Here is a 72,089-nt window from a genome sequence, read left to right on the forward strand (position 1 = left end):
TCTCTCTTTTTCGTATTCCCTAAGGGAAAGACAGAAGGATCACTCGTAGCCGAAGACTGGCATAAAAGAGGGAAACCAGACTGTAGCCCATATGCAGCTTCATTTGGATCATTCTCATTTTATTTTTAGGTCAATAGTGGCAAATCGATTGTGCTTTTTGGGTTAAAAGTTGCAGTATTCACACATCTATGCGCTAACATCCTCACCTGCCATATCTTTCCCAAAAATTTCATAAGGAAATGATAGATTTTGTTGTCAGTGGAAGAAGAAAAGAAAACATCCCAACCTTTTCCTGGATCACCTCAGGTCTTTCAGAATACCCTTGTACACAGCTGTGTTAACACAGACTTGCTTATTTTTTTTTTTACATTTCTATGTGGCCTTGATCCCTCATGTCCAAGAAAACACAAGTATAATAGAATGTCACCCTCCCTATACAACTGTCCTCTCCCAGCTTCCACACAAATGCTCCTGAGAAAAACTTTCTACCCATGACCCTAAAAATGTAGGACGGACTAAAGACAGCTGTCAGGAAGAAGTGCATGGATATAGTAATGCCCAATAGTGTGTGCATGGGGATGTGAGCAGGAGAAGTGGTGAGAAAATGTCCCTCAGCTGAGGTGCAAGGTTCTGCAAAAGGAAGAAGCTAGAAGCTTCCTGCATATATCCTTTAACCCTTTTAGATTGTTTTGAAATTCCCGGCAGAGTTTTGAAAAGGAAAATGCTTATGTCTCTTCTTGGCTCTCTGAGGAAAAATTAATCTATGTGCTAGAGGGAATGTACATAGCAGGCGTGAAAGCAAGCCGGCACACTGATAACTGCAGCCTGCTCTGGGTGCTCAGAAAGGAAGGCGGAGCAGCCCCGCGGGCTCCCTGCGCGTGCCTGTGAGAAACCTCGTATGACACAGGACAGCAGAGAGATCCTGAAGACTCACACGGAGCCTCAGTACGGGTCCAGGGAAGGGGGCTCTGCAAAAAGTGAAGCAAAATGGTTTACAGAAGGAGAGGAAGCTTTGGGAGAGAAAGTTGCCATGACAGGCATTTGAAAGATAAAGTATTCCTTCTGTGAGACACATGTTGTTTTAGTAAAGAATCAGGCAAAATGGTCAATAAACTTACTATGATGAGGTGCCAACACGTCATCGGTAGTAGCATCTGACCATATGATTCCTTACACCACAAAGGGAGCTGGATGTGGGGCTTCTCTTTGTTGTATAAACCCTTCTATAAGTTGTACATACAGCACTCTCTCTGCATTGGATTTCTCCTTACCACCCTGGACAGACTGGAGGCACCTTTTGCCCTCCTGTTGTCCACACAATTCACGCCATTGTCAGATCCACCCATCGTGCCATTCCTGGATATACTCCTGTTTCCAATTTTTGCTACCTCTTCTCCAAGGTCTCCAAGGTCTCCACCCCATGGAATACAGTTCTCTATTCTGTAAGGTGATAGGGAGAGCAGTGTAATTATAGGCCCATATCTGGAGTAACTATAATCATTTTTACCACTATTTACCTGCTCAAAGTGCTAAACATGCATCGAGCACACAGCTTTCAAGGTCTCAGAAGAATATACGGGGGAACCTACTTGGAAATTATTGACTGAAGGCAAAAATCTAAAAACAGAGATCCTACCTCCTCCTAGGTAAGAATAAGACTTTTCAAGTAGTCTGCCACATGTGCGCATAAAAGTGATATCTGTAACTCATAAATACTTTTTGTTTTATATATTGCAAGTGTTTGTGTGTTTGTTTTTGAGAGAGAGACAGAGCATGCGTGGGGGAGGGGCAGAGGAAGAGGGGGAGAGACAGAATCTTAAGCAGCTCTATGCCCAGTGTAGAGCCTGACTGATGGGGCTCAATGTGGGGCTCAATCTCACAGATCATGACCTGAGTGGAAATCAAGAGTCAGACACTCAACTGAGCCACCTGGGCACCCCTATATATTGCAAGTTTTTAAGATGTGACACATGTCCCTTAAATGGGAAATGAGAATGGATATATTCTTGCTATTTCAAATTCATGTATTTTGGAAAGGCAGAGAAAATCAACTCTATATGATAAAAAAAAGAAGTTATGATTTTTAAAACAATGAATGTCAGTTCATATTTTTGTAAATTATTGCTTTCTGCAGAAACAGAAAAAAATGTTATTATCTTTGAATAAAAATCCTCATTAAGAATTATGTTTTCAATGAGGAATAGATTATAAGCGAATAATCACATAAAGTTAAAGAACAATTGCCATGAGGAAAAAAATCAGTTACTTACTGACAGCTTTAAGAGAGAAGCTAGAAATTTTAGTTTTTCTTGATTTTAAGTTTATATTGTACTTTATTATTGATTCCAATTTTCATGTAAGCGACTGTTAAATTAAGTTTCTTTAATTTTGTTCCAAATGATTAATTTTTTAAGTTAAAATTGGTACTTTGGATTTTCCCAATTAAATTGCATTGTATAGAAATGTCACATTAACTCACATTAACCTGATATTATGAATGCTGAGAATTTTTTTTTGCCTTGTTTACCTGATGACTATTAGATTTACGTTTCTTCTCTGAAAGTTAGAGAACTAATCAACTCTTCAAGAAAGAATAAATACAATGGAGGAAGCTTGCTAACCCCTGGGGTGAGTAGTAATAAGTTGATTGGTGAAGGATAATAAAGGTCTACCATATAACTCCAAGGATTCTTTTGCATAAAATTGTTTTACTTTGATGTACAAGGAATTCCCATTATAGTCATTACCCAGATTCTCCAATTGTTTACATTTTGCCCCGTTTAATTTATTCTGTAGGTCTATTTGTACATGTATCTATACATTTTTTTCTGAATCCATTTGACAAAAACTTGACAGTGTGTTCCTTTGCCCCTAAAAGTTTTAGGGTATGCTGCCCAAGAGTAAGAACATTCTCTCACATAACCCCTGCATAGTTATCACAGTCAGGAAACTTAACATTGATACCAGAATGTTATGGAGTGAATGTTTGTGTCGCCCACCCCAAATTTATATGTTGAAGCCCTAACTCTCCAATGTGATGATATTGGAGATGGGGCCCTTGGGAGTTAATTAAGGTTAGATAAGGTCATGCAAATAGGGTACTTGCCCAATGGGATTAGTGCCCTTTAAGAGACACCAGAAAGCCTTTTCTCTACCTTCCCTCTCACCTTGTGCACAAATAAGAGATTATATGAGGACATGGTGGAAGGCAGCTGTCTACACACAAAAGGGGAGTTCTTGCAAGAAACTGACCATGATGGCACCCTAATCTTGGACTTCCAGGCTCTAGAACTGTAGGAAAATAAATTTATGTTGTTTAAGCTACCAGTCAGTCTATGGTATTTTGTTATGACTGCCCATACAGACTAAGACACTAATCCCCAGTCTATATTCACATTTCGTTAATTGTTCCAGTAATGTTTTGTATGGCTGTTTCGTTTCCTCAGTTCAGGATCCAACCTAGGATCGATCATACATTATATTTAGTTGTCATGTTGCTTTAATCTTTATCTGGAATCTTTCCTCTGACTTTCTCTGACTTTCATGACCTTGACGTGTTGGAGAGTACCTGTCAATAATTTCAAAGAATGTCTGATGTTTTCTCATAGTTAAATTCAAGTTTTTTGCTCTGGCATGGATGTGATGGCTTGTCATTCTCTGCATCATATCTGCAGGCATTTGAGATTGGTGGTCCCAGTATTGGTGTTTACTTTGGTATCCACCAGGCTTCTCCAGTGAAAAGGTGCTATTTGTCTCTCTGTAATTAATACAGAATTTATTTAGAGATACTTATCGATGTGAATATCCTGGTTCTTCAAAATTTTACTCACCAGGTTTAGCATCCATTGATGCTTTTCTAACTGTACCATTCCTCTACATTTGTTGGTTATGATTCTACTGTAAAGAAGAGTGGCTTTGTCCTCTCTCTTTATTTGCCTGGTTTTTAAAATCTAAATAAGAATAGACTCACGAATTCTTATTCTATATAATATGGTTGCAATGATTATTATTGTTATTGTTGTTATTATATTTTGATGCTCAAATTGTTTCCATATCTGCCCAGCAGAAGCCCATTCAGACTGCTCCCATGTCATTTTGACATGCCTCTGCCATTCTTTGGGCACTTTCTTACTTCCTGCTATAATAAGATGTTCCAGGTCCATCTTGTGCTTTCCTGTTCCAGTCCTAGAATCAGTCATTTCTCCAGAAATCCCTAATCCTGGCTCCTAGTGTGCTCTTAGCTTCAGTGCAGCTTTGCTTCAAGGCATCTCAGCAGACAGAGGTATGTACATGCGTGCATATACACCACCCCTTCCACACACACAATTAGTTTCTTCTCCATTATTCAAAAGTGGAGCGTGAATGAATTCTCTTTCTTAATTTTATTTCCTATCTTCTTTTCTTTTTGCCTTGTCTCTTCTACCTACCTTTCTCTCTTTATCTTTCTCCCTTTCTTTTTCTTCCTTCTTTATATTTCCCATGTCTTCTTGCTTCTAATCAAATGAGTCTCTGAATTGTCCAGACACAGAAATCAAGTACGCCTCTAATTTATTCAAGAAAAAAATAAGGATAGATAGGAGAGGTGCTATAGAATGGAAGTGGTCAAGAATGAGAGCAGACATACCAACTTTCAGCAACAGGCTGTGGCCCAAAAGAATGAAAATGTTGCTGCTGGCAAATGCCCTTTGCAGCATCTCTTGGTCTGGACACAATCACTACAGAGAAGTCAGAGAAAACATCCCTTAATGTTAAAAGCATCCTGAACCTAAGGATCCCAACAGTTAAACATAACCTTATTAACAAAAACAACAATAACAACAACAGCTTTGCAGTTTGAAGAAATCACACATTAATTTAAGATCCTAAAGTAAAAGTTTCATAGATGAACAGTACTGCCAAAGAAGTATTTAGAGATCCATAATTTGACACAAAGTATTCTTCTACTTTTTCTCTCTAGTTAAAAATCAATTTAACAGAGTGATTTGTTTTCTTTTTCACACAATAAGTAGGTCCTGACTAACTGGATGTGAATATAAAATATACACATCTGGTACAAATGCAGGACTCACAAATCAGCCTTTTAGGTACAAACTCGGGGTTCACAAAACTCACATCTTTCAGGAATATTACAAAGGGTCCATCTAGGCTTCTTTGCCTGCCTTATTCTTGGCCTTATGGCTTTTACTAAGTTATAGAATCACAGAATTCTAGTCTGATGGATATTTCAAAATTATCCAGTCCTACCTTATCATCCTATACTCACTTCTAAAAGGATTACTTATGATGACAATTTAAAAAAACAGAGACTATTTAGAATTTTACAACACTCTGAATGAAATCCTCTCGGTGCCTATCATAAGGTGATAAGCCGAGTAGCTTTAAAATATTCAAATCAAACATTCATTTAATTGGCTTATTGAATACTGACCATGTGCCAGGAACCATGTAGAAGCTGTGGATACAGCAGCACACGTGGTGCATGGAGAACAGATGGTAGGGGATCATGGACAGAAGCAGAGAGACTCGCTAGGAGGCCATTACAAGAATAGTCTAAGCAAAAGGTATTTGTGACATGGACTAGGATAACAGGTAAAGTCGTGAGTTCGTTGGATTTAGATATATTTTGTTAGAACTCACAGAATATGCTAGTGGATAGAATGTGGAATGTGAGAAAAAGAAAGAAGCCAAAAATTACTTCAGGATTGTATCTGCTTTGTAGCCATTTGTATTGGAAGAATAAAGTTCTTTTGATTTGGGGAGAACAGTTTTGGGGTGGGAAAGAGGTCAAGTGTGTTTTGTGGGCATGATAATTTTGAGATGAATATTCTATTTCAAAGCAGAGATGCACAAATACTTCAAGTGAAAAACATGTGGAGTTCAACACAGGGATAGGAACTAGAGCAGTCATCAGCCTATAAATAGGATTTGATAGCATCAGACTAGGACCCAAAGGTGTATTTTTAGCTGGCACTTACTGAAGCATTCCTTTCAGCAGTTGTTCTGAGAGCTTCACATGCCTTGATTCATTTAGCTCACACAGCAATCCAGTCCAACCTGGTAAATACTACTACTGCTAACACTACTACTATCATCATCATCATCATCATCACCACCATCATTTTTTACAAAGGAGTAAACCAAGAGCAAAGAGAGACTATATAATGTATCCCAAGTTTCGTACTGAGTAAATGTCAAAGCAGAATTTGAACCTCAGCCGTCTAAATTCACAGTCTTGCTCTTAACCAACTAACGGTTCAGTACTAACATATCTTGGCATTGACTATGAGGCAAAGGTGTTTAGAATATGTGTGAACTTCCAAGATAATAGGTCACAGCAGTAATTAGCTGCTTCATTATGATTAAATTACACACTGGAGAGCTGGAAGAATTTAGCAGTTTCCATAGATATCCAATTTATAGCCATAGATTAGCTTAGTCACGGGTATTATCACGCTCATAATGGCTAATCATTTAGATATTGTTCACACCTTGCCCTAATGCCTAGCACTTTTGTAAAATCTCACTGTCATTTAAGTCTTTCATAATCACCCTTCATAAAGTAGCAGCAAAGAGTGCTACTAAAAGGTTCATTTCATTAACCCTTTGTCTGCTAGACAATTATATTCTATGTTCATTTCTTCCTACACGAGAAAGAACTTAGGGACTTCATAAGAGTTTCAATCAACTCAACAGATATTTATTGAGCACCAAATTGAGAGTGGTGATGCATTTAGCCCTGTGAAATTGCCTTTGCCCCAAGATTTTGTAAGTTATATACCAAATTGTGCTAATTAATTTCCCTTCTTTGATGAGGAAGTCCTTCTACTTTTCCTATGCAGAGATGACCACCTAACTTCTAGAACCCTGCTGGTATTATTTTTGTTGTCAGAGCTAGAAGTTTGCATTGTGAGAACAGACTCTCTAGAAATGCTTTTCCAACTCAAAGAATCATTTGAATAGAGTAGTGTCTATAGTAGAAGTGAATGTCCTGTGCTTTAGATCAGTTTTCAGTTAACATGACTCGTGGACCAAATCACCTGTTTTTGTATAGCTGATGAGCTAAGAATGGTTTTTCCATTTTTGAATGGTTGGGAAAAAATCAAGAGAAGAATAATTTTCATAACATGAAAAAATTATATGAAACTCACATTTCAGTGTCCATAAATAAAGTTTTATTGGGACATGCTCATCCACTTACATACTATTTATGGTTATTTTTGTACATTAAAACAGTATTAGTGAAAAAAAAAAACCAGTATTAGTGACAAAAACACATGTCCTGCAAATGCTGGTCCTTTCCAAATCCTGCTCTATATACTTGAAAAAATAATCAGTCATGGGCACCTGGGTGGCTCAGTCAGTTAAGTGTCCGACTTTAGCTCAGGTCATGATCCACGGTTCATGAGTTTGAGCCCTGCATCAGGCTCTCTGCTCTCAGCATGGAGCCTGTTTCAGATCCTCTTCCCCCCATCTCTGTCCCTCCCTTGCTTGCGCTCTCTCTTTCTCAAAAATAAATAAAGTTAAAAAAAGAAAAATGAATCAGTGATAACATATTTTGAAATATAAAAGTTATTTATTTTTGTACTTCTGTCCTTGAAAATCATGGCTACATGTAGCAAAGCTTAGTCAAAAGTAAGAGGATGATGTTTATCAATGAGCTAGAAAATAAACAGAATAGCATTGAAGCAAATCAACAAGTTAACATAATTTTTAAAAATTGATATCTGTCGCTACAGAGAGCCAAATTTGAGTTCTATTTGGCTGCTTTTTAAAATTTTTTTTAACGTTTTATTTATTTTTGAGACAGAGAGAGACAGAGCATGAACGGGGGAGGGGCAGAGAGAGAGGGAGACACAGAATCGGAAACAGGCTCCAGGCTCTGAGCCATCAGCCCAGAGCCCGACGCGGGGCTCGAACTCACGGACCGCGAGATCGTGACCTGAGCTGAACTCGGACGCTTAACCGACTGAGCCACCCAGGCACCCCTATTTGGCTGCTTTTTAATGACTTTCCACTCTCCCTTTAAGAGAGCCCCAGATCAGGGCACCTGGGTAGCTTAGCTCAAGCTCAGTAGGTTAAGCGTCTGACTTCAGCTCAGGTCATGATCTCACGGTTCTGAGTTTGAGTCCCACATTGGGCTCTGTGCTGACAGCTCAGAGCCCAGAAACCTGCTTCAGATTCTGTGTCTCCCTCTCTCCCTTCCCCTCCCCTGCTTGTGCTCTGTCTCTAAAAATAAATAAACATTAAAACAATTTAAATGTTTTCAATGGTAAATTCCAGGGGTCTATACACATGTTATCACTGTTGAACATTTTTTGTAGAAGAATGTGGAGAAGAAGGTTTTATGGTCTAAGGAAGAGCCCTTGGACTTAACACAAGCAAGATGATAATTTTCCAACTACATAAAGCTTTGCATAGTCACAACATTTAAAAATTCAACTATCTCTTGTCGTCATCACAACTTAAGTTAACAAACTAAGTGTATTTATCCTTGGTTTGAAATGAGGAAACTGAGGTCCAGAGCATCATTGCTGTATAATGGTAAAAACAAAAACAAAAAACATTGGCCTTAGGGTCAAAATCTCTGAACTCTTTCCCACTCAAATCTCCAAGTAACAGTGTCTCTTATGTAGAAATGCAAGTGAGAATACTTGACCAGCTAACCTCATTGAGCTGCTATAAGATTAAATAAGATTATATATATATACATATATATATGTGTGTGTATATATATATATATATACACACACACACACACACACACACACACACACACACACACATACACACTCTGAAAATTCCATAAAAGACTTTAGTATAAAACAGAAGAAAAGAGAAAAAAAAAGCAAGTGATTTGCTTAGATCAAGTAACTCTTGAATAACCAGTGGAGTTCACCTGCCTTCTAGCCTTGTGTTCTTCCCATTAGCCAAAGCTAGTGGAGGTGAAAATGAAAATCATTTGCCATGGGAGTCCATGCCTTTGGCCATCAAATGTTCTCAGCTTAGTTAGGATGAATTTCACACCAGAGGGCCTGTGATCCACAACTGCATTGCTCTCATCTATTTCCTCTAGCAAGTAGAGAGACAAAAGCTTTACACTGACTACATCAAACGCCATCAATTCCAGATTTTGTTTTATAGCATAGCTGTGAAAACCACGGGTGTCAACACAACAGTACTCCAGATGCCACTCAATCTATGTATTTTTAATAAATTGCAAATTTACTCTAACTGAATAATATAATTGATAAAATCACCATATCTTTGGACTTCAGTGAATTGTTTGTGTGATAGTGTTGTTCTTCATTACATGCCTGAATGAACTCATTAAGCTCAGAGTGAACAATAAGCCTAAAAAAGCACAAAGACAGTGTGCCTGAACCAGCAAGAAGCCTACATTTCAACCAGCACAGAATCTGGCAGGTCCGCTCTTTGAGGAGGATGTTCCAAGCATTGTATCTAAATTTCATATTTAAAAGGTGATTTACCTTTTTGGTTTCCAGTGAGGAATGAGAGCTGCATATCCCTGATTATGAACATAAACCTGAGATAAGAAGATTTTTCAATTGAGAATTTACCTGTTTTTCAAGTTATCAACACTTTTTGCCTGCATTGTTTAAAAGCCTAAATTCATTTTCAAACCTCATTTTCCCTCAGATTGTGTATACTCTCACCTTCAAATAGCAATCACCATGTTCCTGGGAACTTCTGAGCCTCTTTCATTCTTTCTTTGTTGCCTAATAGCAAAGGCTATGCCCAGTTAGCCTGACAAGCACTCTGCACAAGGTTTTTGCAGCTACATTCCTATTGGAAAGATAGCCTCTGGGCCAGATTTGGCCAAGATAAAGAGTTCAAGCAAGGGTTCATTTTTCTGGGCTCCCAAGGTTAAAACAATATGCACTCATTAATTCATTTACCAAATATCTATTGAGTACTAGATATTCTGGGTTTAGGGGATAAAAAGTGACTAGAACAGACAAAGTTCCTGTTCCCATGATCCTCACTTCGGTGGGGGTAGGAGAGGAAAGACAAATAATAAACAGAGTATTTACCATAATAGGTTTCTTTATAATACCTTATGTATGACATAATATAGTATTATAAAGTGCTAGAAAGAAGACATAAAGTGGTAAATGGAGTTGGAAATACTATCTTCTATAGAATGCTCTGTTCACCATTAATAATGCTTCTCCAGTATTCCTAATGCTCATCTTCTAGGAACACTGGAGGGTTATATTTACTCACCTTTTAAAATCATTGACTTGCTTTAGCCAGTGAAATAGGAATAGAAATGACATGTCACTGTCAAGCTGGAGAATTTAGGAGCCACCACGCAATTCTCTAAGGTGTTTCCTTCTGCTGTGGCAAAGCTTTAAGTCTCATGTTGAAAAAGTAGCAACTTCTAGTTTCTAGTCTGGCAAGTAAAAATCTTAGAAGCCATTACTTTCGTCCACGCAATAAGAAAAAAAAACTGAACCAAAAATCAACAACTCTTCTTAGATTCTACAGAGAATTGAGGTCACAGGACAAAGAACTGTCCCCAAAATGGAAGAGACAGGTGGATATAGAGAATTGCCACTTACCGGAGCAGAAACCTCCAAGTAGGAACCTCCATCAGAACCGATATCAAGGTAGGAAACCTAAATGGTAATTGATAGAATTGCTGGAGCATCAATACAGACAAGTGAGAGAGTTTAAAAAAAACAACAACAAAAACAAAAACCCAGGATGCTCAGTTTTTAGAGAACTACTGCACTTCAGTGAGTTTTACCAATAGGAACTCTACCAGGTTCTCACAGTGATGATCAGGGAAAACTTCCCCGATATTTTCTAAAAGGGAGAAGGAAAATGAGCCATTTTGAAATATACCCAGAGCAACCTGTTTTTATTCACAAGGCATGCCCTCAAGAGGAACTATTTTACCAGAGCCTAATTAACTTGAGTTTTACCAGGACTTAACTGACCTGGAAGAAGGAGAATACCCAACTCCATCCCCCTTTAGCTTTCCCACTTCAACTAACTAGCAGGTTGAAGGACTGAGAAGCACTTGTAAATATCGCATCCCAGGGGCACAGCACAGGCTCATTAATGACCGAAACCAAAGTACAGAATTATGGAATGCTTTCCTTCCTCCCACATCCTATCATAGCATCAGGATGGCTCCTGTATAATATAAGTGGATACTATTGAAAGAATTGCATGCCTCAGACTACATTTAGGAAGTCTTTAGGGAAAACTGAAGACAAAAGGGGAGACAAAAACAAGGACACCAAGGAGGAAATTTTAGCCTCTGATACCTACAGCTACAGCAAACAATAATCACCACCTAACTTGTAACCAAATAAATATAAAACCTCACACTAAATAAAGGTCTATTACAGGCATACTAAAAGAAAAAGAAACACAGTTTGAAGAGACAGAGTAAGCATCAGAACAGATACAGACATAGCAGAGATGTGGGAATATTAGACTAGAATTTAAAGCAACTATGATTAATACGCTAAGAGTTATACTGGGAAAAATGTACATCACGCAAGAAAACATGGGTAATGTAAGCAGAGATAAAAACCCTAAGAAAGAATCAACAGGAAATGCTAGAAATCTAAACTAACAGAAATGAAAAATGCCTTTGATATGCTCATCAATGACTGGATATTTCCAAGGAAAGGATCAGTAAACATGAATAAATGTCAACAGAAACTTCCAAAATGCAATGAGAAATGCAATGAGAAATGCAATGAGAAAAAGTAATAAGAAGATAGAACAGACTACCCAAAAACTGTGGGACAATTACAAAAGGTGTAACATATTAATGATAGGAATACTGGAAGGAGAAGAAAGAAACAGAAGAAATACTTCAAGCAATAATGACTGAGAATTTTCCAAAATTAATAATAGACACTAAACCAAAGGTCATGAAATCTCAGAGAATACTAAGCAGAATAAATATGTGATAAAAAATAAATACCTAAGCATATCATATTCAAATTGCAGAAAATCAAAGACAAAGAAAGACAAAGAAAGAAAAAATATTGAAAGAAGCCAAAGAATAAAACACCTTACCTATAGGGGAGCAAGAATAAAAATTACATCAGACTTCTTCAGAAACCAGGCACACAAGAAGACAGTGAAGTGAAATATTTAAAATGTTAAAAAACAAAAAACCCAACCATCAACCTAGATCCAACCTGTATCTAGCAAAATTTCCCTTCAAAAGTGAAGGAGAAGTAAGACTTCCTTAGACAAACAAAAATTGAGGAGATTTGTCACCAGTAAACCTGCTTTCCAACACATGTAAAACAGAAATTCTTCAGAAAGGAGGAAAATGGGATGTCAGAAACTCAGATCTACATAAAGAAAGAAATAGTATTGGAGAAGGAATAAATGAAGGTAAAACAATATCTTTTATTTTTCTTATTCTTAATTTATCTAACAGATAACAGTTTTTTCAAAATAATAATAGCAACAATGTGTTTGGTAATATAGCTTATGGATAAGTGAAGTGAATGACAGCAATTTCATAAGATAGGGAAGGAACCAAAAATATTCTATTATAAGGTACTTGAACTTGAAATGATATACAGTTATTTGAAAGTGGATTTGTGTCAGTTGTAAATGTATATTGCAAACTTGAGTACTAAAAACATGTTAAAAATAATTCAATTGATATGTTAAAAGAGGAATACATAGTAAAACCAGAGAAGGCAGAAAAAGAAGGAAGACTAAAACCAAAACAAAACAGAATAAAAGAATAAAATGAGGAACAAGGACAGTGCATAGAAAATAGAAAATAGTAACAAATATGGGATGTATTGATCCAACTATATCAATAATCACTTCAGCTATCAATGATCTAAATATACCAATTAAAAAACAGAGACCAACATATCAGATAAAAAATCCCACAAGACCCAGCTATATATTATCTACAAGAAAGCCACTTTAAATACAAAGACACAAACATATTAAAAGTAAAGGGATGGGGGGAGTAAAGGAATAGAGAAATACATATTATTCTAATACTCATCAAAAGAAAGCTGAAATAATGTCATTACAAAATGTTGGAATCTCCATCTGTCTGGGTCCCTCATGCCCATGATGAGCAAAACTCTTCCTGATCCAAATTAGACATAGAGGGAAATGAAAAGCAAACTTTTTTTTCATTTTAAGTCATTGAATATGAGGATTGTTTTTTGGCACAGCAAAACCTACCCTATCCTGACTAATCTAGGTAACCAGGAAGGAGCTCTCTGATAGGCACCTGAATGATGAGTGACAGATCCGTGGATATGCTGGGGCAGGAACCTCCAGGAAGGGGGGATAAGAACAGAGGCCCTAAGGCAGGAGCATGCTGGAGTGTTCCAGGAACAGTTAAGAGCCCAGTGTGGCAGCAGAAAGCGAAATCTTTACTCAATCCTTACTCATTTTATTTTTTCTTCAGCGACAGCTGGAAAGTATATTCGTTTCCTACATAACAAATTGCTATAATCTTAGAACAACACAAATTCAATATCTTAACAATTTCTGTGGGTCGGGAGTCTGAGCATGCCATAGCTGGGTTCCCTGCTCACAGCCTTCTTAGGCTGAAAGGAAGATATTGGCAGGGGCTATGATCTCATCTAAGGATTGTGATCCTCTTCCCGTCTCATTCAGGATGTTGGCAAAATTCATCTCCCTGTAGTTGTAGTACTGAGGTCCCTATTTTCTTGCTGCATGTCAGCCAAACATCAGTCAGAGCAATTGCAAGCTACCCACAGATCTTGGCCAAATGCACACCCTCTCCCCCGCTGCCCCTCCAACTCACAACATGGTTGCTTTCTTTCAGCACAGCAGGAAGGTGTTGCACTGACATCAAATCTATTTGACCTCTAGGAAGACCTAGACTCCTCTAAAGGTCTCACACCATTAGGTCAAGCCTACCTAGGAAAATCTCCCTTTTAACTCAGGTCAACCAATTTGGTACCTTAATTGCATCTAAAAAACCATTTTGCCATATAACATTTTGAGAGTGAAATCCTGTCTTTCATATTCAAGGAAATATTATTGCAAATAATCACACAGAGTATGTACACGAAGGGGTGGGAAACTCTGGGGCCATCTTACAATTCTGTCTACCACAGGGAGCCATCTGATGATTTAGAGCAGCAGAGGGATACTATCTGTCTTATGTTGTTAAATGAATCACACTGGCTACTGGGTAAGGAATAGTCTGCGGTGGGACATGGATAGAAGCGGGGAGACCAGCAGAAGGTGATTGCAATTGCCCAGGAAAGAGATGATGGTATCTTGAGTTAAGGGTTAACAAGTAAGATAATAACATGAATTAAAACCAAATATTATATAGATTACCATTTCTAGGATATACCTACCAAATAATCAGTTAAATAATATATGTTCTAATCTTAGCACGATGTCAAATAAGCAACTAATTTTCAAGTATAAATATTTTTTAATTTTTAAAATTTTTTTCTAATGTTTTTATTGATTTTTGAGAGAGAGAGTGAGAGAGAGAGAGAGAGAGAGAGAGAGAGAGAGAGAGAGAAAGGGGGGAGGGGCAGAGAGAGGGAGACACAATCTGAAGCAAGCTCCAGGTTCTGAGTTGTCAGCACAGAGGCCGACGCGGGGCTCGGACTCACAGACCCCGCGATCGTGACCTGAGCTGAAGTCAGACACTTAACCGACTGAGCCACCCAGGTGCCCCTCAAATATAATTTTTTAATGCTAAAATTTTATCAACAGTTCTTTGCCTACTGGGCTATGACATTTCTATCTAAAAAGTAAAGGCTGAGAGGCCAAAACCTAGACATTGTGCATCTGCATGTATCTGGCTCATTTTCACAAGCTTAAAACCCAACATATGCTGGCATTCATACAAAATAAGGTCTCCTTTCTCCTTTACAATGGGAACCTCAGGAACATTTTTAAACTTTTTAATCATGGACATAGAGGGAATATATTGTCATGTGCTGGCTTCAGAGAAAACAAAAGTGTGATATTACTAATTATCCAAATGTAAAGACTCTCCCCTATGCTTCCCCCTGTCATGAAAGTACAATAGAAGTAGAAAGATCTGGAAGTCTGCTGCCAATGAGCTTATGCCTATCAGTAGAGTAAACAATCTGATAATTCCTAAAGAAATCTATTCATTTAGCCCATAATTGCCCAAATATTTGAACACTGATTTTTTTAAACTTTACACTTATTAAAATTCCCCACATTATGGGAAATACTTTCAAATTATTTGGTTCCATTATGTCTCTGGCTCAGCATTTTTATTACATGTGTCATATTTTAGATACTTATTTAGGTAATATAGAGAGTTTGGCTACAGCTAAAAACAGCTAGAAAATTTTTTGGAATTGAGGAATTTGTTTAATTCTAAACAATTACAAGGGAGAACTTAGCTCTTGAAGAAGGAGAAAACTGAGCCAAATAAAGCCAGAAACAGACACAAAAATGTCTCCCCAGAATGAAAGGAAGATTTCCATTGGGAAAATGCCCTCATAACTGGAAATTAGCCTTCTCTTTTTGACAGCTAACTACTGTATTTTAAAACATTCTCTTTAGGATAACTGGAATAATTATGGCTATTGCATCCTTCTAATGGAGAAACGGCTCATGGAGAGATAAAGATGGAGAGTAAGAAGGCTGAATGGTCCTATCTAATTAAAACCTGTCATGTAATTAAATATATTCCCAGCAATAGATGGGTCTCAGGCTAGTTTTCTGATAGGGAAACTGTAGTCCAAAGCATTAGTCACACAATCAAATGTTCTTGCTGTGTTTGGTCACAATTTTCTTTTTATGAAAACAGGACCCCAATTTTTCTATGCAAATTAGAACACTAATCTTCATAGACAGGATATCTTGTAAAAAGTACGTTATTCCCTTTTCTTTTTGAATATCTTGATGATCTTTGTAATACATAAACACCAAATTATAAATCTAGGCATCAATTATCCATTTTTTACATGCTTTCTCCACTTTACTGTTACAGGAATGACTTTGTCCCATCCTAAGACAATACCATGCAGTTTGAATTTTTAGATTCCTAAGTCCTGAAAATAACTGTGCTTCAATTTTAGCTTGTCTCACTGTGGCAGTCAAATCAAGTTAAAAATGCATGTACATATAAGAAGCTTTGACATCAAGATATCATTTGGCTATTAAACATTCATGGCACTGTGCTTTTCCAAGTATTGCCTGTTTACCTATATACAAGACACCAAGATTCAAACTCTGTTGAAAATAAACATTTTGAAATAATTAATTATCTGCCACTGGCCTCATTCCCATTACAACCTTCACTTCCCCCAAGGTTAATATAGGCTGGTCCCAAGTTCAGGGCCTGGTGGTGTTCCTCATGCTCTTGTAGAACCATCCTGACAACTTCACTTAATCATATGGTATCTAGGCCCAGCTTAGCTTGACCAAGTGCTTGCTAAGTTTTCTTTGCTGCAAGTAGCAGCAGCTACAAAGGTCTATCAAAAAGTATGTAGAGGAACTTAAGCTTTTCTCCAAATTCCAAAGCAACTACTCCCTTTTTGTGACTAAAAGGGAGGCTACAATGTTAGAACTATTTAAGAAAGTAAAACTGAGCCTTTAACCTCCACTTTCTTGAAGGCCTCCCTTTGCAACCAGCCTGCTCCCACTGCTGCTGTGTTACTCAGAGTTAGACTGGGTGATTATATTTGTATGTGTGCAAGAGAGAGGAGGTTCTCAGTGCTGTGGAATGCTGTCCCTCTTGACTTTCCAAGGAAAGGGGCCTGTTCTCTAGCTCCATTACAATCACACTCACGTAAGATTCTAAAATATCTCCACTTGGCAGAGAAAGAGCTTATTAGGCCTCTCTGTTTTTTTCTTCTCTAACAATCAGAAAGGTTCAGAAGAAACCTTTTGGTTACATCAAAATCCCAATTTGTCTCATTTATTTCTGTAGCCATCACAAAATCTCCATCAGTACAAGGTGATAACAATGAACTCTACTAGGTATATTGCATAAGCCCACATCTTAGTATGTGTCTGTGTGCTCTTTTATTTTCTTTATCATACAAGATTATGTCTTTCCTTCCTAGAAAGGAAAACCGAGCAAAACTTAGCCTAACACCTTTAATATAAGCAGGATGCTGCTACACAGTGTTCTCTTATATGAACAAAGATGTTTATCTGACTCAGAGTTTACTTCAGACTCTCTATTATTTGGCTACATAGGCAAGGATCCTTGCTCTTCATTTACCCAAGTTGTCTGCTTTTATAGATAAGAACATTGATCAGTTAAGTGATTTACCTAAAATCCCATGACAGAGTAAGAACAAAGCAGGAATGGAAAACAATTTCCCTTACTACAGTTATATAATGTTTGTATTGCTGACCAATCCTGCTTCTAAGAGTTATTGAAGTACCTACCTTGAGAGCAAGAATCAAAAATGGAAAATCAGCACATTAATTTAGAAAATGGTCATAGTAATTTAGCTATTATTTGGGTGATGAATTATACGTAATTGCTTTGCAATGTTATAATTTTCTGGCTCTTTGAGAGATGAGGCCCTTCACACAAAGAGATGGTGTGGCCTTACTGAAAGCTGAGGAACTTAGCACAAACTCTCAGACCCCAGATGACTCACTGGCAACACTAAATTGAACTTTCATGATAGACTGCCTGGTTGTTTTGCAACAGTGCACTAAACAGCACCGTAGGTGATAAAGATGGAACCAGTGTTTAAATCACAAGTGACAAAAAGATGCTGAATCATTTAAAAATAAATTTGTGGTGTTTTTAAGATTTTTCCAGTCACAGTTCTTGGTTTAATTTCCTGAATTCAAACACATCGTGTTGACAATCTCTCAAACCTTGTTCAAGTAATAAATAATCATATTGAACAACAAATATTTTGTTTTCTGCATTTGATGTTCTTGTTTAATGAAGTGTGACATATTACCCAGGTGGTGTCAAGTCTGTGAAATACAAGGTGATATTTCTCTATTTAATGGCAAATGATGTGGCATTAGCATGATCCTTTATTTGCAATTTTTTTTCTCTGAATAAGATTACTTGCCTGCTTACTCAGGGGTGGTAAGATTGCTTTAAAAACATCCTGACTGTGATTATATACAACAAAAATTGACCTTCAGTAAGGCATTAGAGTAGGTTTTGCTCAGAAGACACATTAACAAAAGTCCCATTGTGGTGGTTGGGGAAAAATGCCATCAGTTCTTCCCACTTCATCCCGTCCATAATTTTTGCCATATAACTGCTGTACCCTCCTTCCATGAATGGGCTTTTTAGCACATGACTTGCTTTGGCCAACGCATTGCGAATAGAGGCTTTAAATGGGCTTACACATCTGAGCTTGCTTGCTCTCTTGTCCTCTTTTCCATGATAAATTTGCCTTGACTAGCCTAATGGTCCCAGAAGGAGCATCAAAGTTATGTGGAAAGAGCCAATTCATAGATGCATAGGTCAGCTACTGAACTGCAGACAATAAAGTGGGCCCAGTCAGCAGCAAGCTGACCTCCCAAACACCCAAGCGTGTGAGTAAGCCCAGGTAAGCTCAGCAGAGACCGTAGTCTATTCCTGTTGATTCCAGAAATATAAATAAACACTTACTGTATGTCACAGAGGTTTTATGGCTCTTCATTACACAGCATAATTGTGGCAGGAGTTGAATGATCCATCTGTGGATCTCTTTGTTCCTCCACATCCCTTGACAATTCATACCCTAGGTCCCGCACTCAGACATTGTTCTGTCAAACAAGAAAGAAGAGTGTTATTCAGTAGTGGTCATGTTTCCAGCACTGTGGGAAGACACACAAGAAAAACAAAGCATGGTCCATGTCCTCAAGAAATTTATAGTCTCATTGAGAAAAGAAATGCACATATTCCAAGAGATAATTTTTTTAATCATTGCATTTAACTAGGGGCTTCTTTCAGTTTTACTGGAGAGCTTTAATCAAAATGTATACATTTTTAGTGCCAGCCAGTACTTACTGAATCTAAAAACTCTGGAGATTTGTCCCAGGGATATATATTTTAGAAAAGCTGTCCAGGAACTCCAATGCTCTCTCCTGGATAACAACCAAAGGTAAGGGCTAAATAAAAACACATACTGTATTTGTGTGTAAGTGCAGTAAGGTGTAAGAGAAAGATGAAGTCAGCAGTTGCAGGAGTTGTTACAAAAGTGTTAATAGGCAGAATCTGAACAAGTTCTTAAAGAACCACAGGACTTAGATAAATAGAAAGAGGGGTGGGGATTCAAACAGAGAGAATATCATAGCTCTACAATGAAGATGGAAATTAATACGCATGGATAGAATAGAGATTTACTTATTTATGGATTTATTTATTCACCAAGAACTTCAGCATTTACCATGTGTCAAGCACTAGTCTGAGTTCTTTTCAAATGTTAACTATCATAGCATCACTATGAGATAGGCACTGATATCATTCTCACTTCAAGCTGACCAGAGTGGAAGAATTCCTATACTCTCTAGTGAATGACTATGGGATCAATATTTGACAGAAAAATGCTAAATGTCTAGAATAATTTTTCTTTACAAAGAAACCTATAGAGAAATACCAAAGTCACTGCCCACTACCTGGAAACCAGACAATAATAAGAAAATTATATATTATATATAAATATAATAATGGTGATTAAGTAAATCAAGTTTTCTAGAGTATACATAGGTTGCAAAAAGGAAGATGATAAAAAGGTAAGGAGAGAGAATAAAACCATTTTATATATCAACTGTGGTTAGAATTTTGTTTTAAATAAAATTCTAGTAAAATAAGTTGATTCTAATAAAATAAGATCATTCTTGCTGGAAAACGTATTCATGCTTTATTCCATTTTTGAAGACATGTGACCAAAGTCTTTTCTCAGTAAATGAAGAAGATCTGAGGATTTTTTTTCTGAATATAACCAAATTCCTAAGCAAGGTAATTATCTGAACAGAGAACAATTGGAGTTGTATGGGTGTCCAAAGCATCACATTGAATTTGATGATATTTTGCTTTGTAGGGTATGTCTTTTCTTGTTACAGTAATAAGAAGTATTTGTTCTCCATATAAATAAGCTCTGAGGATCATTCTAACCTGCTTTGCATTCTGGAAATCTCTAGATATGAACACCTACTTATTGCTTTGTTACATCGTACTAAGAAGGTTGCAAATCCAGCCAGGTTTTGTATATACTTCTCTATTTTCCAGAGCACCTTCTAAGTCCTTTAAGTCCAACTGATTGATTTCTATCTGGAAATAAATATCTAATAATGAAAGAATTACAAATTTAATAGATATCACTTATGAATTTATAGTGCTAGAATGGTCATCTGTAAAGAAACATCAGATTCCAAGAAGAATTGCATTTAGACTAACTTAACCTGATACCTCTAACTTTTCTCTAACCATTCTCAGGGGAAAAAGAAGTTAACACAAGTTCTCCCAGTAACCCCTTCTCTGGGCTTTACATTCAGCTAACAAAATGCTATGGTAAAGAGTAGGTGAATAAAATTTGCAGTTTACCTCTTGATAACTGGATACTTTGAAGATATATTTTTTTGATACTTCAAGAGTTTTGAAAGCTAATCAAAGTATACAATGCTAATTTTTTAAATGTTTATTTTTGATATATAGAGAGAGAGCAGGGGAGGGGCAGAGAGGGAGACAGAGGATCTGAAGCGGGCTCTGCACTGACAGCAGCAAGCCCAATGTGGGGCTTGAACTCATGAACCAGGAGATCATGACCTGCGCCAAAGTCTGACCCTCAACCACTGAGCCACCCAGGCGCCCCTATCATGCTAATTTTTAAATTAGCACCAATCACTTTATTTTCTCTGGAGGAAAATTCACATATAAATAAAAGATTGTTGGGATTGATTGATTGACTCAAAACTTCTTTGGCTTTGTTTGCTTACAAATCCAGTTTTCATCCTTCTTTTGTCCTATGTCACTAGGATATTGACCCTGCAGACTGTGTTTCCCTGTCCTGGTTGTGCAGGCTTCTGGTCTTGACAAAGGAGATACTGTCAGGAGACTAGGGGTGAGGGCATGGTGGGAGAAATAGGAGAAATAGGATATTTTGCGCTCTTTTTTCCAAAGTAGTAATTCCAGTGGCATGAATTGCTGCAGCTTCTACTAGATAGTTAACGTTAGATGCCCTTGGCATCTAAGGTCTGGTGAGCTACCTCCCCTCCATTCATCCTATTCTTTTAAACCCAGGTATGGTAGCTGTTTCCTGCTGCTGCTGATTTTGCTGTTTCCTCCTTTCTCTGTTGGGTTTTTAGTTCTTCTGTCACTTATGTTATTAATTATCTGTAGTAAATGCCCTCTATTTGAAACTTAGAGTAGTTTCTGTCTTGCTGACTAAATTCTGACTGTTACAACAACCAATAACCTGTTTGCAAAAAGGATTTGAGACAGCTTACAATAAAGACAAAGGACCACCAGACCAAAAAAAGAAAAAAAAATTGAAATCTATCTAAATCAAGAGGTAAATATGGTGGTTAAATAGAAGTTTTGAAATGTATTAATTAAAATGTCTACTGTGTGCAATGGGATTCTTCTGTCAGCCATTTTCATCATCATGAACAAACAAAACCATCAACAAAACAAAAAGGCAACCTATTGAAAGGGGAAAAAATATTTGCAAATGATATACCCATTAAGGGGTGCAAAATATAAAAGAAATATAACTCAACATCAAAAAAATAATCTGATTAAAAAATGGGCAGAGGACCTGAATAGACATTTTTCCAAAGAAGACATACAGATAGCCAACTGACACATGAAAAGATGCTCAATATCACTAATCATTGGGGAAATACAAATTGAAACCAAAATGAGATCTCACCTTACACCTTTAAGAATAATAAAGACAAGAAATAACAAGTGATGGAAAGGATGTGGAGAAAAAGGAACGCTTGCACTGTTGGTGGGAATGTAAATTGTTGTAGCCACTATAGAAGAAAACAGTACAGAGGTTCCTCAAAAAAGTTAAAAATAGAATTACCATATGATCCAGTAATTCCACTACTGGGTTATTTACCTAAAATAAACAAACATACTAATTTGAAAAGATAAATGCACCCCTACATTTATTGCAGCATTATTTATAACAGCCAAGGTATGGAAGAAACCTGAGTGCCCTTCCATAGATGAATGGATAGAGATGTGAGATATATACACACATATATACATACACAATGGAATATTAGTAATATATATATTATTTATAAATTTGTAAATATAATATAAATATAAATATATAATATAAATGTATAAAATGTATAACTAAATACATACACACAATGGAATATTAGTAATAAAAAAAGAATGAGAATTTGCCATTTGCAACAACATGGATGGATCTAGAAAGTATAATGCTAAGTGAAATCAGTCAGAGAAAGTCAAATAATATATGATTTCACTCATGTGCAATTTAAGAAACAAAACGAATGAACAAATAAAGAACAAAAAACAAAAAAAAACAGACTCTTAACTATAAAGAATAAACTGATAGTTACCAGAGGGGAGGCAGGTCGGGGAATGGGTGAAGTAACTGAAGGGGATTAAAAGTATACTTACCATTATGAGCACCAATTAGTGTATAGAATTGTTGAATTATTATATTATGCACCTAAAACTAATATAACACTGCATGATCATTATACTTCAATTTAAAAAAAAGGAAAAGAAAAAAACATTTTCTGTTTGCAATGGGAATTTTTCTATCAGCCATTTTACCTGCTGAGTCTGAATAGTGAATATTCTCTGAAAACTATTCAGAGAAATTTTTCAGAACAATGTGAAAGAGAGCATATTGGTGGGGGTAGGGGCTATGCGGCAGTCAGAAAAGCAGATTTTCTAGTACTAGTATTCTAGTCCTGCCTGAGCCAAAGTCTATCACACATGCTTCTATCAGAAACGTGGGACAAATTCAAGTCACATATACAAACCCCTCCCAATGGGCACATCCGGATTTATATGCAATTCTGTATCTTTCTCTTCCTCTCAGGAAAGTATATCATAATGCATAATAATTAATGGAATTGCTATAAGGCTAATCTTGACTCTTCTAATTTATCTTAGAAATTAAACCATTCACAACTTTTGATATTTTATTTTTGTAAAATAATTAGTTGTAGCAGAGCTAACAACTAACCAATGACTCATCACTCCATGGAGAATTTCTGGCTTGCACTAATTGCAGGAACAATATAACTGTCAGAGTTGTTACCTCACTTTGAACACATAGGCATAATCTGTATGTTTGCTAAACATTATGTATGACTAGTCAGTTCCAAATTTATTAGTAAGATCTTGCACAATTAATGGGCTCAAAATCAGATTGTATGTCCTTAAAAGGAGCAAAGTAAATTTAAAAAGGGCAGACTGATATACCTTTGTATAATCATGAATATCTAGTTATATGCTAAATTCTACAAAGACAGGAAAGAAATTCAATTAATACTTGCAATTAATTAGCCTAGGTGTTAGAACAAATAAAGTCACTATTATAAATTTATTCTTTCATAAGTAATCTTAGTTCAAGACCCAACATCAAACAACGTCTGACTAAAAAGCTAATGTTAGCACAAGTAAATCAGAAACACAGAATTTTCATGGATCTAAATGCGCACATAACAAACAACAGGAAAATATCTTGATTGCATGGCCTGCTGAGAGTTATCCAAAAGTTTTCCAAAATAGTTTCCCATTATTTTGCATTAAGGTGAAAGTTCCATGAAAATGAGAATATGTTTATCGTGCTCAATTTGTCTTACAAATACTTTGTGTCTGGCATTTATAAGGTGCTCAATAAATATTTGCTGCATGAATGAATACCCTCCTTATTCTAATTTGAATGTCTCAGGTTTTTGATGTTTATGATAAATTGCTGATTTCCTAAGAATATCATTTTAAATTACAATATGTGAATTAAAATCAAGTCCAGTCTCATCAGAGTCCATTAAGTAGGTTGAATTCGTAAATCCTCTCTCACTACTGGAATGATTTTTCTCACCATCCAGTACATATAATAAGCGCAATTAGATTTTCCAATTGTGGAAAAGAATGTTTCCCATTTGCTGGATCTCAGGATTTAGATCTTTTCAGCCTCCTTCTCAAGATTTTATTCCTTGTACCATGAATAACTTACAGATGCCAATATTATAAAAACAAATGTAACAATTTCCATGGGGGGGCATCCCTTTTGGCAAATTACAATAGAAACCAAGAATTCATATGGTTTGACTAACCAAATTTCCTGGAAATTGTCATCAGACATAATATAAAACTGACCTTGTCCCTGCCAGTTCCATTCCTTTCCAAGACAAAATTAAAAAATAACCCTTAACCTAAGGTCCTCCAGTGACATCCCCTAACAATTAATCTAATTCTCTTCTCATAAAAAGTGAAGAAATATCAGACCCATAAGATTTAAGAGACTGAACACAGTACCAAGATTGTTTAAACTTAACAGTTGTGGAAACATGGCCAAATTCTAAACTTTTGCACTTTTTCCTTCCATCCTAATAGTCACCTGATACCTATTCAAATATTTGGTAGGAAACTACAATCAAGCAAATCACTTTAGTTTTTCTTACTAATTGTTCTAAATAAGCACCAATGTAACAGCTGCAAAATATGTCTACAAACAACACAGAGACCGATGGTCAGGGTTTCGAAGCATTACAGCCTGTTTAATCCAAGCATTTGCATGCTATCCACCTTCCTTCTGCTGCAAAAATGAATCCTCTGGTTGCAAGTGAGTATAATAGAATAAATATCATTTGAGACTCTGCCAATATACAATTACCAATTCTATGACTGCTCTTCGTCTTCTTTTCTCTTCTAGGATGAAAGAAACGAAGGCAGCAAAGCTGGATACATCCAGCTGGGCTTCCCTGTAAGCATACCTCTCTTTCTATAATCCAACTCAACAGAAACAGGCTCTTGCTATTGGGACATCAAACATGAAGAAGCTGCTGCTCTCAGAAAATAAATAAGCAGACATCAAAGATTTGTAAGAAATTTGATTAAGAAACTTTCTCAATCTTTCCACACAGCAGACATTGTACTACTGGTGTGTGTTATACTAGAATTGGGCATATGGACTTTTATTTTTGCCTTTGGATCCTATGTTACATTGATACATAACCATTAAGTTGGACACTCTAATGAAAAATTAAGAAAATAATGACCCTTGCATGAACCTAGTCTTTGAATCAAAAACCTCATTCATATGTGTCAAAATATTTTTGTCATTCACCACTTAATTCAAGAGTGAGGGGGGCGCCTGGGTGGCGCAGTCGGTTAAGCGTCCAACTTCAGCCAGGTCACGATCTCGCGGTCCGTGAGTTCGAGCCCCGCGTCAGGCTCTGGGCTGATGGCTCAGAGCCTGGAGCCTGTTTCCGATTCTGGGTCTCCCTCTCTCTCTGCCCCTCCCCCGTTCATGCTCTGTCTCTCTCTGTCCCAAAAATAAATAAAAAAATGAAAAAAAAATTTTTTTAAAAAGAGTGAGGTTTAAATTTCTTATAGATTTGAGAAATTAACAATGCCCAATCAAAAATAATTTTACTCCCGTGGAATATCAAGGCAAATTGTTTCCTTGCCCAAGGACATCATACTACATATTACCACAATGAAAAGAGTATCTGAGGGGAAAACCAACAAATTTACCTTATTCCTTCAACCATTCATTTAGGTGTCAAGATTCTGTCAATGGGTAATCAAACTTGAAAACTGCAGAAGAATGCAAGTACTCGACATTAGACCTGTCTGTGTAAATAAACTTCCAATCAAAACCACTTGGGTAAAAATATATTTAAAAAGTTAAAATCATGCAGTGGAAAAGAAAAACATATCCAGAAAATGAGGAACTTGAATAATTTATGTAACTTGTTCAAACATCACATTATTGCTCTGATTTCTCCTTTGAATTGCTGGGGCTAACTTTGCCTGCCAGATCGTCTTCTCTCTCTCTACCTGGCTGTCCTCTTCACTCTCAAGGCTCTTGACCTCCTCTAACCTAGCAAGCAGGTCTTTGAAAATAAATTATACCATGTTTCTGAAAGCTATAAGGTGCCAGAGGAATGGTACATTTCAGGGAAGACACTGTTGAAAAAGGAAAGTCTCCATGCTAAAAACTCTAACTTGATTACCCAATTGTTCCTAAAAGTATGCTCATGATTTCTCCCCCTAAATTCTTCATTTACCTGTTACAAGTCACTATCCACCTGGTCTTCAGGTCTAATGTAAACCAGACGATAAAGCAATTAATAAAAGGAATCATAGCCTCCAGTCACAATTAACCTACCAATGTCACACTAAAGTCTAGATATTACCTCCAGAATTCTCAACATCCCCTGACTCATACAGGAACACCACCTGTGATCTTACTTCATGTGAATCGGGGTATGATTTGTAACAATGTCTGCAAAATTTCAAAATACTCAGTTCAGAGACAATTCAAAAAAATGAGAAATCACTTTTTTTTTTCAATATATGAAATTTATTGTCAAATTGGTTTCCATAGAACACCCAGTGCTCATCCCAAAAGGTGCCCTCCTCAATACCCATCACCCACCCTCCCCTCCCTCCCACCCCCCATCAACCCTCAGTTTGTGGGGAGGAGCCAGAGAAATCACTTTAAAAGCAAACTAGCTGTTTAAGGGTGTGCAAAGGAGACAAGTTGTTCGAATTCATTGTTTTTCAGTCAGCTGTGTTGCTATGTAGCCAGCAGTACATTTTGAGATTAAGAGCCAGCCTCTGAACTCAGAAAGCCTTATTCCAAATTCTGTCTTTAACACTTGCTAGCTGTATAAACCTTGGCTTATTTCCTCCCCCTCTAAGAAGCAGTTTCTTCATATGTAATGGAAATCACAATAGTGCCTACCTCATAAAGGTGTTGTGAATGTAAATGAGATGATATATGTAAACAGTTTAGCTGTGCCAAGAGCATAGTAAACTCTCAATAAATATGAGCTATTATTTTCCAATAATATATTGAGAATATATTTAGTATATATTGGAAAATACATGTCTATAATGTACGATAAGTGATTAGAAGTGGGAATAATCTTTAGACAGTCTATAAACTGTACCTTATGCACAGATGTTACATATTTTCTATAATAAATTCTTTGAGAGTTTATTATTGTTTTCTCTAAATTTTGTTTCTCTTAATTTGAAGGTGTTTTATTCTGCCATCTTGGGATCTGTTATTCCATATATCTTGTGGTCTTTATAGATTATGCTTGAATTGCTCAAAACCCAATAATTGACCTGGAATAACTGACTGAGATAAATAAGTCTTCAAATTTTTCTTCTCCACATTTCCTGTTTTATCTTGTTTATCAATATTATTCAAGATAAATTGAAGTGACCAGTTTGTTTCATTCATAAACTATCTTTTCTAGGGTAGTATTATGCAAACAAGCAATTCTTTCAAAAATTAAAGTCAAGATTTTGGAGTGAAGACAAAAGGTGTCACTGACAAAATGCTCAGCTTTCAATTTTAGTGTGACAATTTGATACTTAGTATATAACTTGAAGACCACATGTGTAAGCTCTATTATTGAAAGGACTCTATGCTCATAGCATAGAAACCTCACCATCCTAGGTATTAAATAAAAGCCACTACCTGAGTGTCTTACCTTGAGTCACACTATGAGAACTGCTCAAAGCTATGAAAACTCACTCAAGAATTTCCACATATTCATGTTACAGGTGACACTCTTTGATTACACAATCCCTGATAAGGTCTGTGTCAAATGCCATTGTAAAATGATTTTTTTGTTGAACTGACCTAAAACTAACCAACACTGTAGAGTCAATAACATATCTCACAAACATAAGAATGTTCCATTCAACTCTTAGCAGGCATGATGGATAACGCTAAGATCTAAAGCATAATGACATTTCTCAGCCACTGAATCGGACGTTGTCAAATGAAGAATCCTGAGGCAGTTGAATCCATTAGGTCTATGTAAAGATCTTCCTATATAGCATGTGAATGCTGATTTTCCCCTTGGAAGACTCCTTAGAAACTTCAAAAGATAGAGAGGCTCAAGAGTCCTCCCTCTAGCCAATGCCTGGTTTTATCTGGTCAGCCAACCTTTTAAGGACACAAGAGTAGTCACCAATAAATCTCAGATTGTAATTATTCACCAGCACTTCATAGGCCCTGGCTACTCCTTTCATACCATCAAACTCTTTGAAGTTTTGTGAGGGTCCATCTTTAATTTAGATGAAAGATTTTACTCTGTAGGTTTCTGAAATACACTCCAGAGAAGGATGAGTTCATTTATTCCTACAGCCATTTTTCACTCACTTCTCTGTTTTGCAGGTGGCATTTAAACCACAGTATTTTTAGCTCTAAATCAAGGGCAGGAATGCAAACCCACTTGCCTCTGTGGCATATAATCCAGAATCTGACTTATCTGAGTTCCTACAAATATAGAGTAGTAGGTCCTAGTGTTAGTCAGAGTCAACAACAACAACAAAATCAATCAAACTAAAAGTTCCCAAAGTATGAACGCAAAGCAAAACAACTAGGTTCTGAGCAGAGGACTTCCCATAAAGCAGAAAAGCAACCTTCAGACAATATCAATCACACACCAATAAACAAGGGAGATGCTAAAGGACATTTGTAAGATTGGTTGAGTGTTAAGTTAGAATCTTTTGTTTCAGTATATATAGTTTCCTAATCCACGACACTTTAATGAACCTCAACCCTGAATCTGGAGTCGTTTCCTAAGTAGTCTAACTTAACCTTTGGGTCTCTGCTTAAACATCACTTCCTTAATGAAATCTTCCCTGTCCCTCCTAACTAAATTAGAGTGTGCATTATATATTGCCATAATATTCTTTACTTCTTCATAATGTTCATTACAATTAAAATTAATTATTTCTATAATTATCTGCTTAATTATTAGCCCTTCTGCTGGATTTAACATTGCAGTAGGTAAGACAATGTCCATTTTGTTTTCTGACATACAGGATATAGCCAATGTTTATTTATTGAATAATCAGTATTTGGAGACCGAATATTAAAACTGACATATCTAAGTACCTAGAATATTAGACCTAGATCTGATTTTACATCGCAATTGGCACAATCTCTATTCCAGCGTGGGGATCCTCTCTCAAAGTCTTTAACTAATGATCATCTAGTTGTTACTTAAACATTTCCAACAAAGGTCAGTAAGTAATTTGTGAGAATTTGTAATTTGTCTCTCATTCACCATTTATTAGAAATTACTCCATCAGGCTCTTCCTATAACTTCTGTGTGTCTATCTATCCAGTCTTAGAAGCAATTCAGAATAAAATATATTCCTTCTAAACAAGAATACTTAAAAGGTAGTCATAATGTGCTCCAATAAGTCTTCCTTCTTCCAGGCTTAACTCCTTGGTTCTTCTAAATGTTTCTCATCTGAACATAACATATGTAACATGTGAATGCTGATTTATCCTCACAATTTGGTTTTGATTCTCCTCACAGTCATTGTTTCTTTATTCAGCTTGTGTCCCAACTTAACAAGTTGGGGTTTGTGTTAAACCCCATAACACTCCAAATGTGGTATGACCCAGACAAAGTAAAGTGAAACCAGTATCTTCCTTGATCTGGATTCCATAATTTTATTAGTGTAGCTTAACTTTACATTGCTAGTAGTACCCTACTAACTCTATGAAATGTTGAATTCTACTGAGCTCAGCACCTTGCTTAATAAAGCTGTGATATTTCCTGGAAATCTAAGAGTTACTTTTCTTTGCCATATGTGTATCAGTACTATATTTAATTCCCATTGCCTTGGGGAAGATTGTATGATATAAGGTACATGGAAGTGTCTTAAGGCCTATCCCATAACAGACATAAAAAAATATATAGGTTTTGGGCACCTGGGTGGCTCAATCCGTTAAGTGTCCAACTTGATTTCGTCTCAGGTCATGATATTGTTGTTTGTGAGATCGAGCCCCGTGTAGGACTCTGTGCTGATAATGAGCAGCCTGCTTGGAGTTCCCTCTCTCTCTCTCTCTCTCTCTCTCTCTCTCTCTCTCTCTCTGCCCCTCCTGTGGATGCTCTCTCTCTCTCTCAAAATAAATAAATAAAAGTAAATAAATAAAAACATATATATGTATATATGTGTGTGTGTATATATATGTATATATATATATATATACATATATATACACACAGCTTTTTTTCCCCTCTTCCTTCTGATTATTTTCATTTATCTCAAGACTCCAGCAAACAAAGCCAAGTCTTTTTGTGATGCTTGATGATCACTCCAAATTGTAGAGTCCTGAAGAATTGTGTTAGTCTGCAAAGGGCATTGATGAAGTTTTCATTTCAGTGGTGACCTATTTTCTAGGCTTTTAAAAACCATGTTAGAGAAGGATACAATGCAGCAAGTCTGAGTATCTGTGTCTATGGCTCCTACAAGCAGAGAGGTATCCTGGTGGTGTCTCTGCCTTTCCACTTCCAACAAGAATCCAATACACAAGGCTATTAGTATTCTCCACAAAGGCCTTAGTACTGTGAGCACTAAAAAAGGAACGCTGACACATTCAGTTTACTATCTGTTTCTCATTAGTTTACAAACTGCACTATGTGATGTGCTCCAGAAAAATATTATCACCTTTCCACTCAGCTGTCAAATGTCCATGTTCCCATACTTGCAGGTAATCTGATGCTTTCTTTTACTGTATTCATTTGGCTTTATTTCATTCTTTCTTTTCTTCCTGTCTGTAAGAAAATGAATATTAACACTCTTATCTGTTCACTACATTGTTATTTGTTCATTTATTATATATTATATTCATTTATTAAAGTAATACATACACATAATTTTAAAGACAAATACCTTTATAGGTAACAAAAGAAAAAAAAAGCTGCTTTTTTGCTGCATTTTTCCCTATGCCAAAGTCCTGATCATCACAAGTAATCATTTTCATCTCTTTTTGTTTTTTCTGCTACTCACTTCTTACTTATAAACAAAATATTACATATCTATGTCTTGACTTTTCCATTTTTTGTATTATCTAATGCATTCCAATGATACAAGAAGAGAATTTGAGTCTTTCTACAAGCCTCCTCTTTTCTCTTTCCCTCTCTTAACTTATTGCCATCTTCTCAATCTAATTGTTATAATTTTTATCAAATTAATATTTAATACATATATCATTATAACTACATTAGAGCTCACCCAGATAATATAATTATGTTCCCTTCATTGTAAACATTTGGTTTTTCTGGGAGATTGTCTCCTCTCCAATTTGGACTTGCTGAGAAACTGTTTTCTTGACTTTTCTTCACCATTATCTTGAAATTCTCTTCATCATCCTTCTGTTTATTACCTGTGACTCAGATCCCATGATTTACTCTTCCTTAGTTTACCCCCCCTTTGTTACTAGCACATTTTTTAGTGACTTCCTGAGAAAAGTTTCATGGGAAGTAAGTTTTTGAGACATTGCATGTCTGAAAATATTTTTATTTTCTTTCTGCCTTCACATTTGATTGATGGTTTAGCTGAGTATAGTATTCTAGGTTGGAAATTATTTTTCCTTATGATTCTAATTCAGTACTCTACTGTTTTCTCGGTTTTGATGTTTCTGTTGAAAAGCTGAAAAGAAGTTGATATTTGAACTATAATGGTATGATTTTCTCTTCCCTCTTTTTCCTCTGTTTTCTTCCTTTCTTTCTTTTACTCTTTTTCAGACCTTTCTTTACTTTTGCTTTCTTTTTTTAAGAGATTTTATTTTATTTTTTTAAGTTTATTTAATTTGGGGGGGGCAGAGAGAGAGGAAGAGGGGCAGGTAGAAAGAGGGAGGGGCAGAGAGAGGGAGAGAGAGAGAGAATCCCAAGCAGGCTCTGCACTGTCAGTGCAGAGCCCAACATGGGGCTTGAACCCATGAACAGCAAGACTATGACCTGAGCCGAAATCAAGAGTCAGGCACTCAACCAACTGAGCCACCCAGATGCCCCAGACCTTAATTTTCTTCATCACTGATGTTCTGAAATTTCATGACCCATTTCTCCAGTGTTAGTGTGGATTTTTTTGTTTTTTGTTTTTTGGTTTTTTTGTTGATTTTTTTTTCTAGGTTCCTTGTGAGCTCTTTCAATCTGAAAACATGCCCATTAGATTTAGGAAATTTATTACCTCGTAATTTTTTACACTTTTTTCTATTCTCTTTTTTTTGGAATTCAGATTATTCATTAGCTTTACCTTTTGGAACAGATTCATATTATTCATTAGTTGTACCTTTTATTTTCCTAACTTTTCTTCCAAGTTTTCATACTTTTGTCTTTTGATGTTACCTCTGGGAAGACTGCCTCAAGTACATATTCCAAACATTTTACTGATTTTAAGGTTTATCCTTATCCTGTTTGTATTTTGAAAGAGTTCTTTCTTGTTCAAGAGATGCTCCCTTGAAAAATATCTTGTTCTTGTTTCAAATGCAATGTCTTATCTTACTGAAAATTTTACTTGTAGCTTCTTCCTCTTCCTCTTCTTCTTCTCCTTACTTTTCCTCTTCTCCTTCTTTCTTCTTCTCCTTCTTCTTCCTCTTCTTCTTCTCACTTAGAAACTGTTTATTTTTTGTTAACCTTATTTCCACATTATTTGCCTTTGTTGAAGAGCAGCTTAAGACCACTCAGTGGTTGTTCTTTACCCATTCAGTGGCCTGAGAAGTGGGAGCTGCAGACCAGTCTTCAGTGGCAGGCTGAGCACTTCAGTCTTCAGGAGGGAACTGCTGACTAGGCACAGAGGGCACCTGTATGCCTTCAGACCAGTCTGCAACTTCAGACTGAGTAGCAGTAAACTCAGGAGCTGGAGTGGTCCATTCACCCAGAAATTCCTCCTTGGTCACAGCCTTTTTAGTAACAGCCTGCTCTTCCTTTTCAATCTCCTCAGGACCTCTGAAGAAGTAGAGACCAAGCATGGCATCCCATGGTTGTTCATGGGAAATGGTGCCACACATATGCAGAACTTCCCAGGCCAGCATCTACATCAAAGCCACTGAGTGAGATCCCTTGTTTTTGCAAGGGATAGCAAGGTACTCATAGCGCAGAGGAGAGTCTGTGTTACACAGAACAATGGCAGGCCAGTTAGCATAAGATGCCTCTGTGAGAGACTGGTTGTCAGTTCTGGGATCAGTAACCACCAGGAGTCTTGGCTCCCAGCAGGCTTCCTGGATTTGGTTAGTGAAGTTTGCAGGAGTGAAATGGCCAGCAATAGAAGTGGCTCCAGTAGTAGAAGCAAACTTCAGCACAACTCACTGGCCAGTATTCCTGGATGAAATGACAGTGACATCAGCCAGATTTTCAATGCAACAATGGCACAAGCTGCCAGCAGAAGCTTCTCCCAGGTTCTCTTCAGATTTATGATGTAGATACTATCACTTTTTTTTCCTGTAGATGTACGGTACCATTTTGAAGTCAAGGTCAGTGCCACCTAAGTGGGTTCCTGCTGCAAGGAATTTGAGGACATCCTTGTGCTTCATTTTCAGGATATCAGGGGCTCTGAACATTGTGAAAACATCTGAAAGTTTCCCTTTAAGTTACAACGGGAATGCAAAACAATGTCATATGAACCCCACCCCAGGTAGTGCAGAAAGGTTTTTTGCTTTTTAAGTTTTATTCTCTTTCCTTATCAACTTTGTTTCCTCTGAGTCCCCCTTTTCTACTTGTTCATTTTGGTCTTTGCCTTCTGCATTAGGAAATTCCAATGTTTGATTTTCCCTGGCCAACAATTTATATTGACAAGTGAGGTCCTACAACTCTGTTTGGGGGAGGAAAAAAAAATTGTGGATTGATAGCTCTTACCATGAGCAATAAAGAGGGGACCATGCTCTTTCGCTTGACATGTGATAGTTTTGTAAACCTTCTGTTTTGAGCCAGTCTTTTGAGCACAGGATAGGAACTCTCTAGGCTACTTCTTAGTGGTGCTGCCATCAGCATTCTGAGTCAAAAGGGAAAAAGCTGCTGTTAGACTCCCACTACAGAACATAGATTTTTATTCAATCTTCTTGTATCAAATTCAGGGCCATACCCTATGCTTAGTTTTGCTTGCTATCCCTAAATTAACTGTTTTTAGATCAACTGTGCCAGAAATGGAAACTTCATTTCTTTTGCTGGGAAATTATTCTGACTTGGGAGTTAGTCTGGCCATGATGACTTAGGGAGGTGATCTGGGAGTCTAGCTACTCCTTAGATTAAACATAATTTCCACCAATCTTTCTGATTTTAGCTTTATCTCCTAAACCCAATATAGAAGTATCTGGCACCCCAAACTCCTAAGACTTTGGGGGTTATACAGGTAAATTGGTTATCTTATTTTTGAATCCCCCAATATATTCATCTTTCTCATGTCTAATTAATTAAATGTTACTTTACCGACAAATGAATTTATACAAAGTTGGAACATACTTACACTAAAAAATTAGTTGTTTATTTAAAATTCAAATTTAAAATTCCAATGTCATCCACTATTTTGTCCAACTACCCAAGTATAGTAGAAAGTAGAGTAAGGAAGTGTTAAGAATGCTGAAATTTTCACCTTACAATATCAGGAATCAAAGAATGTCTGGATTTGATACAAAAAGAAATATATTTTTAATATAATATTTAGATTAGCAAAAGTTCCCAATAAAGTTACTATTCCAGAATTTTTTTAGACAAAGAGGGAAAAAAATATGGGAAGTAGTGTGAATAAAATCTTTACTATCATAGCAAAAAATCACTAACTTTCTGCTAATGTCTAAATTAAGAAATAAGAAAAGCAGTATAATATTAAGGCATTCACCAGAAGACCTAAATAGAGGAACGATTAAATATGGCTGTCAATGGGCAACAGGAAGCCACTGACATAACCTGCAGAGAATTATGGAATTTTACTATTACTCCTATAACACATTTTGCTTTTTAATATATGTTTACCTTAAATTAATTTTTTTCAATTGTTTTAAGAAATACCTTAAGTAAATATTTATGCTTCTAATATGGTGTCTATTATTATAAAGTAGCAAAAATAGCCTGCCTATAAGTGTCTATGGCCTTGACTTTAGAACACTTTCACATATATCTTAAATTTGGAAAAGTCATAGTGAGAATAGCTTAAGTTTCTTCTACTGAAGAAATTAAATTTTATCTTTTTCTAGTAAGAGAGACTTTTTTCCCTAGGGAAAATATCAAATATGAAAGAAAAACTCCAAGCAAGTGATAACAATCTTGCTTTCATGAAAGAGCAGTCAAGAAAAACACATTCATTTGTCTACTTCCAAAGCTTGCTGCAGTTACTGTGAGATATCTGAGCAATGTTCCCATTTTTAATAATGATTAAATAAGTAATTGTTTCATTAGTCTTAATCTTGGGGTTTACTATAATCTACGTTTCATGAATAAGAATACTAATTTGTCTGATTAATTTCCTTCTAGCAGTAATTTTAGTTAATAAGAGTGATAAAGGCAATACACAGAAAATGTAACATTCCCATAATTACTGACTAAAGTTATGAATATACAAATATGCAATTTCCAAAATGAATAAGATTGAAAAATAATAGAAGGGCACAGATATGATAAATTTGCATATTAATATCAAACAAACTTAATATGTATCATGGTAGTCAACGAATCCACTTCAAGTCAAACTGGCTGACCTCGCACATTTAAAAAAAAAACAAAAACCCAAAAAACATTGTAGCTGTCATGTTCAGTACTATAGGGTCTCTGATGGAGTTTCTCTGATAACAAAATAAAATTACTCCATATTCACTACACACCATGATCTTATAAATAATTAGAACTTCCTAGAGATAAAAATATGTTTTACGATCCAAATCTATGGTGAAAGTCATATCTGCAAAATATTGAAACCAATTTCCACAAAGTATGCAAAAAAATCCAACCTGCTTACCTGTTGAAAACTTACTCTTCTCTGTTGTATTTACAAAGGTACACCTCAAGGAAAAACAGGTAATGATAGCAATACCGTAGCTTCAACAAAAGTCAGGATTTGCATGAATTACTTATGTTTAAAGGGTTTTTTTGTACTTAGGATTCATAATATACTGTATCTTATTTTACAACAGAAAGAGAAATTATGGTCCAATTTACTAAAATAATTACAATCATAATCACATCTGCTCTTAAAGACTGTCAAATATCTCCAGAGTGCACTGCATACATTTCCTTTACTAGATTCCCTCTTTTATGAGTTAATTAAACAATTTCACAGCATTATTGTACAACTATTTTGCGTGACATATTGTTTGTGCAGAACATTCCCTTTAATAGCTCTATTCTTCAAACAGATGTTCATTTAAATCTTTTCAGAGATTTTATTTGAGGAACAATTAGTTCATTTATCCTACTATGTTGTCACCTTTCTATGGATTTCGAAGCAGCTCTATCTCTATCTTGTGGAAAGCCTAATATGGTCAACAATTCTAAAGGGAGGAAAAAAACACTCTTTAGCAAATAGGTCAGTTCACAAGGATTTCAGAGCAAATTACCCCTGAATGACGGCTACTCAAAGCTACCTTAGTATTAGAGTACAAAATCAATAAGAAGTTTTTTCAAAGGCATAAAAAACTAAAAATACATGATAGCACATTTCCCTATTCTTCTAGTTTTGTTTTTATGAACTTTTACTTACACATCCAAACAGATTGGGTTCATTATAAACCAGAGTAAAGTGACAGATTGAAGGGAAAAGAATTGATGCAAGATGACTTAAAGTTTTATTTATCAAAAAACAACTGAATCAGTCCTTCTCCAAGACATATTTTCCTGGGAAAGTGACACTATATATTGCTATGAACTCGCTTATCTTATCTAAACATTTTAAAGGAAGGAGATGCCATCTACTATGTGTTTCGAAAAGGAAACTTCCCTCCTGACTCGACTCGAATCAAGTTTTACAGAATTTGAGTGTCTGGCCAGTTCTGCTTTGTGCAACTCTCTCAATGAATTTATCTCCTTTATTCTCTCTGTCCTAGAGAGCTATGGCAAAGAGTCAGTTGTGTTCAGTAGTGTAGATGGTGTGTGTGATGCAAAGAAGGGTCATTTTGTTTTCCTTTTGTGAATAATCTCACTGCAATGAGGTCAGAATCACATTCTCTTACTCTTCTTTAAATATATGGTGACACAGAAGTACATTTGTCCTCACTTTTGAACTACAAATTAATGAATTATGAACATCTATTTACCACTTTGAAAGTGTAATGTGCATTCTTTTAGATGGAAATATGGTGTCAAGAAAAGTGAGGAACCAGTATGTTTTCAGAGCTATTCTTCTATTTCTCTTTCTTTCTTTAATTTTCTTTTAACCAGAATTTGGTTCTACTGGAATAAGAAAAGCTGAAAAGCTGAGGCATTAGTAGGAATTTAAAATATGTTCACAAAATTAGCATTTCACTTTCAGGTTAAAAATGTGCAAAATGTAAATTATTGCAAAGTTTCAGAACACTTGCTCTATAACATCCCAGCCTTCTCAGCAAATACAGCAGAGTTTAAGGTAGTAAGTTTTGAATTGTTCCTTTACCTAGACCGTCTTAGATCTCTAAACAGGAGTGTCTCAAGGAACATTATGTTAAAATAAGTTTCCCATTTTGGGAAAGAAGAATTCAGGGATGATTAAGATTCTTGGATGTACTGAGATGGCCGTTCTCTCTGCCATGTGAATTGTGAGCACCTGGCAGTGAACAATGATGAAATGGAATGTATATGACAGATTGCCAGAAGCAGAGCCCTCTAGTCATTGTAGAGGGAGCCTATTTAGGCACTAGTTAGAATGGCAGTAATTTGAAAAACATCTAAAATATTCAGAGGAAGGTGATTTTTAAATGGAATTTAATATAACTATGTAATAAAATGCTCTTTGGACATTAAAAAATGATAATATATATTTTTATTTACTATTTTTTTAAAAAGTAAGTAAAAAAAGCAATATGCATATTATGGACACATCTATTTATACATTTATAAGAGCACCTGCTGTCCAGACGAAGCAACTGAGTTCTTACTTCATTTACTTAATTTTTCCCCTTACTTTATAGCAAATATTATTCGTTAGACACTGTAATGGTCACAATGGGAATCTGAAGCTACAGACCATGGACACAAACGCTAACTAAGCTTTGCAGGCCAAATATTAGGCTACATTGTTACATTTGTGTGAGTGTGTGTGTGTGTGTGCTGCATCTGAACTTCTTTTGGAAGTACTATAAACATTCATCTCGGTGCACTAATCATAACTGAATATGTTAATGATTTTTCACTGTTGAACACATCTAAGTAACACTCACCTATGTAAGAAAAAACAATTTCCAACCTTATCCCTGCATCCTCCCAGTCACTACCACCGCCATCCAAGCCGAACCAACATCTATCTGATTTATAATACTTTGCCTGGCTTCTTTTGCTCAATACTATCTTTGTGATATTCACTTGTTTGCATTTAGTTATAGTTCATTTATTCTCATAGCTGTAGCGTATTTTATTTTCTAAACATACCACAATTTATATACCTATTCTGTTAAAGGACATTTGGGTTGTTTCCAGTATATGACTTTTAAAACATAGTGCTGCTATAAACATAATTGTGACTTTGACTGATCTCCTTATTAACTTGCCCTGTTAAAAATGAGGTTTATATATATAAGTCATGGGGATTTATATATTGTTATATAATATATTTGCAAATTTTTAAAGATTATTCACATCGATATTTGGTTATTAATTTTCCTTTGTTGGTACTGTCTTGGTCAGATTTTGGTATCAAGGTTACATGAACCTCATAAAATGTGTTAAGAGGTGCTCCTCTTTTTCTATAATCTGGAATGGTTTTTATAAGATCACTCATTATAAATATTAAGAAGCATTCATGAGGAAGCCATTTGGTCTTGAAGTTGTCTTGTGGGAAGTTTGTAATAATATTTTCAATTTCCCCAAAAAACAGATGATTAAACTATCACTTTTGGTGAATTATGTTTCATAAAACTTTAAAATTTCACCTACATGTAGATGTCTAACATTTTTTCAATATTGCTTTTTAAACGTTTTTAATATCCATGTTAATAACCACTTTCTAAATCTATCACATTGGTAATGTTTTATTTTCTCTCTTTTCTCTTATTAAAGATTTATGAATTTTATTTGTAATAGCACATTTGGTTTGTTGATTTTCTCAATTTCATATTTATTTCTTATTTCACTCATTTCTGATCTTATTTTTAGGATTTCCTTCTTTCTACTTTCTTTGGCTTTGATTTGCTTTTTTCCTGTGTTCTTGAGTTGAAAGTCTACATAATTCATTTTAAAACTTACTTTCAAATACAAATATAAATACTGCTTTTGTTTTTATGTTGAATTTTAGCTAGTAAATTTTAACTACAAAAAATAACAATCATATCAATATCAGGTGCCCTAATAGCTGACACTTCACTGAGCTATACAACAAATGTTTATTGAATGTCTGCCACATGCCAGAAGCTGGCGACAGTGTCGAAATGAGACGTATATGCCATCTTCCTGGAGCTCATATTAATGGAGGACTACAGATAGCAATCACATAAACAAACACCTTTTATTTGCTAACCATTGTTAAAAGATTGTGACTTTTGTTTTAAAGTTAAGAAGGACCAGGATGACCACCAGGATGACAAAAGAAAAATACATATTTAATATTGACAACTATGCTAGAATAGGCATTATTATTTGCATTTTACAAAGAAGACAAGTAAGACTCACAAAGACCAAGTAAACAAGTTTATAACTAATGGATGGATGGAATCTCCAAATATCATATTCTTTCCACTCTATCAATACTTCTGTCAGAGAACTAGGCATTCTGTGCAGGGATTCCTCCTTCCATCCTCTTTTACACACACATATATTCTATGACTCAAAGGCAGGTATAAACAGCAGACAAGAGCAGACATTTCCAGTGAAGGTTTTGAAAATTCTGGTAGTGAGATTAACATTTGGGGTTTGATTTGCAGAATCAAAATGCTTGAATGTAATAACTGGAGGATGTTCAGAGATGACTTTTTTTCATTTTTTTTTTAGTCTTTATTTATTTTTGAGAGAGAGACAGAGACAGAGACAGAGAGACAGAGTGTGAGCCAGGGAGGGACAGAGAGAGAGGGGGACACAGAATCTGAAGCAGGCTCCAGGCTCTGAGCTGTCAGCACAGAGCCTGATGCGGGGCTCGAACCCACAAACTGTGAGATCATGACCTGAGCCAAAGTCAGATGCTTCACCGACTGAGCCACCCAGGTACCCCCTCAGAGATGATTTTATTTGTTCCTATTATTTATAGATTGGTCAGAAGCAGGATGGGGTACAAATGTGTAAGGGATTAGTATAGAGCTGCAAAGGAAAACAAAGGAAATACAAAGCACATGCCTTAGAGAACAACTGTATCTTCACAGAAAATTCACATTATATAAATGAGCATTTCTCACGAAATTGAAAATGCAGTTGTCAAACATCCCTTCTCCTCCTTCCCTAAACAGTTACTTCTTTCACATTTTTTTAATGCATTCCCTAAGAAAAGCCTCACAAATAAACAAAAGACCTTGAATGGGCTCCATCTACAAACAAGCTCCTAGCAAGAGTCTCAACTGCTCTGTTGTCTGTTTCCCTTTGCTTCACTGCTTCGGGGACAGCAGACAGTCAGCTCAGTTATGTTTTCAGCAGAAGAAACCGAACAAAGAAATCCTTGGGCCCAAACCATTCAACAGATCTTCTGCAAATACTTCAGTATTTGCCAGTGAATTTTCAAAACCTGTGATTTTGACTTAAAATGAAGAAGAGCCAGGATGAACACAAAACTGATGGCTGGAGGGTTTGGGAGAGGATGACAGTGACTGAGGAGAGATGGCTTCCTGAGAGGTTTTGAAATGGAGGAAAAGGAGGCTCAGCTATGAGGAATATTTGTGAAAGGAAAGAACAGATTTGGTGCTTTCTTGGCATACACAGACTCACCTACATCATAGTTCCATTCCAGAGGTAGCTAACCTACTCTGACAAATCACACTGGTGGCCAAAACCCAGATTCTGCTCTGCCCATTTTAGTCTGTGTGGTGAATGCTGTTTAGAACCATCAACCTGACAGAAGAACTGTGCCTAATTAACACTCTCCTAATACCCCAGCAAATAACAAGCCTGCTGTGGGGGGAAAATGCATTCACACTTCTTTATCAAATTAAGGCCAAAAAAAATGCTCCTAATTAGCTAAAATCAATTAATGTGACAGCAAAATGAATGTATTTATACTGTCAGCTAAAGGTACAGTCGGAGAAGTGTCTAATATATAACAAAGCTGCTGGAACTTCTTAAAGCAGTTAATAAGGGTTTGGGACTGAGGGGAGTTTACCAGTGATATGCAGAATCTGATGGCTTTACCTCTGAAGCAGCAGACTTCCTAGGGTGTTACAGGACCTAGGTGATGTCTAACTGGGATTATTCATTAAAACTGAGGGGGAGAAATATGTGGTTAATCAATAATGGGCAAGTAGATCTTGTTGCTTATTTGCAATCACATATACAAATGCACATACACTTGAGAATAAAAGAGAAACTTTACACTGCTCATTAGTACGCTCTGTAGTGAGCTGGTTGTATTTTCTGTAAAGTTTTCATGGCTACTATTTCACAAGCTTTTCCTTTAAAAATACGCTCAGTTCAAAACTTGAGACAGAAAAATAGGACTCACCAAATAACTCAGGTTGGGGGACACCAATTACCTTGCTTCCATCCTCTCCAACTACAGTGTTTTGATTCCAAGAATCCTGGGCAAGTTAGGTGGCTTGAGAGAATGGTCATACTGACATGATAAATTGTTGACAGAGAAACGCCCACATTGTGATAATTAGTTAAACGTGATCTAAAATAACAGTAATTACATGTATCATGACTTTCTATTCTAGACCGTATGTTTTTTAAGGGGCATTTGAGCAGGTTATACAACGAAGTTTAGCACCTCTTCTAATCATTGTTGACTCTCACTGAAATCACCTTCATCAAAGATTCCATTTGATTCCTCTCCATGTCAGAGGACACAATAGGTATCATCCTTTCCCCATGTGTGGATGATGTGGTTGTTTACTTAATGAAGTGTCTGGAGGCCTCTACTGGTGTTTAGGAAAATATCAACTGAAATAGAACAATAATGGTAAAAGGATTTTAAGCAGATGAACCTCCTTTATATATGATATATACAAAACTTCATTTCTATATTTTTAGAACTCTTTCATTACTGTTAACACTGGTAAGCTGATTATTTTCATTCCCTGATGTCACCTTTTCTCAGTGAACTGTGTGGCCCCAGGATCCCCTGTGTTCTCCTCTTCAGTATGCCACCCTTCCCTGCCTATTCTAGCTGCACTAACTCATCTGTCTGAAGATTATTTTTTCACCCTCTGTCAGCTTATATCACGTCTGAACTCCTTATTCTCCAGGGATTAGGGCAGATTTTCCATCAAGCCAGCTGTTTGCTTTTTTTTTTCTTTTCTCAGTAAAAGCAAAACAGCTTTGTTATAAATTAATGGTGTCCACATCAGATGGGGGTAAAAATCAGCTTCTGTTTCAAATCTGTTATATTTCCAATCATGTAAAACTGATAAATACATAAAACACAGAGAGAAGCTTCCAGCAGGAGAAATGGGTGGGACACAATAAAATCTGGAACAGACAGAAGGGCAATTATAAAATTATTTCTAAAAGCATACAGGAAGAAAGGAGGTGATTACCACTGATTGTGACTTTGTTATGTGTCATACTCTTAGTAATTTCCTCAAAAATACCAAGAGTATAAGCATTTTCTTTCCATATTCAACAGCTTATGAAATTCTTTCTAATGTTTATAATACATAACCTTTGTATTCTTCCATCAATGGGAGAAGGGCATAGAGAAAAGGCAAAATACAATCAAGTAACACACCCAGCAATCTTCATGGCTATATAGCCATCTATGTAGTTCAAAAGTGAACCCAGGCACACACTCTTGAAATATAGGCAAGGAAGATAATTTCTGATAGTTAAATTGCCACATGTCTTAAGTCTAGCTCTTTAACAGCAGATTCTGACACCAGAATTCTGCAAGTTATTTTTTAAGAGAGTGCTCTCAGGAGAGAGCAGAAGGGAAGGAAGCAAGATAAAAAGTCAAAGAAGGTAAGCAAGGAATTGATTTCTGGTACACCTAGCCTAAGTCTGACTCTAGGATTTTACCAGGCTGCTATCTCCCATATGGAGGTAAGGCAGTGAGTACTTGGAAGTTCTGCCAGTCAAGAAATGACCTTGGGACTCTCAGATGTCTCTGGATGACATCTGCCCAATAGGTTTCAAGTGTGAGTCGTTATCAGCAGCAACTATAGCCCTCCAAAGGGCTCTCCCAGGTTCTTTTTTTTTAACGTTTATTTATTTGTGAGACAGAGTATGAACAGGGGAGGGTCAGAGAGAGAGGGAGACACAGAATCTGAAACAGGCTCCAGGCTCTGAGCTGTCAGCACAGAGCCTGATGTGAGGCTCTAACTCACAGACCACGAGATCATGACCTGAGCCGAAGTCGGACGCTTAACCGACTGAGCCACCCAGGTGCCCCTCTCCCGGGTTCTAAGAGAAATGTCCACAGAATCTGCCACACTATGTGATACTTTTGGGGCATTTGTTGAGAATCAGCCAATGTTCAATCAAATATCAAAGTTTTGTGACTGCCTAGCAAACTTAAAGGCTAATGAGATCCTTTAGGCAATGAAGACATGCATAGAGATAAAAAATAAATTGTAATTTTCTTAACTATTCTCCCCATCCTGTCTACAATCCCATTTTCCTACAAGACAATGGATAACAAAATCAGTCTTTCAACTGGTTAAACAATAGAGGACTTCTTTTAATAAAAAATATAAAATAAAATCTTTAGTAAAAGAAATACAAAATTCTATCCATCAATAATAGCCATACAGCCATACTATTGGCCAAGAAAATGATTTTTAAGTAGTAGATGATATTTGGGGAAGCTCTTAATCTTTCCCAAAGATTTCAGGATATTGTAATTCCATTACTGTCTTTTATTTTACAAATTTTACAAATCAAAATATTGGCTTTTATGAAATGTTGGGATTTATGCAATTTATGGAATTTTAATTGGGTAGAGGAAGAAAGATGGGATATTACTTATCTCTCTCAAGTTTTGATAAGCGGATCAGCTAACTCATGGAAATAGCAAAACAATGCTCATTCATTTTATAGTCACTTGTGTATCTGCCATATTTGAACATATATGATTTTAGATACTGTTGCAAAGAGTTTTAGAATAAGCCTTCATGGTATCTTAAATATTTTTATGAATCTCCACCTCTCCTGGATATTCTTCTAAAATGCTACTTGAGGGGCGCCTGGGTGGCGCAGTCGGTTAAGCGTCCGACTTCAGCCAGGTCACGATCTTGCGGTCTGTGAGTTCGAGCCCCGCGTCGGGCTCTGGGCTGATGGCTCAGAGCCTGGAGCCTGTTTCTGATTCTGTGTCTCCCTCTCTCTCTGCCCTTCCCCCGTTCATGCTCTGTCTCTCTCTGTCCCAAAAATAAATAAACGTTGAAAAAAAAATTTTTTTTAATGCTACTTGACTGTAGTTCAAGACAAAATCATGCATTGTAGATTCAAGTATGCCTAGGACTTCGTATGTGCTCTACTATCGATTAGCCGTGTGATCTTGAATATGTCACTTAGTCTCTTCATCCTGGAGCCTCATCCTCTGCTTACCATAAAAAAAAAAGGTACATAAAACATTACTTACCATCCAGTTATTTTCAATATTAAATAAAGCATGTACCTGATAAAGATAGCATATATAATACCTCATCTCATATAATACCATATAAAGGCAGAAAATACTATAAAAATCCAAAAATAATTTAGAAACAGAGTTTAATTGGCCAGTTCAAATTTTTGAACAACTCTTGAAAAACCAAAAGCTTTCAGGGGTCAATTATCTTGAAAATCTAGACTGAGGGAATACCAAGAGTTCCCTCATTCAGAGTTAATAGATAGAAGGGATAAAGAAAGTCCTGAAGAAAAGTCCCTCTCCCCTGCTGCACTGTGAAATACTTGAGAAGGCTGATAAAGTGCCAAGTTTCAGTAGCAGCTTACTTTGGATAATGCTGTCATTCAAGTTATACTGTATAGTCACATAAACTTGCACAAGAGCATTTTAGATCCCATTATTTCTGACACATTTCAAGCACAGAATGGAAATGGAAAACACAGTTATTGAAAGATGGAAACATTTCAAATAAGGTTATATCAGAAAAGAGTAGTCCTGAAAGCGTTAATGCTATTAAAACTACCTGAAAATCTGAAATTTTGCATTAAGCTTTTTATAAGCAAAGGAAAACAATTTAAAACATATTGAAGATTCATGTTCTATTTATCAGATAATCTTATACCCAGTTTAATTTTTTTCATAAGAATTGAGTGTCTAATGATCACCCAATTTAAATATCAAATTTAAGGCATTATTGTCATTAAATATGGAGGGAATTTCACCATGTAGAACTAGTACAAGGAAGAGAACCAGCAGACTCTCCTAGTGGTACCAGAGCTAGGGTCAAAGAATCCCTATTCTCAATCTTTTGTTCTGCAAACCCCATATTTCTTCCAGTAATCAGTATTTATTTTTTTTCTTCCATTCTCCTTAGAGATACAAAACATTTAATAACCATCCTTTGTAAAAAGCTTTCACTTGCCTAAAGATGCAAATTAATTATCACCAATTTGCATAATTGGTTCACAATAGTTTAGTAAAGTTCAACCAATGGGGAAAAAATAACAAGTTTGTATGTTCTGTATTTGTATTTTTTTATGGCCACTAAAGTATTTCACTAGGAAAAACAACTAAAAAACACTGATGCAGAAACTGTAGTTAGAAGAATTCCTGCAAAAATTTTAGTTTTTTATTTTAGGCTTTTTATTTAAATGAACTACTTGAATATTCATGCTTAAAGATTTGATCATAGTTTAATGCTGTAACATTTAATTACCTTCATTTTGGGGCCACTATAAATCAAAAGATTGTAATTCAAATGTATACTAATTTATTCTTGACCTTGAAGTTAATTACTAACCATCAGAGGCTTTAATTATTGTTGGCAAGGTGGGAATATATCAAAAGAAGACCTGCTGTAACAAGAAATAGAAATGAGGTTTATGGGCACTAAGGAGGCCTAAAAAGTATAACCAAGTAATATCTAAGGAAAACCCTGATACCAAAACGTAACAAAGAAATAATAATAAAAAACAAACCACAAGCCAAATCCCTAATGAAGATGCATGAAAAATTTTGTAAACAAAATTTTAGCAAATTAAATCCCACAAATTAAAAAGTATAACACATCATAACTAAGGGGGGTTTGTGCCAGAAATACAAAGTTAGTTGAACATTCAAAATTTAATCAAAGTACTTCAGCAGATTAACAAACTAAGAAAAAACATAATCATCACAACAGATATAGAAAAACATGTGACAAAATTTAACATACATGACTGATTAAAACAAAACAAACAAACAAAAACTCCCAACAAATTAGGAGTAGAAAGGAACTTCCTTAACCTGATACAGGGCATTTATGAAAAAACAACAGCCAACATTTTATTTAATGGGGGCATCTTATCCATGAAAAAAAAAGATAACTTGGATCTCATAAAATGAAAAAACTTAGGCTCTTCAAAAGATACTGTTGGTAAAATAAAAATAAAAAAAAATTTAAAAAAAAGGAAAGGAAAAAGCATATTGTTGGTGACTTCCAGTTCTGACCAAGATAAATTAGCCCTTTCCTCCCAGAACTTCCCTCTCACCATTCATATAACACAAAACAATCACAGATGGTCTCTGAAAGGTAGAAAGAAGAGGTCTTACTGTCTAGGGACCCTGAGACTTGAGGTGAATTCTGTGTTTCTTTATTGCCTCCTGTAGGTCTCAGACAGGGCCCTGCGGAAGCCTCCAACTCAGAACTTCTAACAGGTGTAGACCCCCCAAAAAGTCTCCAAGGAAAGCTTATTCCTCCCAGCCAAAATACCAGGAAAAGGGTGGCCTAACAGAAAACATTTTTGGCAACATCTACCCTATTCAAACCAAGCACCAATGGAAAATCCACCCCTACACAAACACTCCCACTGAGTCATTTGGGCCAAGAAGAGAGCTGGTCCTTAACCCTCCACCCCCCCCCCACCACTTTAGCTCCCACACCCCCTGCACAGGGACATCAAACAGTGGTGCTTCAATCTCCCCACCCAATGGTGCCATCAGGGTCAAGCAGAGAGGGATTCTTCTACCTGTCTCTCCACCTCCTGCCTAGAGCAGACAAGATTCTAATTTCCTTGCCACAGCAGTATCAGCATGGCTGAGTGGAATATTGATCTTCCACTTCCTGCCCAGTGAAAGCAGGGGGTGTTTCGATTGCCTTGCCCAGCTGGTAGTAGTGGGTCCAGAAATATGCTAAGCCTCCACTCCCACCTGGCAGCAGAGATTTAATAAGCCAATGAGAAGTGGGGCTCATCACCACTCTGCTTCACACCCCCACTGCAGTGTCAATGGGGCCCAACAGAGAGCTGGCATCAAGAGGTAAAAGGAGAGGATGAGAAGAAGGTGGCACTAGCTGGCATTTGGCTTCCCTCCTTCCCTCCCCTGGCATCAGCTGGGCTCACTCAGAGCAAAAGTCAGCCTCAGCCAATGCCCCACTTGCACTGGCAAGGTATCAGGGGAACCAAGAGAGGGACTGAATTGCAGTGCCACCGATTAGCCACAAAGCAGTATGAATCAGTGGCCCACATTTGCACAGTGGGAAGTGGAATATACATATCCATCCAGCCTTCGTGCTACACCTCAACACAGGGAAGTATGCCAAAAAGTATTAAATAGAACCTAGAGGTTCGTTATGTAATATCCAAAGTGCCTAGGATACCCAAGTGTCACTCATCGTACCAAGAAGCAGAAAAATCACAACCAGAATGAGAAAAGACAACCAACAGATGCCAAGATGAGACGAATCAGACATTGGAATCATGTGACAAGAATTTTAAAGCCCCATCATAAAAATACCTCAGAAAGCATTTACAGGTTCTTCTGAAACAAATGAAGAACTAGAAAATCTCAACAACAACAAGTTATAAAAAAGAACCAAATGAAAATTATAGAATTATAAAATATAATAACTGAAAAAAACATTTTTAACTTGTTAAATGGGCTCAATAGTAGAGGGCAGATGACAAAGGATAGAAGCAGTGACCTTGAGGACAGATCCACAGAATTTACCCAACGTGAACAACAGTGAGAAAATAAACTGAGAAAAATTAACAAAGTCTCAGTGACAATGACAAAGAAGCTACCATTCATATCATCAGAGCCCCAGAAAGGGAAAAAAGAAAGAATGGAACTCAGAAAAAGTATTCAGGTAAAATAATGACTGAAAACGGCCCCAATTGAGAAAAGATATAAAATCACATATTCAAGAGGCTGAGAAAAATCTCATGTAGGATAAACCCAAAGAAATTAATTCTAAGACATATCACAATTAAACTTCTGAAAACTAAAGACAAAGAAAAAGATCTTTAAAAAATGACACATTACTTATAAAGGAATGCCAATTTGAATGATTTCTCATCTGAAACCAACAGGCCAGAACAAAGTGGCACAATATTTTTTCAAGAACTGTTAATCATGAATTTCATATCTGGCAAATACATTCTTCCAGGACGAAAGAGAACTAAAGACATTCTTATGTAAAGGAAAACTGAGAGAATTTGACACTAGTAAATCTATCCTTGAAGAATGGCTAATGGAGTTTCTATAAACACAAACCGAATGATAAAAGAAGACTTGGAACTTCAAAAAGGAAGAAAAACTTAAAAACACGACAAATGAAGCAAGAATCCAATAAATGTTCATGGAACTCCCAGAAAGGCAATAAGAAAGAAACAGAGGACAAAAGACAGAAGAAATAAACAGAAAACAAATAATAAAATTATGCATTTAAGTCCTAACGTATCTATAATTATATATACATTAAGTCAATTTCACTATATGTAAATTTCAAATAAATTGATTAAAAAGTGAACAGGTAAGCCAGACTTAGAGAAGATATCTGAAACATACTGATGTGTATATATTTAAAAAGATTCATATTGATCACGTTTAGACTGTAGAAAGGATACCTATAATTCAATTTTAAAAACAATAAAAAGCAATGGAAAGCAATATGAAATGCATTAAAATGGGCAAAATATTTGAATAGACACTTCATAAATAAAGATATACAATAGTTAAAAAGCATATAAAAAGGCACTTTACTACTCATCAAAGAAATCTGAAATCCCAATAAAAACAAACCCCAAATAATGCCTAAATTAAAAAGACTGACAGCACCCAGTAGCAACAAGCACACCTAGCACCTAGATCTTGCTTTCTAATACTATTCTCCATTAAAAGAAACCAGGTCTCCTTAGAGCAATGGCTGATTTTAGGGTTTGAGTAGGAAATATACAAAATGAGACTGAAGCATCTTGCAGTGTCAGAAAATAAGGAACTGCTCACAACAAAAATAACACCAAAAGCCAAAAACAAAAACCCCATAATTATGGTAATGTCAAAGGGACAACACATACTGATTGAATGAGCTCCCAATGGCCAAAAGCTAGAAAAATTTGAGCAACAAAATAAAGTAGTAATAGATTATACTTCAAAGTATAAAATATCTATGAGTCAATACTGATATAAACAAATGACTGAATAAACAAATAAATGGGGCGAAGAGACAAATCTCCCATGTGTAAGAATTTCCAAATAATTTATGTAGATACTTCATTCTCAAAGAGGTGAAGCACAACTTACCCCTTAAGGATGGTCACAAATAATGACTTCCTTTCAAAGAGACCAATATGGAAAAGGGGTGAAGCGTCACTTCACAGTAGAAGAACGTGACAAACACGGTCTCAGGAGATGGAGGTTAACATCAATAGTGATCAGTCATGCTGACAACAACCAGTCATGCCGCCCTAGATATAATGTAAAAAAATGACATTTTTACCTCTGTTGTCTTCCACCCCCAAATCTATAATCTCACTTTAATCATGAGAAAACGAGCAGTTGAACCCCAATAGAAGGGTATTTAGCAAAATAAGCAGTATTCTTCAAAACTGACAAGATTCTCAAAAACAAGATAGATCTAAGAAACTGTTACTGCCAAGAGGAGTCTGACAGTTAAATGTAATGTGAAATCCTGAATGAAATCCTAGAACAGAAAAAGGGCACTGGGTAAAAACTAATGGAGTGTGAATAAATATAGACTTCAGTTAATAATAATGTATCAATATTGGTTTATTAATTGTAACAAATTCGCAATTTTTATATAAATCAAAACCACTCTAAAAATACCTTTTGTTAACAAAAAAAATGAACTGACAGCACCAAGTGTTAGCAAGAACATGAAGCAACTGGAACTGTCAAATATTAATGGAGATTCTGGTTCCAATAAGTAAGGACTTTGGAAACTGACACACTGTCCTAACAAGTAAAAAGCTGAACAGACTGAAAAATTAGCAATTCTTAAAGGATTGTAAGTGAGGTGAAGACATCTGGCAAAGCACTGTTCCCATGACAGGAGAGACAGGCAAATGTGGGGGACAGTGTCTTACTAAAGCAGAGACTCAAAAGAAACCACTCTAGTAATCTGAACTGTGATTGTAAATTGCTGGAGGCTCAGAGTGGACAAATCTGAGAATTAAAAACTTCAAGAGAATCCAGTCATCAAAGGCCATCACACTTTTGTGAGTTTCATTTCCAGGAGTAAATATTGGGTGGGGGGGAGGCGGGGAGGTGGAATGCCCTTGTGCTTCTGGCAGAGGATAGGAAAAGGAATCATTCTGAAATACACCAGGGCATGCTGCTACTCTAAACAAGGTATGCCCTCAGGGGCAACTGGCCAAGCAGAGCCCAATCTGCTGGGGTATTATTAAAGCCTAACTGAACTTGGAGGAAAGAAAATAGCCAACTCTGGCCCACTCTAGCCACCCTCTTCCACCTAAAAGGGGAAAGGAAAACAACAACTGAGAAACACTTGTGAAGTTACCAGCCCAGAGACAAAGGCTCACCAAAGACTGGAGCCTACTCATAAGGCTACCGAGTGCTTCACCTCACCTAACATCTCACCCCCACATTATTAAAGGCCTGTTTACAGCTATTCCTTGTACCAGTAGATCATGTTTGGCTATCAAGAAAAAATGACAAGGCATACCAACAGGCAAAAAGACAATTTGAAGGGACAGAGACATCAGAACCAAACATGACAGGGATATTGGAATTATCAAACATAGTGATTAGAGTGTAAATTGGTTCACTCAGTTTGGAAAACTCTCTGGCAGTAACTACTAGACCTAAACATAAGCCTATTTATGACTGTGAAGTGTCATTCCTACCTATATTCCCAAGAGAAGGGATTGTATATGTTAACCAAGAACTTTTACTGTACTGTTTAAAGTAGCTTTATTCATAGTAACCCCAGATGGGAAACAACCCAATATCAATCAAAAGAAGAATGGATAAATAAATATGACTTATTCATATACTAGAATACCCAAGACAACTAAAGGAAAAAAAACAACTACTGATACATACAAATGTGAATGAATCTTGAAGACATGTTGAGAGAAAGAAGTTAGACATAAAAATATACATATTCTATTATTTAATTTATCTGAAACTCAAGAACAAGAAAAATTAAGCTATGGTAATAGAAATCATAATATTTCTTACCTTTGTGAGAAGAGCATTTTATGAATTAGAAAGGGCTAAGAGGAACCTTTCTTGGGTAAATAGAATATTCTATATATTGACCTGGATACAGTCACATGTGTGTGTGTGTGTTTAAGTTCATTAAGTTATACACTTCAGATATGTATGCTTCATGTAGGTTATAGTAAAAAGATTAAAAAATTAAAAATTAAAATGAAATACTTACCATAGTTTATATCTAATGAAGAGATAGAAAACCCTCAGTAATCTAAACAAGGCAGTTTAATATGAAGAATTGTTATAGTATGATCAAAGAGTAGCTATAGGATATAAGAAAACTATATGATACACTAGGTCTGAGGGAAATTACCCAAAGACGGACAACCTTGGAAGGGGACACTCCCTCCAAGGCTGGGTTTTGATGACATCATTGGAGAGAGTATAGTTGAGCCCACTGGATGGCAAAGAAGTTGACTGATTTGCCCGGTTAAGCTGTTCTACAGTCATGAACAAGCAGAAAACAACCTTCTGGAGCCCAGGCAGGTATGTGAGCCACAGCTGGTGGCCAGCATGTGGCATGAGGCACGAATGGACCACCAGTGGGGAGGTGGCTTAACACATAAAGTATCCCTGCTGGGGAGACTGCAAGAAACACATTGGAGGGTGGTAAGTGGAAAGAGAGGATCAGGGCACCAGGGTAGGCAAGAAGACTGAGGAGCAGAATGATCATATTGAAAAGACCACATGAAGAAGATTACCAGCAACACTGGTGCTGTGAGACCCATCAAGGGACTGCATATATTCTGAGCATATGGCTGGGCAAAAGGCCACCAGATGCCCTCACACCCACACCACCAACCCACCATTCCACAGCTGGAAACACGGAGATACTTTCCCTCCTATAATGTCCCTCTAGTGACCTCTGCTAAGAATACTTAACATCATGCTCCCTTTAAAGCAGAATTGGTTGAAGAAGCTCCATCCAATATCACAGGACAGGTATCGAAGAATCAATTGGAAGTAGAGAGGCAATAAATTAATTAACTGACACAGTATTTATCATAAAAATAATAAAAATTAATGAAATCTAGAATAAAAAAGTAAATGAGATAATGCATGTAAAACACTTGGCACAAGACCAAGCATATTGTAAATACTGCATAAACTGTTATTGCTGTCGTGATGGTTATAATTATGACAATTTAATTTCAGATGCATGTCCCTTTTGGGGAATAGGATAGAAAAGGTAGACAAACAGCAAAAAGCTTTTCTTTCATCTTCTTTATTTTGTTTCATTAATTGTTAAGGTCACAATACCCATCATCAAAATTTGAAATTAGGTAGAAATGTATTCAGTGAAACACATGAAATCTTTTCTTTCACACCATTAATCCCAATCCCCTTCCCAGAAGTAACCACAGCTAGCAGGCCTTCATCTCTGTATTTAAGTTATATTAATTATTAATAATATTAAATATTTTATAATACCAATATGTTATTAGGCACTGCTCTAAGTTCCTTACAAATAGAATTTTATTTAATCCTTACAACAACCCTATATTTTTGGTTTTATTATTATTCTCACTTAATAGATAAAGAAACTGAGTCATCAACATTTAAAGAAAGACCCAGGGACAAGAGGAAAGAGAAATACAAGAACATTTGAAACAGCAGGAAGAGCAGGTACAAAGGCCATGAGAAGGTGGCAACTGAGCAAAGAACTGAGAAAGTGATGGGTTTGGCCAGGTGGGTAATTAGGAAAGAGTGCTGCAGGCAGAGGGAACAGTGAGAACACAGGCCCAAGTAGAGAGTACACCTGTGATGTCTGGGGAGCACAGCTAGAGCTGAGAGCAGAGAGAGTGGCCCTTGGGCAGATGCCAGTCCATAAACTCGTCCGCAAAAACCTTAGTGCAGACACTGGGAGGAAGTATCTAGCTAGAAACTCTATAACGGTTTGAGAGGGGAACTTTAGGTCTGCTAAATCAAATAATACAGAGGTAGGGCTTACATTTTTATATCTGTTTTTCATGTTTTTAATTATATGTTTGGTAAAACAATTTTTTACTTTTTTTGCATTTTACAAAAGTTTTGGTCCATGATGGATGCAAAGGTTTGTTGTTTTTGTTTTGCTGGATGGATGGTTGGTTGGTTGGTTGGTTGGTTAGGTGTTTTTTCAGAAAATGTAGGCAGTAATTTCTCTGACATTGGCCATGGCAACATTTTTCTACATGTCTCCTAAAGGCAATTGGGAAACAAAAACAAAAATAAACTATTGGGACTACATCAAAATAAAAAGCTTTTTCACAGCAAAAGAAATTATCAACAAATCAAAAAGACAACCTACTAAATGGGAGAAGATATTAGCAAATGGTATATCCAGTAAGGGCTTAATACCCAAAATATATAAAGAACTTTTACAACTCAACACCATGAAAACCAAAGCCAATTAAAAATGGGCAGATCACCTGAATAGACATTTTTTCCAAAGAAGACATACAGATGACCAACAGACACCTGAAAAGATGCTCACTATCACTAATCATTGGGGAAGTACAAATTGAAAACGAAATGAGATATCACCTTACACCTATAAGAATGGCTAGAATCATAAAGACAAGAAACAACAAATGTTCGTGAGGATGTGGAAAGAAAAGAATTCTTGCACATTGTTGGTGGGAATGTAAATTGGTCCAGCTGTTGTGGAAAACAGGATGGAGTTTGCTCAAAAAAATAAAAAATAGAATTAAGTATGATCCATTAATTCCACTTCTGGGTATTCCATTCAAAGAAAATGAAAACACTAATTCAAAAAGACATAGTGCCCCTATGTTCACTGAAGCATTATTTACAAAAGCCAAAATATAGAAGCAACCCATGTGTCCATCCATAGATGAATAGATAAAGAAGATGTGGTATACATATATACACACACACACACACACACACAATGGAATATTACTCGACTATAAACAATGAGATCTTGCCATTTGCAACAATATGGATATACCCAGAGAGTATTATGCTGAGTGAAATAAGTCATACAGAGAAAGAAAAATACCATACAATTTCCCTTATATATAGAACCTAAAAAACAAAACAAACTAAACAAACAAAAAGTAGAAACAGACCCATAAATACAGAGAACAGACTAATGACCTTTTACCACAGATAGTCTTATAGTACATGGAGATCCTGTTAAAATGCAGATTGGTCGGGGGTGCCTGGGTGGCTCAGTGGGTTGAGTGTCCAACTTCGGCTCAGGTCGCGGTCTCGCGGTTCGTAAGTTCGAGCCCCGTGTCGGGCTCTGTGGTCACAGCTCAGACCCTGGATCCTGCCTCGGATTCTGTGTCTCTCTCCCTCTCTCTCTGTCTCTTCCCCAGCTCACACTCTGTGTCTCTCAAAAAGAAATAAACACTCAAAAAAAATTTTAAATGCAGATTGGTCTAGGGTAGGGTCTTAATGAACTCTCAGGTTCTGCTGATGCTTTTAATGCAGGGAGTAGCACGTTTAAGAAGCACTCCAGTGCCTGGGTGGCTCAGGTGGTTAAGCATCTTACTCTTGATTTTGGCTCAGGTCATGATCTCGAGATACATAAAAAGAAATTTTTCCAGGTTAACATTTTAAAGCTCCATTTTGAAGTCACTCACCTATTTAAAAACAATCTGTGGCTTCCCATTTAAATAAATCTTTAAGGTCCTCCATAACCCAGCTCCAGCCTGCTGTTGGCTTTTCCAGCACCATTTCCCTGCATGAACTCTGTACTTCAACGAATGTGGATCATTCATTATTCTTCCAACATGCCTAGTGGTCCTTTCTTTAGTAACTGCTTTTGTTTATCTTTGATAATAAAGTGTCTTCTGTCTAGGGGTGCCTGAGTGGCTCAGTCCGTTAAGTGTCAGACTCTCAGGTCATGATCTCATGGTTCATGAGATTCAGACCTGTGTCAGGTTCTGCGCTGATAGTGAGGACCCTGGTTGGGATTCTATGTCTCCTTCTCTCTCTGCCCCTCCCCTGCCCCTCTCTCTCTCTCAAAATAAATTAAATAAACTTAAAAAAAAAAAAGGATCCCTCCAGAACCAGGTTACGAATAGACAGTCTGGGAGTTAAGGGAGAAGCAAGGAGACTAGTTAGACAGCTGGTGTAGAAATTCAGCCAAGAGATGATGGTGTTACAGAATAGAATGGTAAGAATGGCGGTAGTGATAAGTGGTCAAATGGTAGGTTTATATATGAAAAGTAAAGACAAAGGGATAGCCAGATATATAGGGTGTGGAGTGAGAGAAGAGAGAGGTCAGGGATGAATCAAAGGTTTTGGGCATAAGCAAGGGAAAGAATTGGATCCTGCAGCCAGAAGGTAGAGGGGCTAAAGACTCTGACAACAGAGGCTGAGGTGGTAACTGTTTCATCACAGCCACTCTCTAGAAATGGTCCATACTGTTGGAAAATACCCAAAAGACAGATTTATCTTTTGGATCTATCTCTCTAGAAAAACAAACACAATAAGATATGACACATACAATTATATTTTCTAATTCCCCAAATCTACAACAAAGGCATCAGCAACAAGAAGGTCTGAAAATTACTCAAACCAAGATATAAGGACAAAACAAATGCCAAAACTGAATAAGATACTGTGACCTATTAACTCATCTGTTGAGTCACAAAAGCAAATGGACCAAATAATCCCAGCCTGAACTGTCTGACAATCTCTCAGGAGATTTTGTCATCAGAACTCACCAGTTTTCTCCATAAGACAGATGGTTAATTAGATTTGATAGTAAAAGATAGCAATGTATCAACACTGTGCTGATGCCTTATTAATGAATAATGAGGTCAGATTAAATATGTTGTCCAGGTGTGTGTGTGTGTGTGTGTGTGTGTGTGTGTGTGTGTGTGTGTGGTTTATGAGTTCCTAGGAAAAATTATTCCTGAAATGTTATACTCCACACTGTTAATAATGGTGGCCTCTGGGGAAGGGAGTAAAGCTGACAGAAGAGGAAGGGATAGGAAGATAAGGTGGCATCTTTATTCTGAGATATACCTCTAATTTATTTGAATTATTTTATAACATATTTCTTTTGTAAATTTTTGGGAAGTAATAATGAAGAGGAAAACACTTGTAAGTCTTCCTACTTTCCTATTTCAACTTAAGAAAAATATAACATGGCCTTCTCAATAAACCTAACATTTTCCTACAACATTTTACTTATATATGCTACAGGAACTTTCTTGAGCTATACACTTCTATGCAGATTAAACAACTAAAACCATAAAAATAAATACAATTTTTCCCTCTGATTTTATCTTCAGCAAACATCAACTCCTGAAATAATGGATATAAAAAGGCAGGTGGAACTTCAGCTGGTTAAAATAGCACCAAAATTTCTTCATACAGTAAAAAATAGTATATGCTCAATAAGGAAGCTGAATGCATTCATGAACAACCAGGAAGTAATCCTGTTGTAATATTTTTACATAAATCAGACTATACTTTTAAGTAATAAAGCTTTGTGCATCATCACCAGATATTCTCTTTACACAGCTAGTTTTAAAAAGTTTACTAGTATCACTTCTCTTTCCTTATTTACCTCCAGGGAGCATGCCTCACAATCTGCTCTGTAAATTCAGGAAAGATCTTTCCCTTGCTAGATCAAAGCACTATGAACTAAGTAGTTTTATCTTTATATGTATCTGACTGCAAACTGTGTATATAATCCTGTGCTTTATAAATATAATGATCTTATAATAGACCCGCTGGGCATAAGTGGGCAGCTTAATGCACACAGCCTATGAATCTTGATATTAATTACTTTTGCTCCCAAACTGTGTGTAGTGGAAATAACTGGATGGAGATTACAGTCTTAGCTTTGCAGCTTACTGGGAGAACTTCAACAGTCACTTAACCTCTTTGAGTGTCAGTTTTCTTATCTATAAAGTAAGGATTAAAATATTTACTTCACAAGTTGTCTTTGAGGCTTGGTGAGGTATAAAGAAATTGTGAAACTTCTTACTCAGTGCCAAACCAATAATAAGCCCACAATAAGTGCTAATTAATTTTAAAATATGATCTACAAAAAAAAGAATGCATATGAGACAAATCATACTCTAGAGACTGCAAAGAAGACTGACAGGTCTTCCATGTAGGAAGAGTAAAGTTAGCAGCTCTTTTGGTAAAGTGGGATGTGAGAAAGATTTTATCTTGCCTCCTGGCCTCCTTAAGAAATGTTCCCTTTAGTTTGGTTCAGTCACTGTGTCCCCTGATAAAGGTGATCTATTAATTAGGTAATATACAAATAGGGGCTAGGTTTTTCTTCATAATGAATCCACCCCCACTTTCTACAACTTAACTGAACTAAAAACTGTGGTAGTTAAGTGGCAGGAGAAAGCACTGGACACTGAAGGAGGGGGTAGAACGCATGCTAAAGCTGGGGGGGAGAAACAAAGAAAAAAATATGGATTCACTTATCAGTCTCACTCAAGGACCCATAATGTAATTGTAACATCTATATTGTAATGCCCATAAGTTTGCATGTAGGGAATTCTATAAGCAATGAGATCTGTTTTGGGTTTGACGGCATCCCGGTCCTGGCTCGCAGCCCTGCAAAGTTTGAGAAAGTGCACTTGGCAAAGTAGGAGTTCAGGTGAAGTTGTAGGCAGGTGCACTGTGCTTAGATGCTGTCCTGGAAATTGGAGTAGGTTTGCCAAACTCCATCAGTTTGTAAGTTGGAATTGTTTAGCCTTGCATAACCATGATTCAAAATGATGATTAATAGGCCTGTTTCTAAAGTGAAAAGAAAAAGAATGTTGAGAATGGAATAAGCTATGTCTTAGAAGAAAGAGGAACTCTTTCTTAGGACTAGCTTTCCTGCAAGGCAGCAGCAGGGAATAGTTCGTTGGGACCCAAATAGTGCATCATGAATGCATGCTAAATTTTAACCATATGATTTGTCACTTCAGATTCTCCTTGAGGTAATGATGATATCATCACACTCACTTTTCTGATATTGAAAATCAAGGTATGGGAAGACTTAGTCTAACCTGTTTATCTAGCATTAGTTAGATACCAAGAATTGAAGTAATAACTGCTGCATTTGGAACACTTATGATTTATTTGGAAATTTGGCATGAATATCAATGAAAATAAAATAAGGATAATGCTGCCCATCAATGGGGGTGCCATGAGATTCCCACAGATGATGAACGTAAGAGCTCCCAGTATAGTCCCTACCAGACGGTAGGTATTGAATAAACATTAGTTTTCTTTCTAAAACATATTTTGTTAGTTTTGCTTGTTTTATGGCTGGAGTCTGGACCCATGTTATAGTTTAGATGGATCATGTGGTTCACTAAGAATCAAATGAAGCTCAAGTTTTGTGTAGTCACCAAACAGTAAAAGGTGAATATTTTGGAGGAGCTTTGAGGAGAAAGGAAGGGGAATATCTGCTCTTAATATAAAAAATGTGTTACAGCTCAATTATATGAAGACCTTGGTACCCACAAAGTACTATGAATTCACTTAGAATACTTGCCATTAATAGGTGGACAGATGATTTCCAATTAGTGTAATGTGACACATATGGTAGATACATTTCACTTGTGGAAAACAAGACAGGGTGCAATCAAATTAAACACATTTGATGTCTTTTTCCAGCCAAAATGGAGTAACAGGGACTGGCTTTAAGTGCCAGCCTGAAATAAACAAAAGCAAACAACAAAAGAAACAACAAAATATATAAAGAATGGTTTTCAGACACTGGACCTCAAGCTGCACAAAATCAGTATCCTTGAGAGGGGAGACATAAGAAGTGAGCCCCACAATTACCCTCACTTACTGCCTGGAAAGACTTTCCAGCCTGCAGTGGAGACAGGGGAGACCCACATAGTCTCCCTTCGTTGAGATGACAGGGCTGTGAGTCGACAGAGACCTAGAAACTATAATTTACAGTACAGAGAAGAATATTGGAAACGGAAAAGCTATATAGAGAGAAAGTTCCAGATATCTGGAGAGGGCCCCCCCTTGAGTCTTGAACTGAGTGTTGATCAGTGGATGCATGTAAGCAAATCCTATCACAGCCAGGGAAGGAGCCACCCAAAAGGAGAAGGGAGGAAATCATTGAAGCTCTCCCAGTGATGGGACTAATTTGTATCCTAGTTTGTATTCCCCTCAGTCAGAGTAGGGAAACCTCACAATCCAAGGAAGAAGAGTCCTCCAAAGGATTCTGCCTCCGTAGTTGCAGGCTACTTTGGTCCTGTCTAACAAAGCTTAAAAGCAAGTCTTGAAAGGACCAAACACCTCCCAACAACTGATCTGTGTCCTAGAACAAAGCTTAAGAGTATAAAAATACCTAGTTCCCCAACAGGAAACATTTACAATGTCTGATGTTCAGTAAAAAAGTGACCAGGCATGCAAAGAAGCAGAGAAACAGCACCCATAATGAGGAGAAAGACCAAGCAATTGAAACTGGTGAAGCACCCACACAGATGATGAAACCAGTAGTTAAGGACATTAAAACATTTATTATAACTGTATCCCATAAGTTCAAGAAAGCAGAGTAAAACTTGAGATTACAGACTTGTGAGGTATTTTTAAAAACAGACCTAAATTGAACTTCTAGAGATAAAATAATATACATATTTTAAAAATATTGTACATTTGGGCAACAGGGCATAGTGAACTGAAGGAAAAGTATTATTGCTTTCTGCTTCATGTTGAGTGTACATTTGTCTCTTCAATTTTCCATAACCTTCTCAGATCCCACCTTGTATTGTAGAATGCTCTGAGAAAATCACTTAACTTTTTCTGAGCCTCACTTTCTTCATGTAGGAAATGGTGGTAACACTGACCCAAAGGCACATTGTGAGAATTAGAAATAATCTGTAAGTTGTGGATCAGTAGTCCTAACAAAGATGTCTATGGCCACCTTTGCTTTCCATTAAAATTACAAGCAACAAACAAAACAAATTTAAAAAAAAACCATGAAAACCGTAAGGAAATGAAAATTATCCTTTGCATGTTATGAAATACACCTGAAACTCTTTTCAGTGCGATACTTTAAGTATTTCATTGTGAATTATAATACATATATAGAAAATTACACAAAAATAAATGTACCACTCAGTAAATTTTCATAAAATACACATTAATGTCAACACCAACCTGGCCAAAGAAACAGGAAATTATAAGCACCACAAAAAAGTTTTCTTCATGGCCTCACATCAATCTTTATTCTTTCTTCTTCCTCAAAAGTAATCAATATCCTGAATTCTAACATTATAATTCAATTTTGCTTGTATTTGAGTATAAATGGAACCATCCAGTATATATTCCTTTATAACTGGTATTTTTCCATCAACATTGTGTTCAGGAAATTTATGCATGTTACTGTATGTAGCTATATTTCACTTATTTTCATTGCTGCATAATATTGTCTTGTATTAAGATTTGATAGTTTATTGATCTAGTCAACTGTTGATTGATATTTGAGTTATTTCCAGTTATTTGGAGGTTTTAAGAGTATGCTACTATAAACCCTCTTGCACTCCTGTTATTGTTGTGTATTGATCTAATAATCAAACTGATGGGCCATAGGGCACAGTAGATAATATCAAACAGTAGTCATCCAAGTGGCTGTACCGATTTAAACTCCCACTCACAAAGAGTTCCAGTAGCTCCACATCCTTGCCAACATTTGGTATTGTTGAGAACCTGATTTTTATTTACTCTAACAGATATGCAGTGGTATATCATTTGGTGTTAATTTACAGTTTTAAGAGGAAAAAAATTTTAATGCTTATTTACTTTTGAGAGAGAGAGAGAGAGAAACAGAGTGTGAGCAGGCAAGGGGCAGACAGAGGGAGACACAGAACTTGAAGCAGGCTCCAGGCTCTGAGTTGACAGCATAGAGCCCGATGTGGAGCTTGAACTTACGAGATCATGACCCGAGCTGAAGTCAACGCTTAACTGACTGACCCACCCAGGCGCTCCATGTATTTTTTAGACTTAATGAACATTTCTTAGGATTACTGGTCATTTGTTCATCTTGTTTTGTAAAATACCTGTGCAAGTCTTTCCAGTGTTTTCATCATTATCCATACATTGCTTACCAATTTGTACTATTTATATAGTCAGGATACAAAAGCCCCTTATCAGTTATACGTGCAGCAAATGTCTTCTGTAGTTTGCCTTTACATTCTATATTTTGATAAACACTTTTAATATTTGAAATGCATAAATCCTTCCTTTGTGGTTATCTTTTTCTGTCAAAGAGAATAAATACTTTCTCCTCTACTCTCTTCTAGAAGCTTATTTATTTTGGGGCGCCTGGGTGGCGCAGTCGGTTAAGCGTCCGACTTCAGCCAGGTCACGATCTCACCGTCCGTGAGTTCGAGCCCCGCGTCGGGCTCTGGGCTGATGGCTCAGAGCCTGGAGCCTGTTTCCGATTCTGGGTCTCCCTCTCTCTCTGCCCCTCCCCCGTTCATGCTCTGTCTCTCTCTGTCCCAAAAATAAATAAACGTTGAAAAAAAAAAATTTTTTAGAAGCTTATTTATTTTGTTTTGTACATTTACATTTACTAACCCTGTGGAATTGATGTTGGTGTATGGTGTATGGTAGAGGTCAAATTTATCTTTTCTATATCATATTCACTTTACTCAGCACCACTGATAGAAAAACTTCCCTGCAGTGCACTGTGCTGGAGAATTTATCACGGATTAAGTATCCTTATGTGTTGTGGTCAGTCCATTTCCAAGCTCTCCATTTTCTTCTATTAGTCAATTTGAATTAATAATGCATTAACCTAATTTGTAAACCTGTTTATTAATTTTTGATATCCTATCAAGAAAATAACTTCCATCCTGTTATTCTTTATAAATGTGTAAGCTAATCTTAGTTCTATGTGTTTCCAAAAACATTTAGAATCAGCATGTCAGGGGCCATACACACACCTACATATAAACATATACAATTTCTTAAGGTATTTCATAATAATGCATAGAAACTATAGATAATTTTGAGAAGAAATGGCATTTTTACAATACCAAGTCCTTACAATGGTATATCACTAGGTTTATTTAGGTCTTCTTTCATTTCTATAAATGATGTTTTATGGTTTTCTTTGAAGTGATACCGCACATCTTTAATTCAATTTATGTCTAAGGAGATAGTATTTTTATCATAAATGGTATCCTTCTTAAAATGTATTTTCTTTTTTTTAATTTTTTTTAATCTTTCTTTTTGAGAGAGAGAGAGAGAGAGAGAGAGAGAGAGAGAGAGAGAAGGGGAGCGGCAGAGACAGAGGGAAACAGAATCTGAAATAGGCTCCAGCCTCTGAGTTGTCAGTACGAAGCCCGACGCGGGACTGAAACTCAAGAACTGCGAGATCATGACCTGACACTTAACCGACTGAGCCATCCAGGTGCCCCAAAATGTATTTTCTAATTGTCCATTAATGATATTGAGAAATACAATTAAATTTTCATATTTAACTTACATTTGGCATGTAACTAAGCTCATTAGTTATAATAACTTGTTTGTAGAATTTTTAATTTCTATATATGCAAGCATGTGATCTCAAAATAATAACAGCTTTATTTCTAATTTTCTAATACTTATGTATTTTACTCATTTTGTTCACTTATTCATTGAATAGGATTCCAACATGCTTGAACATCAAGGGTGATAGGAGTCATTTTTCTGTAACTCCTGATAACAGAGGGAAAGTTTTAACTACACCGTTAAATATCATATTTGCAGGTTTTATGTAGAGATCATTTACTAAATTAAAGATGAGTTCTTCTGATCCCAACTTGCTACTTTTTATCATGAGTTCTATCAGAAACTTTTTTGCATGATTTATGTGCTCACATTATTTTTCTTTCTTATTAATGTGGTGATTTATATCGCTTAATTTTGAAAAGTTAAAAAATCCAGCTTGATGGGGCCCCTGGGTGGTTCAGTTAAGCTTCCAACTTTGGCTCAGGTCATGATCTCGTGGTTTTTGAATTTGATCCCCACATCAGGCTGTCTGCTGTCAGCTCAGAGCCCACTTCAGATCCTCTGTCCTCACTTCTCTCTGTCCCTCCCCAGCTCTCGCCTCTCTCTCTCTCTCAAAAATAAACATTAAGAAAAAACTCAAGTTGGTAAATTCTCTCTTTTCATAGTTTGCTGTATATATATGGTTTGCTATTGTTTTAGTCAGGATTTTTTATCTATGTTCAGAAGTGAGAATGATCTGTAATTTTCTTCGTCATTGTACCATTGCCAGACTTATTGTCAGAGTTAAGCTGGCTTCATAATGTTTCTTTTTCATTATTCTTGAAGATGTTTGTATTAGCTATCTTAATTTCTTATTTAAAATATTTGGTAGAATTAAGTAGTGCAGACTTCTTGGTCTAGCATTTTACGTGTGGAAAGATTTTTATTTAAAGAGCCAATGTATTTAATATTTATAGCATTTACACACATTTACACATATTTTCTCTTTCTTTTCTGTCAGTTTCAGTAAATTATGACTTTCCAGGAATATGTGCATTGCATCTTTATTTCTCAATGGGTTGGCATCTAATTGTTCTTAAGTTTCTCATTTCATTTTTAATACATATGGAATATATGGTAATGTCCATTTTTCATTCCTGGTATTGGTTATTTGTGCCTATTATTTGTCTATAATTTTGTGTACCTTTTCTCTCCTTTTTTCCTATGCTTTTTTCTATACACATTATTTTAATCAGGGTATTAATTTTATTAATCTTATCAAAGAGCTAATTTTTTTCATTGTAAATTCTCTCTAATGTATGTTTGTTTCCGTTAACTAATTTCTGCCCTTTATTATTTTTCCTTCATATTTCTTTAGATTTATTTTGTTAGTCATTTACTTTTAGAAATAGATGCTTAGCTCATTGATTTTCAGGATTTTTTATACCCACTTGAGGCTATAGATTTCTCTTTAAATATGCTATATCTGCATCTCACAATATTTAGATTAGTTCTTTTATGTTCACAATTCAAAAGATTCATAATTCCCATTTGGAATATTTTCTTGATCCATGAGTTATTTAAACAACATACTAGGAGCGCCTGGGTGGCTCAGTCGGTTGAATGTCCGACTTCGGCTCAGGTCATGATCTCACAGTCTGTGAGTTCGAGCCCCGCATCAGGCTCTGTGCTGACAGCTCAGAGCCTGGAGCCTGCTTGGGATTCTGTGTCTCCCTCTCTCTCTGCCCCTCCCCCGCTCATGCTCTGTCTCTGTGTCTCTCTCTCTCTCTCTCTCTCTCTCTCTCTCTCTTTCTCTCTCTGTCAAAAATAAACATTAAAAAATTAAAAAAAATACTTATAAACAACATACTAATTTTTATCTGCATGATTTGTTAATTGTTGAGAGCAGTATCTTAAAATATACCACTATGATTATACATTTGGACAAACCTCTCTTTAATTCTGTCAGCATTTATTTTATATATTTGAGGATAGATTTTTAAATGTACAGCTGACCTCTGAACAACACAAGTTTGAACTGTACACGTCCACTGATGTAAGATTTTTTTACAATATAGTACTGTAAAGGTATTTTCTCTTTCTTATGATATTCTTAATAACATTTTCTTTTCCCTAGCTTACTTAAAGAATATAGTATATAATACATACATATAGCATACAGAATATGTATTAATTGACTGTTTATGTTGTCAGTAAGGCTTTGGGTCACAGGAAGCTATTAGTAGTTAAGTTTTGGGGAAGTCAAAAATTATACATGAATTTATTTTTAAATTTGAGAGAGAGAGAGAGAGAGAGAGAGAGAGAGAGATCATGTGTGCAAGTAGGGGAGTGGGGCAGAGGGAAAGATAAAAAGAGAGAATCTTAAGCAGGCTCCATCCTCAATGTGGAGACCGACGTGGGGCTTGATCCCACAACCCTGGGATCATGACCTGAACTGAAATCAAGAATCAGATGCTCAACTGGCTGAGTTGCCAAGGTGCCCCCATATACGTGGATTTTTGATTGGTGGGTGGGTGGGGGTCAATGCACCAACCCCTTTATGGTTCAAGGATTAACTGTATACTATAATTGTTACATCTTTTGATGAGGTCAATCTTTTATCACCATTTATCATGGCATTCTTTCTCTGTGAAAATATTGTTAATCCATATGGTCTGATGTTGTAATGATACTATTTTTCGTTTGTTTAATGTTTTTTGGTAGCTATTTTTCAATAGTTTTAATTTATCTGTATGTTTGTATTTGAGAGGCATTTCTTACAAACAGCTATAGTTGGAGGTGCTTTTGTTTTATCCAACTAACAATCTTTGTGTTTTAATTGGAGGATTGAGCCCATTTACATATAGTATAATCACAAATATAATAGTTTAAATCTAATGTAATTTACAGAGATGTTTTCTACCAGGTTTTGTAATATTTTCTTCTCCCTTCCTCCCTTCCTTCCTTCCTTCCTTCCTTCCTTCCTTCCTTTATTTTTTTGAGCAGCAGGAAAAAGTTTATTAGAATGTAAGATTAGAAAGGAAGAATAGTAGGAAAGCTCTCTTTACAGAGAGGGTACATTCAAAAGTGAATGCCCCTCCATTTCGACTGAATTTTTTATTATTCTTTCCCTCTCCCCAACAAAAAAAAATGGCTTAATTTTAATATTATTTTAGTAGTTAACTCAAGAGATTATGATATAAATTCATTACTTAATATAGTATAATATTGCCTGGTACTTCTGCCCTATTCCTGGACAATGAAAAATTAGAACACTTTACTGTCATTTACCCACCTCTCAAGAATCTATTTTAATTTCATATAGCATTTTTGCCCACCCCCCAAACTTCTATCTGGGATCATTTTTCTCCTACCTGAAAAAATAAACTTTAATATTTCTTTCAGTGTGCATCTTCCATTGATGAATTCTCTTACTGTTGTTTTCAGAAATTTATTTACATAACCTTTTTCCATAAAGAATATATATACCTTTTTTACTATGCATAAAAGTCTAAGTTGTTCTATATTTCCTCTCTTCAATGTAAAGATATTCTACTGTATTTCTGGCTTCCATTGCTTTGTGTTGGGTAGTCTGTTGTCAGTGAAAATGTGGGTCTTCTAAAGGTCATCTATCTTCATTTCTTTAAGATCTTTTCCTGGTTTCCGGAAGTTATACTACGATGTAACTTAGGTGTACCTTTCTTTTAATTTATACTTCTTGTGATTTATAGAGTTCCTCTGCCTGGTTCGAGAAAGCAGACTTCGATGCTGTGACATGGATTAAAGTGCCATTACCTTAAGAAGTGCAAATCCAGGGTGATATGGATACGCAAAAAGAAAAATAAGGCAAAAACATATACAAAGACTGTAATGAAATGTGTTATGATACTGGCCATCGTACCAAGCTGCCAAGAGACCTGACAGGCTACTCAGTAGCTGAATTTACTTTCTGGCATTATAACTTCTTTATAAGGGTTGCAAGAATGAACCACACCAGAGTATTCAATAGAAGAAAAAATAAAGGGGTAATTTATCTTCCCAGATATTTCCCATTTCTAACTGTTCTCAGTTCCATTCATGAGCAGTGATTCACCAGCTCTATCAAATTGTATTATTTGGCCCCATGATGGGCATTCAGGAAAACAGATAATGCCTAGGTTACAATGTGTACAGCTTGAAACTAAGGGTTGGTGCCCTAATTAGTTTTGGAAAAATCTCAGGAATTACTTCAAATATTGCTTCTCTACATTAATTTTCTAGGATTCCAATTACCATGTAAGACCTTGTTGCTATATACTTTAGGTATTTTCCCTCTCCTCTATTTTCCACACTCTTTTGGTTCTCTGGGTTTCATTCCAGATATTTTATTCTGGTCTGTCCTCCTATTACTGTTTTTTTTTTTTTCTTTAGCTTTATCTAATCTACTATTACCCTCCACGTGTTTTCTCAATATCAGATATCCTATTTCTCAATTTTATAATCTCTTTTGGAATTTAAAGACTTACTAGGCTCTCCTAAAATCCCCAGTCTCGTCTTCTAACTTCTTAAATACATTAAGAATAGTTATTTTTTTAAAATTTTTTTTCCAACGTTTTTATTTATTTTTGGGACAGAGAGAGACAGAGCATGAACGGGGGAGAGGCAGAGAGAGAGGGAGACACAGAATCGGAAACAGCCTCCAGGCTCCGAGCCATCAGCCCAGAGCCTGACGCGGGCCTCGAACCCACGGACCGCGAGATCGTGACCTGGCTGAAGTCGGACGCTTAACCGACTGCGCCACCCAGGCGCCCCAAGAATAGTTACTTTAAATGTTATGTCTGATTGCTCCATTTTTTGGAGGCCAAATGGGTCTCTTTCTGTTGTCTGATATTTTTAAAAAATTTTCTTTCTTATTGTCTTATTACTTCATATGACTTGTAGTTTTAATTGGGGGCTATGCATTACAGATAAACAGTTGTAAACATAATAGACCTATAATGAATTTACCTTTTCAAACAAACAAAAACTTGCCTCTAACAGGTGCCTAGAGGCACATTCAATCTGAAAGCAACAATTTTCAAAGAGAAGGCTAAAAAATAGTTCTCTCAAATATAAAATATCAAAGTAAACTTTTTTGAGAACTTTGGTTCTTTGCATACATTATTTCTTTTAATTATACAACATCCCTCTAAGTGAATTATTCTTACCCTCTCTTTCAAAGTAAGAAAACAGAATCAAAATGCTAACAATTCTGTGAAAAACACACCTCTAGATACAGCAGAGATGGAATTAAAATTCTGTTCTGTGATGCCAAATACTCTGTATGTTCTGCTTCCCATTCAGACCTCCTGTAATGCTCTCTCAACATAACTGGAAGGGATCTAGTTGTAGTGGCAAAAGTCATCAGGATTGCCTAACGGGTAAAAATCCTTGTAAACGGCCAATATGTAACAAAAAGCAACCTATAAGTAAAATAAAACCTGAAGAGCAAATTAGAAGAAGAACTTACCAAGCCAACACTCTGTCATAAGGGAAGCAAACCACATGCTGACTAAATGAACATTTACTCTGGGACTCATTTTTTTAATGTGTAAAGTCCCTCCATTCAACTACACCCCAGGAAGAACTCTTTAAAGCCCACCTTCTTATATGCTTTGGGCAGCTTAGTGCCAGCTTGCACTCTTTAACTAGACATTCTTCTCCAGATCTAGGTCTCATGGTTAAAATTACAGGGGAATTTACAGCACTACATTCCTCCTCTCATGTGGTGGGAGGAAAAGGGAAAGAGTTTCACCATCTTTTTAAAAAGATGATTTAAACTCTTTCAAGACTTCAAGCTTTTTATTGGACAATTTATAGAAAATTTTGAAGAGGTTCAATGAATTCCATTAAATGAAACTTAAATTCAAAGGAATTCCTTCACCCTAAAGGAGTTCTATAATATTTATTTGATTCTCACATCAATTAGGCTATGAGTCACTATATTTAAGAGGCAGTTTGGTTAGGTATCTTATTTGGCCTTAATTTAATATCCTAACAATAGACTGTTGAGCTCAGTAATTACTACCTTGAGTGATATGCTTCTCCTTTGAATGCTCTGAATCTTTCCCAAATAGAGCTGAAGGTCATGATGCTGCTATATCTACTTGTCTTTGATTCTCAGGGTTTATATTATTGAAGGTTTGAGGGTTTGACTAGCTTCCAAGAATGCTGATGTATTTGAGGTTTGATTCCTCAGTATGAAGGCATTTCAAGATGATATTCGTGATAGAACCCAAATATATGAATTTGAGTGAGTGTAATAACATGCAGCAACTAAATGAAAGGAAACACCAAATTTGAGAAGTTGAAATTTCCCTGTAATCTAGAGAACAAGTACATCATTGACCCTGATTCTTGGAATTAAGCCATTTCTCATGTGGACTATAGGCTTATCTCACATATTGCATGGGTTAAGGTAAAAGCAAGGAAGGTTTGAAATATGTGACTCTACCATTCCAGCTGGTTCTTCCTGGCTCTTTTCCCAATAGCTTCAGTGCTGAGGCTAATGGCTACGGAAACACGAGGGGGTCAGTGAATAAGAGCTTGTTAAAAAAAAAAAAAAAAAAAACAAAAAAAAACAACTAAACCTGAATACAAAACAGAGGAAGAAGAGAAAATCTCCCAGCAAGAAATACTACAGTCTGGTCTTCAGGGAAGTATTCAGTACACTCCACACTACCTCCTCTCAGGTGTGACATTACCAACCATGTCACAAGTGGTGTCACAAGTGTCACAAGTGTCACAAGTGTAAAACTAAAGCAGAAACAACCACCAAAAATAGTCACTCCCATGTGTTCTGGGTAACTAACAACATAGTAACTACCAAACAAATTGCACACTGCCACATTCCTGATACCCAAAGGCTAACATCACATCATCTTTGGAAACGGAGAACAAAAATTTTTAATAACAAGAGCAAGGCAGGATATATATGTAACTATATCCTGCATATATCCTCTCATATTTCTGTGGAGTATTTCATACATATATAAAATTTATATAAAATCAGTGGGGGAAAATGCAATAGCAAAAGGACTTATAAACAAATGTTAATAGCAGATTTATTCATAATATGCCCAAACTGAAACTAACCCATATGTCCTTCAACAGGTAAATGGATAAACACATTATAGTACATTCAAGTAATGGAATACTACATGGCAAAAAAGAGAGAGATCCAACTACTGTTAACTGATATATGCAATGATAGGGATGAATCTCAAAATCAATATACTGAGGGAAAAGAGCCAAACACAAAAGAGTACAAATGAGATATCATTTACATGAAATTAAAAAAAAAAAGAAAAAGACAAAATTTATAATGAGAGAAAGATATCAGTGGCTTCCTGGGACTAAGGTTTAGGGGGATGGGGTTGTCATTAGTTATAAAGGGACTTGAGGGAATCTGGGGGGCTGATAGAAATGTAATTTATATTGATTGTAGTGGTAGTTATAAAAGTATATATATTTGTCAAAACCCATTGAAGATTTCACATTTCAAAAATATATATTTATTTGTAGGAAAATTATGTCTCCATAAAGTGTTTTGTTTTGTTTTGCTTTGTTTTAATGCAATGTATTCGACTCAGAAAAAAAAAAATCAAGCCTAAAACTTGAGTATTCTCTTTAGAGTCTATTCACATACCAGTAAAAATAAGTAAAAAATACAGACGTACTCAAACTATGAGTTGTGTAAAACTAGTGGAATGTTGTGTTAAGTGGATTTTTTTAATCCAAAAGTAAAGGAAAAACTCCTTTCTCTTTGCTAGGCTCCACGTAGATGAATAGTTCTTTTGTAAAACAAGGAATGAAAGACCCAGTTATCAGTCAGAAACTGTCCTTCATTTTCTACTAAAGATATTATTAAGTGATAATCAGATATTACACACATTAGTTTCTCAGCCTTCTGCTGGGGAGTCCTCTTTCCTCAAACTATTGAAAATATTGGGCAGCACTAAATACCAGCCCCACTTCCTATTGTAGAAAGGTGAACCACCCTCATGTATCCCTAGTCAACTTTGGACACTCATCCTCACTCTCCCCATAAAATTATTGCTTCTTTTGTTAACAAAAACAAAATAATTAATAATAATGATGTTTAGTTATAAATTTTTTCTTTATCAATTGGGACACTGGGAAACAAGTTTCTCAAGTTCTCTAAAAAATATTACAAAGTAGTAAGCATACAAAAATGATCTTCACATAGTACAAAATATAAACAGTAGAAAACCTCATTCTTTCATCTCTTTCCTAGTTAAAACTTAAATAAATTATCCAGTAGGAATGGAACAGACTAGGCCTTGCTATATTGTGCTAGTCTGTGTGGATCAGAATTACATAGTAATTAATATTAATGAAATGCTTACTCTATACCAGGCAATGTTCTGTGTGCTTCACATCCGCTAATATTTTTATATGCACAACAACCATAGAAAATAGATTTTGTTACTATCACTATTTTACATATGATAAAGTGGCAAACAAAGAGGTGAAGTAAAATAACTGGAGTTTATAGCTGGCTATTGGTAGAGGGATTCAAACTTAGGTAATCTGTCTCCAGTTTCCACATTTTTAACCATCACAATATACGGCATTATCATTTGTCAAATGGGCAAGGCTTTGACCTGACATTCAAGGTCTACATTCCTGCTATCTATTTTTTTGTCTTTGCAGGGTCATGTGCTAACCCAACTCAAAGCCCGTGTGCATAGTGCTAACCAGAGGCATAGTGCTAACATAGGAGTTTCCTAAGATAGAGGGCCCAGTATCAGTGAAAATCCCTAGACACAACCCTGAAGGGTCCATTTTT

The 72,089-nt window shown here is 36.3% G+C and overlaps 1 pseudogene; it reads right to left on the reverse strand.

The window, feature by feature from the left end:
- Positions 1-32,647: 32,647 nt before the first annotated feature.
- On the reverse strand, positions 32,648-33,533 carry LOC125172937 (40S ribosomal protein SA-like; annotated as a pseudogene).
- Between the last annotated feature and the right edge of the window lie 38,556 nt (positions 33,534-72,089).

This window comes from Prionailurus viverrinus, chromosome C1, assembly GCF_022837055.1.
Source record: "Prionailurus viverrinus isolate Anna chromosome C1, UM_Priviv_1.0, whole genome shotgun sequence".
Taxonomy (NCBI): Eukaryota; Metazoa; Chordata; class Mammalia; order Carnivora; family Felidae; genus Prionailurus; species Prionailurus viverrinus.